The sequence below is a fragment of the Pipistrellus kuhlii genome, unplaced genomic scaffold, assembly GCF_014108245.1.
Source record: "Pipistrellus kuhlii isolate mPipKuh1 unplaced genomic scaffold, mPipKuh1.p scaffold_m20_p_17, whole genome shotgun sequence".
NCBI classification, from domain to species: Eukaryota; Metazoa; Chordata; class Mammalia; order Chiroptera; family Vespertilionidae; genus Pipistrellus; species Pipistrellus kuhlii.
Genome location: NW_023425482.1, coordinates 7,244,674 through 7,314,282, shown reverse-complemented (window position 1 = coordinate 7,314,282; position 69,609 = coordinate 7,244,674). Strand labels below are relative to the sequence as shown.

Below are 69,609 nucleotides of genomic sequence, written 5' to 3'. Positions count from 1 at the left end.
ACCTGCCCTTGTGCTCAGAGCTAGAAAACCATTCAGTGCTTGGCTCTGGTGCTTGCAATATTTATTCTGCTAATGGGCTTTATCCCTTCGTTGTTTGCTTAAGGACACACAGCTTGCTGTGTTCCCTTTTGTACTCGGGCGATCAGAGGTGCTACGGCGGCATCAGGGATCTCTCCCAGCCTGAGTCCCATCCCGGAAAAACTAGCAGGAGCCTCTTTGGCTGTGGTTAAACGTCTCCTTATTGGCCAGTCAGGGAGAGACCTGAGAGTCTGGTCACGTACCTGCAGAGCCCTCTGCCTCTTTCTCTTCTAGCCCCTCACACCTTGCCCTGGTCTCCTGGGCAGCATAGCACATCCCTTAAAAAATGGAGGCTTTGGGAAAACAACCACCATGTCGCCTTTTGTTGGATCTTGTTTAAATGCTTGGAGGAAAGAGTCGTTTAGGAGGACTGCATGGCAAAGCTGCTTGGTCTGATGGACATACTGATCAGGCCCCAGCCCAGCTCCTGCTTCAGGGCCCTGTGGGGCTGCTGCAGTTCTCACGGGGACCACTGGGGGTCAGCGGTGGCTCAGGCCCATCCTGCCTGTGAGGGTCCTTCTCCCCCCACCCCCACCTTGTCACTGGGCTGGGCAGCCCTGGAAACTGGTCTCTCTCTCTCTCTCTCTCACTGTTGTCTGCAAGGACAGTGTGGAGAGAGGAGTTGAGGCCGCCTTGAGGGCAACCAGCCCACCCTCCGTTATCTGCCCACTGCTTGGCATCTGGAAGTGGGTACCAATGGCAGGGTCACCCTTTCAGCGCCAGAATCCTGTCTTTATTCTCTGTGTAATGGGATTCCTGTGGAAAACTAAGATGAGGATCTGTCCTTACGGGAGGTGATGGGGATTCAGGAATTGATGGAATAGAATGAGCTATTGTAAGTTTTTTGGTGAGAAACCAGGTGGAAAGAGGGTCTGGCCAGGCCTGGGACCATCTCTGCGCCCTCAGCAAGCAGAGTCCACACACACACACACACACACACACAGCCTCCGTGTCCTCACAAAAGCAGGTCTACACACACTTGCCTCGAGCTGTTTGAAGAGGAAGTGTATTCTTGGGAAACGGCCAGCACTCGGGTGAGGAGTGGAAGCTGCGTCCTTCCCTCCGGGCCCTGGCCAGGTGGCTTAGAGGAGGCCTCTGCACTCTCTAGCGCCTGGCTCTCGAAGGGGGCTCCGGTCTGGGCCATCTCTGAAGCTGCCTCTTACACCCGGGCCGTGGCAGCCAGCCCGGGAGGCCCATGACAGGGTGGCTGGCATGCCCATTCTCACGGCTGACGGCTTGCTCTGTTCACTCTCCAGGCCGGGACCAAACCGTCACGAGCCGGGTAGCCGAGACACCCCACAGCACTTTGGCGGGCCCCCGCCCCTCATCTCGCCCAAGCCCCAGCACCACTCCGTGCCCACGGCCCTCTGGAACCCAGTGTCCCTGATGGACAGCACCCTGGAGACACGGCGGGCCCCCGAGAGCCACCCTCTGCACAGCCACCCAGCCCTGTTCGAGCCCGGCCGCCAGGCGGCAGTCCCGCTGGTGAAGGTGGAGCGGGTCTACTGCCCGGAAAAGGCGGAGGAAGGGCCCCGGAAGCGCGAGGCCACCCCCCTGGACAAGTACCAGCCGCCTCCACGGGAGGCAGGGAGCCTGGAGCACCAGGCCTTTCCTCACGGGCCTGGGCCCTTCCTGGCTGAGCTGGAGAAGTCCACCCAGACCATCCTGGGCCAGCAGCGGGCCGCCCTGGCCCAGCCACCCCCCTTCGGGGAACTCACTGGACCCCTGAAGCCGGGCTCACCCTACCGGCCCCCAGCACCACGCGGCTCTGACCCCGCCTACATCTTCGATGAATTCCTGCAGCAGCGCCGGAAGCTGGTCAGCAAGCTGGACCTGGAAGAGCGCAGACGGCGAGAGGCCCAAGAGAAAGGTCCGGTCTCCCCGGGTGGCCTCTGACCTCTCGGGACCAGAGAGCCGTAGTGCCCGCCACTCAGCCCCTCCTCCCACCCCTGCCTCCCACTCTAGGGTTTAGCAGCTCCAAGGCGCAAGGGCACTGGCTTCTGTGTAGCTACCTGCTCCCTCTGCTGGGGAGATAGACCCAGGGCCTTTGCCTGTCTTGCTGAAATGCAAATTGTCCCAAAAAGCCAAATCAAAGCCTGTCTGTAAAGACGGTTCAACAGAAATGCATGATTAATAAATGAACAGAGGCTAATAAGGCAGTTTTAAATATTAATAGTCCATCATAACGGGGGAGGAGGCTATTGAGAGACTGGGCCTAAGCCCAGCAGGAGCTTGGTAGAGGGAGCTGCCGTCAGTTGCAGGCAGTTAGGCCTGGGCAGGGGAGAAGGCAGGTCTGGCCACCTCCTTCCTACTCCTGTGGGTGAGGGGACTCAGCCAGCAGTGCACCGAGTTCTCCAAAGAACCAAGAAGAGCAGGTGAGCAGGCCCAGGGTGAGAATGACTGTCTCCACCTGCAACCGCCATGTGACCAGGAGGGGCCAAAGGCCCCACACCAGTTTCTCTTCTCCTGCTGGAAACTTGGGTCCCATGCGGTAGTATTCAATCTCTTAGCCAGAAGCTGAGGCTGAGGCCAAGACTTCCTGGGTTGTTGGTCTAAGAGAGATTTAGGGCCCAAGAAGGACTTTCTCCTCTGTTCACCTTGTGAAGGAAGAATGGGGAGCCCCTGATGCTTTTGGGTGCAGGGATTCTGCTATTCTCTGCACATTGAGTTTGCATGCATGCTGTGTGCCTTTGAGACAACGGGATCCGAGTGTGTGTCCCTCCTGGGTAATGGGCCCAGATGGCCACAGCAGGAGTGAGCTGATGTGCACAAACAGTCTTGGGTTGCCATGGACACAGCCCCAGTCCTGTGTGACGAAGGGGATCTGTGTCAGCCCAGGAATTGCCTGGCCCCTTGGGGGCTATGGGTCCAAGCCAAGCCTGGTGCCTGCCTCCTGCCACCGCCTGCCATTCCTGAGAAAGTTCTAGGCCTAGGGGCTGATGCACGTTTTCACCTGGGTTGAAAGGAATCGAGGTTTCGGGGTACTAAAAGGACTGGCAGGGCCTGGCCTTGATGGGTGGGGTCTGCACAAAGATCATAGGGGTCCTGCCCCATGTCCATCCACTAGAGCACGGAGTGTTCTTGCCCAGCTAAATACAGCTATTCTTGTCGTCAGGATACTACTACGACCTGGATGACTCCTACGATGAGAGTGATGAAGAAGAGGTCAGGGCCCATCTCCGCTGCGTGGCCGAGCAGCCGCCCCTCAAACTGGACACATCCTCCGAGGTATCGGGTCTCATCACTGCTGTTAGGCTTCGTGCCCACATCAGCACCTGCCTCGTGGCTTTCCCGCTGTCCCAGTAGACCCCACGTTTGCTGGGCTCCCCCTCGCTCCTCCAGTCCCCACGGACTGCAGGTGTCTGGGCGTGCCATCGGGGTCCCCCTCCGAGGCCCCGCACAGAGTTGGCCGTGGTACCTGGGCTTGGAGGACCCCAGGAGGGGCCCCTGGGACAGTGCAGCCACACCACTGCTGGTGGTTTTCAAACTCATTTGTTTTCTTTCCCAATCTAGAAGCTAGAGTTTTTGCAACTTTTTGGCTTGACCACCCAACAGCAGAAGGAGGAACTGCTGACCCAGAAGCGGAGGAAGCGGCGGCGGATGCTGAGAGAGAGAAGCCCATCGCCCCCGACGATTCAGAACAAGCGGCAGACGCCCTCGCCGAGGCTGGCCCTGTTCACCCGCTACAGTCCCGACGAGATGAACAACAGCCCCAACTTCGAAGAGAAGAAGAAGTTCCTGACCATCTTCAACCTGACCCACATCAGCGCCGAGAAGAGGAAAGGTAAGGCCTCACCTGGGCCCCTTGGGGGTGGGGCTCACTAGGAGCTTCTAAGGAGCAGGTGGGGTTCATAAGGCCCCCCGGGGCTATCCGGGACCCACGTTCCAGGCAGAACCGGAAAACACTTTGGCCCAGGGCGCTCTTACCTCTTCTGGGCTCCCCAAGGAAGCAGCGAGCAGACCTGCCCCACCGGCTCCGCCTTCTTCCATCTGAACTCAAAGTGTCCCACTCGCAGCCTGTTGTCCCATTTCATCCGGAGCGGAAAAGAAACTTGCGAGTATTTTGTTCTGTATGTAAAGCAGCTCTTGTCACTTGAGGCAGGTTTAGCGACCCTCCTGGCTTGAGGCTTAGTGCTTCCTCCCGTGGCGGAGCGCTCACTCCAGGCGTTTCCTCTTGCGGGGCCACAGGCATGGCCCACTGGGCTTCGTCTCCGATGGCAGGAGGCTTGGGTGGGTGGTCTGTGGCCGCCTGCAGCCGACGCGCATTGTGAGTGGGCAGCTTGCCCTGAAAGGTGCTTCCAGATCGGCCCTGTTAGGACGGACACTCTGGGCTGGAACACGTGGTGCAGAAGACGTGGTGTTGTGTAAATGCTTTCTGAGGATGTCCGCTTCCTTGATCGGCCACACGCTCGCTTAGTGCCGGGATATTGGTTGATGTGAGAACTTGGCCTGTCTGGAGTGCTCATTTGCGCCCTTCCACGTCCCCCTTGCTGACACCTGCTCGCCTCTCTCTGCAAGGAAGACAAAACTAAAGCAAAAGTGTATTGGTTATTCAGTTGCTTCTACTTACTTCTCCATTGGTGTGTGGCCTTTTTGGTCTTGAACCAACACGCTGGAATTCTCACGTTCACCTCGAAGGGGCAGGGACGTGTGATGAGCAGCATGAGTCTCTGGGAAGGTGCCCAGTTCTGTTGTGGAAAATGTCTTTCCACCCGACATATTCCTAGAGGAAGCCACTGAAGTCTCACCAGGAAGTGCCACAGCAGCAGGAATTCATGGCATCGAACATTGCAGGTGTCTTCCTTTTCAACAAGTGGCAGCCATCGTGGGCATTGATGCCAGGGGGAGGAGGGGAAGAGAATGCGCCGGGAAGCAGTCTGCGCTTCCAGGGGTTGCTTCCTTGTGTTGGGGCCACCATTTTTGTCTTTAAAAAAAAAATGCATCCTCGAAGTTACCGTGGAAGACCACAGCTACCCATCATTTCCATAGCTGTCATCACCACATACACGGCTATTTTGGGGATACCCCTGAAATGTTACACAGTAAAAGCTGAGAGGCATCTGGGCTCACTCTGACACCAAGGTTTCTTCCTTTACACACCACCTGTCCCAGTGGTGCCAGCTGTGTGTTTTTTCTTGGTTGAAGGACTTGAACCAGCCAGTCACAGCCTGGGCTACAATCCTGCCCCCTTCCCTCTCAGAAATGATGCAACTTGTCTTGTTAATCTCAGGCTGCTTTTCTCATAGACAAAGAAAAACTTGTCGAAATGCTCCATGCCATGAAGCAGAAGGCACTGTCCGCAGCAGTGGCAGACTCTCTCAGGAACTCTCCGAAGGACAGTCCTGCTGTCTCCCTGAGCGGTAAGGCCCAGGCCGGGAAGAACAGCCCCATCCGCCACTGCCCAGGATCGTCCGGTGGGCTGCCCAGGGTCAGAAGCAACTGCTCAAGGTCTTCAGAACATGAATCTTCCGTCCTGGAGACAGAATGTGCTTCTCTCCCTCTCTCTCTCATATAAGCTTCCTCCATGGTGAAGGATCTCCTCGGGCCAGAGCATGAGAGCTGGAGTCGGGGCTTGGAGGGTGAAAGGGAGGGTCCAGGCTTCCGGCCGTCAGTGTAGGTGTAGCCATCGTCCGTCAGTCCACTGGTGGCCCAAGCCACAGCTCTGTATCCCAGGTCTCAGCACCTCTACTTCGGCTCTGCTGCTGCTGTCTGCCCTTCCTTGGCACTCTCCTGCGTCTGTCTTGCTCATTCTGGCTTCCAGGCCTCTCCAACATCTGCTTTCACACCTTCTCTCTTTTATGGCTTTGACGACACGTTGCTGTGCTGCTGAACAGAGCAGATCTTTACTATCCAGTCCTGTTCTTAACTCCTAATGCAGTCTTTCTTGTCCGGTCGGGCTACATAACTTCTTGCCTTTTGGATGACTTGCTTTTTCCTTCAGATTCTTTTTCTTCCCAGATGCTTTCCTGGAGCACCTCCTAAGGATGGACTTGCCGCTACCACACCCCGTCTTCAGGCCACACCTGTGCACTGACATTTAATTAAACGGCTCCCTGAGTCTTGGTCCTTTGTACTAGGTTTTGTCAAGTGTAAGCTGTAGGGGTCAGGGCCCACCTGGTGTCTTGCAGCTCTTAATATTTTCCTCGCTTTCTGTCTCTAAAAGAACCAGCCACGCAGCCAGCCTCTCTGGATATGGAAAAGCCGGTGGGTATTGCTGCTTCCCTGTCTGATGTCCCAAACGCCATGGAGCTTGGGAGACTGGAACAGCTCCGGCCACAGGAATTGTCTCGAGTCCAGGAGCTGACTCCTGCCAGCGTTGAGAAGGCCAGGTCGAATGAGGCCCCTGGGGGCAAGAAGAACCTGAGCATGATGCATTACATCAGGGGCCCCGCGCCCAAGGACATTCCCGTGCCACCGTCCCACAGCATCAACGGGAAGAGCAAGCCGTGGGAGCCCTTCATACCAGAGGAGTTTGCACATCAGTTCCACGAGTCCGTGCTGCAGTCCACCCTCCAGAAGCACAAAGGTAAGGAGGCTGCCCCCCTGGGCACACCCCTCTGGCACTTCAGTGTGCACGAGGCCCCTGGGGAGGTCGTTACAGGCAGATTCTGCCTCAGCAGGTCTGGGTGGGGCCCAAGAGTCTCCATTTCCAGCTGGTGCTCAAGTGATGCTGATGCTACCGGGCTGGGGCCCTCAGAGAAAAGTTGCCATGTGATGCCACCTGAGTTTAGCAGCGGCCCGTCTTTTAGTAAGGCCAAGCGAGGTGCCATTCTGGCCAAAATAGGGTCCCTGTGTCCTACAGCTGAGCGTTTTCCCAGTGTTCCCATACAGACTCACCTGGAAATCTCCCCTTCCTTTAAGACTAGACTCGATGGGCCTGGTGAGCCCTTTGTGACCTAATGGTTGTGCTAGCCCTCATGTGAGCCCCCACATTCACTCTCCCAAAGTTTGGTGGGAGTCACTGGTGGTTGGAGATCAGGGTTTGCTGCATCTCATTTCCACTGTTTCTCCTCCCAGGGAGCGTAGCCGTGCTGTCTGCAGAGCAGAACCACAAAGTTGACACGTCCATCCACTACAACATTCCTGAGCTGCAGTCCTCAAGCCGGCTCCCTCTGCCCCAGCACAACGGGCAGCAGGAGCCCCTGGCCGTGAGGAAGGGCCCCCTCACACAGGAGACGGACCAGGACTCGGAAGAGGAGGAGGAGGAGGATGGAGAAGAAGAGGATGACGAGGAACCCCCCAGGCGCAAGTGGCAAGGGATTGAGGCAATTTTTGAAGCTTACCAGGAACATATAGAAGGTACAAAGGGGAGGGAGGAGCAGAATGAGGGCCCAGTAAAGAAAGTCACTAAAAGCTTAATAGACCCATCAGCACAGGACTTCACTGCCAGCATTAGGGACAGTTTCTAAGCGACAGGACTGGCAGATTTTCTGGGGCACTAGATGCCTATACTAGAAGGTGGATTTTCCTCCACTGTTTTGCCCATTTTAAGAACTGTTTCTCAGGTTTCTGTAGGTGCCCAGGCTTACTGAGAGTGGCAATTCCTCGCGGACAAACTTGAGATCATTGTCACTGGAGCTACATACAAGGGTCCTGGAAAATGCAAAGCTCATTAATTTAGCTGAGCTCCGACTAGCTGGGCCTGATCCTTGTGGGAGCCTGCCTTGCCTTAGAAGTGTCTCAATGCTGGCAGCACTTTCCCTCTCAGGCTCTGTCATCCTCCTGGACCAGGCCTTCTGTGCAGGGAGGCAAGTCACCAGAATGTTTTATCCTCAGCTGTGGGTGCACACTCCATCCCTGCCTGGTGGAACACATCCTGTGGGCACACCCCTCCCGTGTACCGAGTCATAGGCTTGCGCGCTGGTGTTCTGGCATTGCCGTTATGTTCCCAGCACACAACCCCCCTTCTCTGCACATCATTTTCCTTGAGATGCCTGCGAAGGCCCCTTCCAGCTTAGTCAGAGACTGTGTGCTGTGAACTTGATGCAGGGGAAGTGGAGGAGTCCAGCCTTTCCCTCCGGTGGAACAGGCAGGTGGGCTCCCGGGAAGGACGAGCACTGACAGGCCCTCGGAGCTCCTGGTCTTGGTCCCGCTGACATGGTGAGCCGCGCCCCTCTGCACTCTGGCCCTCACTGCATTGGCAGTGCTGTCAGTTTGATGTGAGAAATGCAAAACTTGGGCTGCCACCTCCTAATTAATCCATTTCCATATCACACAAGTTTTATCAATATCTATGTTGTAGATGTTAAATATAAACATTTGATTATGAATCCATCATTTCAAATACTTTTAAAAGTTAAGAGACAGACCAACAAAGGGACAACCAGAGTTATCAATTCCTACCTTTCATTCCCTTTCCTCCTTCAAATGGAATCCTATATTTGAATTTGTCCATCACTTCTTACATGTTGCTCTTTTAAGTACATACATATGTATCCAGAAGCAATGTATAGCATTATTATTTACTCCAATGGAGTGCGATGCATCCACTTTTTCTGGGTTGATGTTGGTGACTTGTTTGGGAATTCCTTCCCTACCTCCAAGGACATAATATTCTGCATTTCCTTCTAAAAGTATTCACATTCTGCTTCTCTTGTGCCTAGAATTCATTTCTGTGTGAGAAATAAGGTAGAAATATAACCTCATCTTTCCCGCCGGGGTAAGCAGTTATCCAGGCGGTTTCCAGGATGCCTCTGCCCCCGGGCATGCCCATCGAGCAGCACCCTCCCCCGTGCCCAGGTCTCCGCGCGTTGGGGTCTGGCCACATCTTCGCAGCGCTCTATTGTCAGGAGTAACTCGCCCCGACTTGTTCTTCTCTATCAGCTCAGCTGTTCTTGGCCCTTGACTTTTAGGATCGCCTTAAGTAATCAGACGATCCTTTTGTAGATTGTTGAGTTCTTTCCTTTTGAGTAACTTTTTCTCATACTGCATTTCCTAGAACCTCTAAGCCACTGAATTAGAGGCACTGACAGGGCTCTTGTCTTGTGAAACTTTACAAGTGGCCCATTAAACATCTCATTTGCTGCTGAGTTTATGGTATACAATTGTCAAAGGTTCAACTCCTGCATTTTCTGTACCCATGGAGATGATGACCCTATTGCTTTCACCTGTTTTCTAATGTCGTTTCCTCCTTGAATTTACTTCTTTTGAGGTTTTAAATCTACGTAAGTGGTATTAGGAGCTAATTTTATTGTATTTATTTTGCTGAAACTGTTCTAGTTTCTGTAACATTAGTCTGGTAGCCTTCCCTGGTTTTTATTCTTGGAAATACCGTGTGATGCAGGGATTTAGCCTTGAAAGTTTGAAGTCACTCTTCTGTTAAAACCAGGCCTGGAATCTTTTGGGAAGAGCAGAGATTTCATTTTACTAATTAGAACGCCACTTTGACTTTCCAGGTTTATTCTGGCTGTTTCTATTGTACCAGTTTAAAAACTGCCAAGGCTAATTCCAATATTTTTTATCTTTCTTTTTTAAAAATGTATCTTAAGGCCATAAACTTACCCTTAATTTCTTCTTAATCTGTATCCCTTAAGTTGCCTTTTGATGCTTGATCCTTTGATTCCACTGGGCTGGATTTAATTTAGTAACACTGACATATTTACCAGCGTGATACCAAGAACTTGGAGCATTATGGTCCCAAGGAGAGTACTGTGCTGGCCGCATTAGAGAGGGAGAACAATCGCCAGAGTCTGTGATCCCTGTACACAGAAAATACATCAACATCGCTTGTCTTTTCAGAGCAAAACCTGGAGCGGCAGGTGTTACAGACGCAGTGCAGACGGCTGGAGGCCCAGCACTACAGCCTCAGTCTCACAGCAGAACAGCTCTCCCACAGCATGGCGGTGAGTCTGGGTTCGCCACACACAGGAAAAGGGATGAAAATCAGCTCCAGAGGCTTTAAAACACACTGTGCTTTTGTTTAACCTTTCAAGTTTGGGTTCAAGATTAGCCATTACAGACAAGTTTTGAGGGAAATTCCTGCTCTTTAAGAGTTTAAAGCTTGTCGTGTTAGGGAAGACGTTCAAGGCTCAGTTGGTTACTACCCTAGCCAAGGAAAGAGACATCACTAATTTGCAGAATATTGATCCTGGAAGAATGAAGGCGCTATTTATACATATTCCTTTGGGGACTTATTTATTGCCTTTGTCAGTCTCTCCTGCTGTGATTTGCTAAGGGGAAAGGAAGAAAGATTTTACTGGAGTAAGTTACTGAGGAAAACAAAACACCTCCTTCCTCTTTGCAGCCTGGCCCAACAGGTCTCCCAAGTATGACATGTGGCAAACCCCACGGGCTTCCTCCAGTGGGGATGTGAGGCTTAGATCAGGTCTGCACATCTTGGCCACTCCTAAGCAGTAAAGGTTTTAATTTTTAAAGCTCAGGGTCAAAGCTGAGACAACAGTGGACACTGGTTCCATGAGAACAGGTATTGTGAGAGCCCAAGACTTTGGAAGAACCAGTTCAGCCTGCCCCAGAGGCGCTGTCAGAACACTGAACTGGGAGGAGGAAGTTTTCAAAGTGGCCTCCAGCATGTTTCTACATCACATACCGTTTCGTGAAAGAATTGTTTAATGTGAATCTCTCTCTCTCTCTCTCTCTCTGCAGGAATTGAGGAGCCAGAAACAGAAGATTGTCTCAGAAAGGGAGCGAATCCAGGCAGAACTGGATCACTTCCGGAAGTGCCTTGCGTTGCCTGCATTGCATTGGCCTAGGGGTTATTTTAAGGGATATCCTAGGTGACGGTTTCCCTTGCACTAGGCTGAACCTATAGTATAGAAATATTATCTATTTTATTACCTTGAATATTTAATATTTTTCACTGGGAGGTTTGAAGCTTAAAAAAAATAATAATAAAGAATGTGCCATGCATGAAGCAAAGGATTCCAGACTCCAGAAAAAGAACGAACTCACCTTGACTTTAATGCAACTGAACCACCTTTGTAATTCAGCGAGCAACCAATGTAGGACGTCGCCCATATATTTTTTTAAAAGGCAGTTTTCTTCTTTCCCCATGTCACCGTCTTAAAATCTGAAAATGAAGGCTCCATTACCAACACTAAAACTTTTGTCATTTATAGCCCCTGGGTGCATAAGATTGGATCAAACCGCTTTAGTTCTATTTCTTGTGTTGCCACATTACTAGGCCTGGTGACCCAAGCTTGCTTTTGCTGCAGCATCGGGTGGGTCTCATTCCTCCCCAAGACCGAGACCTGCTTCAGCTGAATGAAGGTGGGTGCATTTTAAGTGAAGGGCTTACTTGTTTTGGTTACTTTTCTGCAAAATTTTCTTCAAAGCAACAGTACTAAAGCCTCACCAAAAGCAGGCTTTTCCGTGGAAAAGCTCTTACCTAAAGATAACGCAAAGTCGACAAAACTGAAGGTACCTTTTTTATTACTCCATGGGGAGGGGGGGAGTGTACAGAGCTCTATGTATACATATATTCACGCCCACTAAATTGTTGCTGCAGTGGGGGTGTTTTCATACAAACAAATTTTGAGAGAAAAGTCAAAGGTGCTTCAGCCTTGTACTGTGTATATATATTAAAAAAACAAAGTTTTGTATGTTTTTATTACTTTAATTATTGTTATAAAAGGCCTGCCATTTTTAATATGTGGTTTTGGGGGATTTCTGTTTGTTTTCCTGTTTTGGGGTTTTGTGTTTTGTTTTGTTTTTTGTTTTTCTGGGCAAAAAAAAAAAAAAAAATGCAAAAAAAACTTGCTTTTAGTGTTTGTACTGCTGCTGGTCAGGACATTAAATATTGAAGTGTTTTTAAAAATTAAAGAAGAAGAAAAGTTAAAAGAGCTTACCACTGGCGCCTATGCGATCACTTCATTTTTGAGTTGCACCAGAAAATGACGTAGAAAGCCATGCGTTACTTCTTACCTCCTCCTCTACCCCCTCCCCCCTGCTCTGGACAGCAAATAGCAGTTACACCTAGTTGCTATCAGTGAGGAGGGGCGAGTCTATGGTGAACAAGACAGATACTGGGTGTGCACCTATGCATGCACCTACAGGCATGGGGCTTTTTGTAAAAGAACCTTTCAGGAAGTGAGCAGTTTCTGTGATAGAATTCGAAGGTGTCTTACAGCAGTCTGAGAACAGGTGCAAAGTAGAAACTCTAGAGGCTTTATTTAGATGCAGAGCTTTGTAAAAGCCTAAAAGTAGGATAAACAATATCAGAGCTGAACTTCTCCTCCTTTTGAACTGACTGTGACAAGCACAGGAGCAGCTAGAAACTGAGATAATCAGATCAATATAAAGCAACGGGGAAATTTTTCCTCCTTGTCCCAGTTAACTGCTCATTCAGGCAGGGTTTAATCTAGATCAAGCAAGTATCTCTTGCCTGAATGGGCTTGAACCAGAGGCCAAAGCAGCCAGTGGTTGGTCTGCCAGGGGAGAGGGGATGGGAGGAGGTCTGAGCATGAGCACGCCTCCCCTTTACCCAGGGGAAGGGCTGGCTGACCTTCATGAAGGCTACTCACTGTGATCAGTGGCCGCACCCTCAGCCCCAGACCTTAGCTGTGCAGAACAGCTTGCTGGCAGATGGCATTGTGTCGCTTTATCTGTTCCCACACAGTTTGCTTTGTATGTCTGCCAAGAATCTTCCAGTTATTAGCAAACTCAGACAAAAAGTGCCGCCAGTATTATCAGCAGTCAACAAGCGCCTTCCTCTCCACAGAAACGATGTGACGAGATCTAAGGGCTGTTCTGTGGGCCTCCCCTGCAAAGACATTGAGAGATCAACATGTCCCACAGGTGGGGACAGGTGTTTAGAGGGAACTATTGCCAACAATCAGGGCAAAATGTCACTGAATTTCTCTCTTTAAAATCTGCTTGCTGCTTCTGGTCTGAAAGCTTAAGAGCTACATCTTAGCACTTCACTCCCAGTCCTCCTTTGCCATCACAGAATGTCTGAGTACTAGTACTTTTGCTGATCAGCTTTGGTAATGGCCTTGGCTTAGAAAAAGAAAAAATGTAGATCTAATAACTTGATGGGAAAGAAAAGCAGAGCCCCATTCCTCCTCCAGCCCAGGGGCACTCCCTTGGTGGGGTTTGTTTAGCTGTCAGGGAGGACGTCCCTGAGCTAGTAGTAACTGCTTTTCCTCCTTCCCATTGGAAACGCCACTATCACCCTGCACTTGAGCTTCTCTGTCACTCCACCACACGTCTCTGGAGATCTCTGAATATTCTTAGGTTTAAGAAGTAAAATAACAATCAGACAATATAAATATAAATATAAAAGGCAGCATAATAAACTAACAAAAAGGTAAAATGTCTTTTGAAAACAAATGCCACCACTAAGACACAGTACCCAATAATTTTTCCATCCAATAATTCTAAAATCTTAAAACATTTTCATCTCATCTAATTTTCTTTTCAATTTGGGCTTAAAAATGGACAAATAAGTGCTCTCTGGAGATTTTGTTCAGCTATTTCAGACCGAGTTTAAAAGACAAAGCTCAGAAGAACACCAAATTTGCTCTATAATTGATCTTGCAACCTGTGTCAGTCCTCCACGGCCTCATGTGCTTCCTACAGCACTGGCAGGAGGCGGCTGAGTTAAACTTGTGAGAGAGAGACACCTTCCAAAGCCAAATCCCCAGCTTTGCATTTAATCAAATATTTAGAGACAAACCAGAGTGTTCCTCAAAACCTGGAGCTATATACCTGATCATTTGAAAATGAATTGGTTCTCTGTTTCATATAATCAGAGCCAAACTGACAGTGAAAACATTTCATGATATAACCCATTATCTAAGATAAATGGCCAAGGTAGGGTTTTCAACAGTACAGTCTATATATTCTAAAGGAAATTTAAAAAAAAAAAAAACTAAATTGGCATTAATATTCTATTAGACAATAAATACCCTTAAAGAAACTCAAAGAATATTCAAAGGAGCCCATACTTCAGCAGTGAAGAATTAAAAGAAATCTTAAGTTTGTACATGGAACGGTGTTTCCTAAATGCTGCCGAATCTCAGAAATTACATCAAGATACTCCCTTTCCCTCTGAGCCATGTTTTCTAAAGAGTAGAAAATTCCAAGGATCCACCACAAGATGGAGATGATCAGCACAAGCCGATTCTGTTACTCTTAAATAAGTGTATATTAGCCATTTAGCAGCAATCCCTATACTCTTTCAAGTAACCAAGCTATTGACTTTCTTACTACTTGCAGTAGCCTGTCCCCAACTTTTGATCCAGCACTTAACTTAAACTCCTTAACTCTGCCTAGACCTGAGGAAGACCATGCTAATCGGTTGTGTTACTTTGTATGTACCCTGTGTTTAATTGCTAGAACAGTAAACCAGTACATGGGAGGGAGAGGAACAGTGCCTCGGTCACTCTGGGGGCAGTTTAGATGCTGTGAAATTAAACCTGTTCTAAGTGTACTTGTTTGAATTAATTGTATTGTAATATTATTTGTTGAATGTAGTAATTAGGTATTTATGAATATATTGCTGTAATTTCTGACAACATCCAAAAAAATAAAATCTTCCTAAATCATGCTAAGAGAAAAATCTTTTTTATGTTATAGTAAAAAAACAAAAAAGGCCAATTTATTTTTTTAATGCTCAACAACTATATAGCTTTACAGGTAAAATGTGAAGACAGATCCAATGTACCTCAGTCAGGTTTTAGGAGAAAGGGATTAAGGGGCTGATCTGAGATACACAGGACCCCTGACCCTTCACAATAAAGTGGTTTCAATCAAGAAGATTCCCCGGATTAAAATCTGAAGTAAAAGTGACAAGAAAGGGCTAGTCCTGTCATATGACAGCAGTCCTCTAAACCAGCAGTTGCCAACCTTTCGAACCTCTCGGACCACAGGTTGGCGACCACTGTTCTAAACAGTGACCTTAACTGATAAAAACAAGTCTGTATCCTAATCCCTGTGCCTGGCCCTGCGGTGTTCAAACAACCATCAGCTGCTTGTTGGAGGGACATCTAAATGGATAGCAATTTGGAATGGAGAAACGGAAGTTTGGACTTTACTTGTAAACACAAGAGCAGATATCAACAGGTCTCTTCCAGGCTCAGTTGATCACATACTGGCCTCAAAACTCCCTTGAGATAGCATGCGACAGTAGAAAACCTGGTTTCAGAAACTGCCACTCATTGTACAATTCTAGACCAGCAATTTCTAACCAGTGTGCCACAAGCATTTTTTAAATATGGAATACCTGACTATATAGTCAGGGGCACGGACCTCTTTTCCCTTTTAGGGGTGTCGAACTCAATCAGAGAAGGGGCCAAAATCTAAAATCCAGCCTAAATCGCAGGCCGAATGGTTTACTGAACAGTCATAAACTGTCATTGTGATGGAAACGCAGCGGAGTGCAGTGATGACAGCGCCGTGCGGGCCACATTGCAAGGCCTGGCGGGACGGATTTGGCCCGCGGGCCTTGTGTTTGACACATGTGCAGTCAAATAAAAAGTGGCAGTAGCCAACCCAATAACTGTCAACAGTGTGAATAAATCAAAATTACACCTATTCTTTTTGGCCAGATTGGCAAAAAATATTTTTTGGTGTGCCGCAGAATTTAAGTAATTAGTTTATGTGTGCCATGAAATGATAAAGGTTGAAAATTGCTGCTCTAGACAATCTTTTCCCCTTTCAAGGCAATAAAATTTCTATGAGGAATTTAGCAATTCCAAAACACTATTTGAATTTTTTTTTTTCTTAGAATTTACCCTTCATTGAGCCACTGCTACCTATGACCATCTTACCCTAAAACCCATCAAGAGCAGTTATAGGTCCAACTTTTAGCACTGTGCTTCACTCATGTACTCAATAACATGTAGTTTTAAAAGCAACCCTTTAACTGTAACCAGAAGTAGCAAAGATAACTAGAGACAACCAGAGTGTTTGAAACTTACAGCCTGCAACACACCTCGGTTTGGTCTATCAGATCATTTTAGCCACATGGCTTAAGCAGGAAAAAATAAACCCAACAGATAGGATTGATTCCATCTTTATTCTGCATCAGGGTTTACCAGGGGTGGGGAATATCTGGCCTGTGGGCCTTATAAGGCACTCTAAATCATTTGGTCTGGCCCTACCAAGGCATTAGAGGTGTTAATTAAATGTTTGACCAAATACAGCAGGCTGATTTTTAAGTTGATCATTTTGTATGGCCTGCAAATGATGTTATAAAATATCCAAACGGCCCTTGGCAGAAAAAAGGTTCCCGACCCCTGGCTGAGATGATCAACCCCAGTCGGCATCACAAGCCACCATCTGCCATCCTTCTCTCTGTGAACAATCTCTAGATTCTAAATTCAGCCAAAAAGAGCCATATCCTAAATAATAAAAGCCTAACATGCAAATTGACCATCACTCTACACAAGATAGCTGCCCCCATGTGGTCAAAGATTGCCATCCCCATGTGGACACAAAATGGCCACCACAAGATGGCCAGCAGGGGAGGGCAGTTAGGGGTGACCAAGCCAGCAGGGGAAGGCAGGGGTGACCAGGCAGGTAAGGGAGGGTAGTTGGGGATGACCAGGCTGGCAAGGGAGAGCAGTTAGGAGTGACTGGGCCAGCAGGGGAGGGCAGTTAGGAATGACTGGGCCAGTAGGGGAGGGAAGTTAGGGGTGACCAGGCCTGCAGGGGTGGGCAGTTAGAGGCAACCAGACCTTCAGAGGAGGGCAGTAGGGGCAAAAGGGCCACCAGGGGAGCAGTTAGGCCTCATCAGGCTGGCAGAGGAGTGGTTAAGGGATGATCAGGCTGGCAGGCAGAAGTGGTTAGGGGCAATCAGGCAGGCAGGCAAGTAGTTGGAAGCCAGCATTCATGGATTGTGAGAGTCCTGGCAGTCAGACATCTCTCGAGGGGTCCCAGATTGAAGAGGATGCAGGCTGGGCTGAGGGACAACACCGCTCCCCTCCCCACCCCCCGTGCACGAACTTCGTGCACTGGGCCTCTAGTCAAAAAATAATAAAAAAGCCCTAGGGGCATATCACCATTTGTATGTCTGTCTTTTCAAAGCAACATGTAACATCGCTGTACACTCACCTACACATAATAGGAGACCTGAGACCCTGCTAGGGAGAATGGCTTGTTTGCTGAAGCTTTTTCTTTCCTCCATAAAGGAACAGGCAACTGCTGGTTTAGAAGATTGCTGGTTTAGAGGACTGCTTTCATATGACAGGACTTGCCTTTTCTTGTCACTTTTACTTGAGTCCTTCACAGTTGGGAATATCTGAAGAACTAAGCACAACCTGTTGCTTTCCAATGATGTTATGAATCCATTCCTTGCTTCACTGCACATTTTTCTAACATTCAAATGGTTCTTGAACCCAGCACTATGCACCTCTATCAGGTCCTGAGCACTCACACATTATCGGGGAGCCTCATGCCAGCAGACACAAGGCCTTTACAAATCAAAAGTCATTCTCTAGAAGTCCTGAGACTGGGCACTTTCAGAAGGTTGCAGGTTTGTGCGGAGTTTGTACATGTGATTGAGAGCTTGTGTGAGGAATGCCCCACTGGTGTTGATCTCCATCAAGGTCAAATTATCCAACTAAAACACAAGAGAAAACACAGGGTTGGTTTGAGAAGTTTCTGATTTTGAGAAAAAGGTAAAAAATCTGAACAAAAACAAGAAATCAATAATTTTTAAAAGCACAGCCAGTGATTCGCGCTTGTGATAGCCTAAGCAGGCAGAATGCTGTAGGAGTCCCCCAGCACTACACCTACCTTTGCATGTGCCTCCTGCTGCCTCACAAAGCTGTCAGCAGACACCCGGAGTTTGGCTATGCGAGTGTCCCACACGTCCTTGATCAGGGTGCGGATCTCATCTGCTTTTGGAATGTTGTCTGAAGCACTAAAGAAAGCAAATAAATGGCATAAGGAAGCGCTCAGTAAACTAAAGCAATATCCATCCAGAAGTGGCTTTAAAAAAAAAAAGGTTGCTTGGATTCAGGTAAAATACACACACTGTCCTAGACTCGGATTTTGTTTTGCTTTGTTTTCAATTTTAAAATATAAGGATTTCTAGCAGTTAAGCGTGGTGCCAAGAAAATTCAGCCATGATCCACAGTTATACTCATGTAACCTGTCCCTGGCAGGCAGTGGCACAAGGACTTCTGTTCCGTAAAATAATTAATAAATAAGAGAATAAGCTCTACATTGGACATCTTGTGTCTCAGGATAATTGAGTGCTCTGTGCTACAGAATTTCCATCTAGAATGAATTCGTTTCAAGGCTGGCTCAGAGGTCATGACTTCTATTGCTCAGACCTCATCGGTTATCCAAGGGCTTACAACCCACCAGGGAAAGAAGACAACAGCTCCATGCCATACAATGTACTCAGCACTACACAGTATTTCTATCCTCACAAAAGCCCTGAAGGGTAGACATTGGCCTACAGAGAAAAGAAAAATACATTTACAAAAATCACTGAAGAAATTGCAAATTAGCATACCTGAGCTCATTTTATATAATGAATTCTGGGTAAAAGTTTGACTTGGAGGCAGCGAGAGATGGTCAGTCTTCCTGTGTGAGATTTTTTTCAACTAATATTTGAAGGAAAAGACAAACTAGAAGGTAAAAGCAGAAGCTCACATCATCATCACCAGGCATTCTAGGATAAGCTGGAAATGACCTCTTCACATGCTAAAATTAGCTCAAGATTAGTAGATGGATAATCAGTGGTATAAAGTTTATGTAGTGGATTTTACTTAAAGCTCAAACATCTGGATCCTTTGCTCTGAACAGCAGTAAAGAACAATGTACCCAGCTCCTTGTTAACTGAAATGCAGAACAAAGGTACAATTAAGTCCCTTAGCCAAATGAATTCTAAATAATTCTAAGACAAGAGTTTCAATATGAGCTGCACACATAATATGCTGAACTCCAAAAATGAAAGATGAACAGGCCCCTCGCCTCTGCTTCCAGATTCTCCACTCCGAGTCACTCTCCTCACAGCAGATCCACAGGTGGCACACTCCTTCCTGAACACCCTCTCGGGACCCTCCACCAGAAGAAAAGCCTCAGCTCTCCCACCCCCTACAGTCTACATGTGTCCCAATAGCTCTGTTTCCCAAACACGCCATGTCCTTTCACACCTCCGCCTTCTCCCCCAGACTTTCCCTCATCTTTCTAGCCTGAGTTCCCTTCTCTGATACCACCAGGCATTAGGGTTGCATCCCAACATACTCTGAACAGCATTTATCACACTGCAGTATAACCACTGGGTAACAGGGTCACATCTCCCCCGCCCCCACTAAACTAGGAACTCAAGCTTATTATCACTATCTAGTAGAATGCTTAGTAAGCTGTGAACTGCAGTCTCATATGAACTGAAGGAGAAAGTCTGTGTTCTGTACCTTGAATTTTCATTTGCATCCAAAAATGCCATTTAGTGAGCCCTTGGCCTTTGCTCTGCAGCTCCCCAAATTTTGTTCTAGTTCTACTCTTGAATCCATCAATTATAAGGCATCAAAAGCTGGACATTGAAAATTACATTCTAAGTATGTCCTAAGCAAAATGATCCACACTTCCTGCCTCCTCCACTGATTTCTTTCATTCATTCATTCATTCATTCATTCATTCAACAAACATGCTACCGTGTTTCCCCGAAAATAAGACCTAGCGCATGGAAAGATAAGACATCCCCTGAAAATAAGACCTAGCGCAACTTTGGGAGAAAAAATTAATATAAGACACTGTCTTATTTTCGGGGAAACAGCGTAGTACACAGATGACACAATCCCTGCTCATTAGAACTGGGAGTGGGGTGAAGAGCATAGCCAGACAAGGAATTAGAAAATTTTTAACTGACAAATGCTATGGAGGTATACAGAGATGCCAAGATGACAGGTAGGACAGAAGGGAGTATCTGTTAAGCTAAACCAAAGGAGGGAGTAGGGAATAGATGGATTTACTGGCGGAGGGCACAGTATATGCAAAGCCCTGAAGTGAAGACCTTGGTATGTATAAAGAAGTAAAAGAAGTCAAAGTGAGCTGGAACTTCAAGTCAGAGGGGAGAACGGTAAGAGAGTTATGAGAGAGAGAAGGAAGAAAACCAGCCAATGCAGTGCTTTGAATACCATGATTAGGGCTTTAGACTAAATCCTGGAAAGGCTCCAAGGAGTAGGGGAATCATATGGCAACTTCACCTTTAACACGTTAAGCACTAGTCACCAGTGACGAACACTATACTTTCTGTCCAGAAGACAAAACAAGCTGGGCACTTAACGTGTTAAAGGGCCATTCTGGCTGCAATGTGGAGAGTGAATTAGAAGCTGATGTGGAACCAGAATTGGATGTAGGGAAACAATTTACTACAGCACATTTCTGCCACTAGTGGGCTTTTCTTATAGTTCAGGATCAGAGGCAAATGTGAGTCTTCTGGCCATTCATGTGACAGACATGTAAGAACTCAAATGCACATAACAAAAGAATAAAAAGGGGTAAAGCTCTAGTAATAAAACATATTTACAGTTAATACTAGAAGCCCGATGCATGAAGATTTGTGCAAGAATGGGTCTTCCTTCCCCTGGCTGCTGGCGCCGCCTTTGCTCCAGCCAGAGCCACCTTTCTGCCTTCCTATGCTATCCAGAGGCCTGAAACGGCTGGGGCAGTGCAGAACACCTGTGTTGTCGCCATCTTTGCATACTCACTCCTGATTGGCTGGTGGGTGCCAAAACGGTATGGCCAATTAGCATCTTTCTCTTTTATTAGTATAAAGTCTACTGCTGGAGGGGGAGGCAATGTTAAAATATGTACACAGATAATAATTTAATAAAAAATAAATAAATAAAAATAAATAAAAATAAATAAAAATAAAGTCTACTGCTGGAAATGATTATGGAGGCTCATACTGGGTTCAAATGTCAAGTGATAATCCTATATAATTAAAGCCTACTATGCTAACTGTCCATATGACCGTTCAATCAGTCGCTATGATGCACAGTGACCACCAGGGGGCAGACACTTCAACCGGTAGGTTAGCTTGCTGCTGGAGTCCAGCCAATCAGGATTGAGCAAGATGGGCCAGAAATGCTCTGGAGCCCTCCCCAGCCCCGATCATGTACCAGTGGGATACTTCGGCCTGGTCTGCGCCCTCTCACAATCCAGGACCCTTCAGGGGATGTCAAAGAGCCAGTTTCAACCTGATTCCCACAGGCTAGGCCAAAGGACCCCACTAATGCACGAATTTGTGCATCAGGCCTTTAGTTAAGAGATAAAATGAAAAGAACCAAGGGATTTGCTAGAAGAGGGAGGGTGGAGAAAAGGAAAAATGAGGAAGTGAGCTCTCCAGGTACTGTGAATGGAATCCCAGATTACTGACTTAAGGAACCAGGTGTCCAGGAATATCACTTACCTTGGTAATGAGAGTGAAACAAGAAAAGGACAGGGATTAAGGAATAAGAACCATAAATTCAATCTTACACGTGTGCTCTCAGTGAGATTACTTACTGATTTAACAGGAGCTTGGTCAGTTCCATATAGTAAGGGCTAGGCATAGGGGTAAAAGTTTGTTCCATTCGTTCATTATCCCTAATCTTCTCCAACTTTTCTGAAATTTAGAAATGAATACATTTTAGCATCACCATAACTAAAATATTTTTTTAAACCTTTCAAATTTACCAACTGTCTATATTACCTATTTGTTCATCTGACAAATACATTAAAAACAGTTTTTGAACCCTGCCAGTGTAGCTTGGTGGTTAAGCATCAACCTATGAACCAAGAGTCATGCTTCAATTACCAGTCAGGGCACATGCCGGAATTTCGGACTGAGTCCCCAGTGGAGGGCCTGCAGGAGATGGCCAATCAATGATTCTCTCTCATCATTGATGTTTCTCTCTCTAATTTAACACATTGCAGACAGATAACAAGAATTCTCGTGTTTTCCGTTCTAAGGCTTGTGGCCAATCACAATATTAAAAAGATATTAACTTGTAAGAACATGTAATAAATAACTTCAAAACGCAATGGGTATTTAATTTTAAAGCGTGCCTTTAACATTTACATAAAACATTGTTTTGTACTCATTCAGTAGAAACTTATCTGGCTACTGGGTAAAGCCCGCAATAAAACTACTGGTCTGCAATGTGTTAATAGCCTGAGAAAACCTCCAGTCCTAAATCTGAACTGCCCACTGTGCCTACAGGATACACACAGACACGACTATGCTGTGGAGTCTCACTTTAAAGGACATCTCCAATGGGCCCCTTGGCATTCTTGCAATCCTATGAAACTTCCCTGATCCATTTACCCTCTCACTTCTGATCATGTCCACCCTCTTCATGCCTTCTCTCCTCATCTCACTGCCCCAGCTCTCAGCCACTGCCTTGCTGAGTGCCCGCATGCTCCTACCACCACATCTTCCTAACTTCCCTGTGTCTGTCCCCATACACAAGGACCAGCCTTCCAGGTAAGCACTGGACCTCCTCTCTCACCTGCACAGAACAACACTCCAGCTTCAGTCTCTCAATCTTGAATGATCACGGTTTGCCCTCACTATGTGACCAATCCATCAAACATGCTGCAACATCTCCCATCTTAAAAAGAAAACCTGCCCTGACCAGTGTGACTCAGTTGGTTGAGTGTCATCCCATCCACCAAGAAGTCACAGGTTCGATTTCCAATCAGGGCACATGCCAGGGTTGTGGAATCCACCCGTAGTAGGGGCCATGCAGGAGACAGCTCCTCAGTGTTTCTCTCCCTCTCCCTTCCTCTATGAAATAAATTTTTTTTAAAAAGTGTTTTTCTTAAGAAAAAGAAAACCCTCCCCTGACACCAAATCTTCCCCAGCTACTAATCCATTTATCATGCCTTTTACACAAAACTTTGAGTTGTCTGACATTGGCATTAACTTCCCCTCCTCCTCCACTCAGATGGGTGTCTATCCTACCCCTCCACCAACATAGTTCACCAAGGCCCACATTCTCCACTAGGCCACACCCAAGGGCTATGTCTCAGTCTCCACATCTGATGAGAATCAATCCTCTTCCTGGAAGTCTATTAATTTAGCTTCTAGAACACCAGAGTTCTCATCTCATCAATTCTTTCTTGCCTTCCTGACCTCTCAACAGTGTGGTGCAGGGCTCACCTAAATTCATGTTCCATATGACCTCTTCCTGACTCATTTAAATACCACCTATGTGCTCATACTGACAAATTCACATCCCCAGATCAGTCCCTCCCCTAAATTCCTGACTCAAATACCCCACTGCCAATGTTATTTCCACATGGATTTCTATCAGGCACCTCCAGTGTGAGATGTTCAAACTCCACTCCTGGCATCCACTCTTGCCCACACACTGCTCCTACAGTCTTCCCCATCTAAGAAAACAACAACTCCATTTCCTCCCAGAGTTAATGAAGCATAGTAACCTCCATCTTGTATAAAAACTGCTGTTTGAAGTTCTCTGCTATTGTTAGATAGTCCCTTGTTCTTTAAACTCTGTCATTTTTAGACAGTCTCTTATTCTATAAAATAACTGTTAGAGTTTGAATAACAGAAAAAAACTTAACTGACCTTGCAAGCTAGCCATCTAACGTAATGGACTAATATTGATAATAATTCCCATATTCTTATGGCAAATGTTTGTTCTTTATGTACCCAAGATTACAAACTGTAACAATAACTCACACAGAGCTCTTGGTAAAATCTGCAAAGCTCAAAAGGTATAAATACGGGAAACTTCCTGTGTGACTTTGCTCAGAGATTTGGAAGAAACAATCCTAATTAATTGGCTCATTAAGGTGTCTTGTATCTCACTCGCTGATTTATGATACAACACTCAACCAAACAACCCTGGTGCTGATCTTTAACTCTTCTTTCTCATACCACTCGGCCAGTCCTTCAGCAATCCTGCTGATTCTTCCTTCAAACTATGCCTAAACTCCAACCACCTCTACCCACCTCAATCAGCTGCTCTAGCTACTCTCAGCTCTTGCCTGGGTCACTCTCTACTGCTCTCTCCCCACACACTTATTCTTTGCACAGAATATTCACTCTTTTCTTTTTTAAAAATCAAATCAGAGTATGAAACACCTCTGTTCAAACCCTGCAATTCCCATGTTGGCCAGGATATGGAACACTGGAAACTCTTGGACAATTCTGGTGGGATTATAATAATGGCTCAACTGCTATGGAGCACTGGCTGGCAGTTTCTTACCAAGCTAAGCACAGTCTGTCCTATGACCTTGCAATTCCACCCCTCTAGGTATTATTTATCCAAGAGAAATAAAAACATATCCACAAAAAGACGTGGACAAGATTATTCATAGCAACCATATGCACAACAGCCAAAAATGGGAAATAACCCAACGATCCACCAACGTAAGAATGGGTGAACATACTGTGGCATACTCACACAATGGAACACCACTCAGCAATAAAAGAATGTAATGGCACATGCAACAGCGGTGAATCTCAAAAACATGATACTGATAAGAAGTCAGAGACAAAAACTGACATACTACATGATACCATTTGCATGAAGTCCAAGAACAGGTACAACCAGGGTGGTGGCAGAATCAGAAAGCAGTTGGTTCTTGGGCACTGTCGACTGACTGATGTCTCATTACTTCTCACCACAGAATGGCCCAGGAGGAAGAAGCTCGGGCTGCGGTTTAGATGGGCCAGAGCTGCCAGAGCTGATCTTAAATGAGAAGCTTGAGGGGATGCAGCCCTACCAGAGCCAGGCCTGCTGGGACTGAAAAAGCCCTTCAAAGCAGAAGGAACTGGAGTTTCCCACTATGTTTCAGGACCCCCGGGGCCATTCACCCCTTAGGACAGGGAGTAAGGCGGAAACACCCCATCTTCCTTACACTGCATTTGAGAGTGCCTGGCTGAACATGGCCTTGCTTCTGGGAGGCAGGTATCCCAAAGTGATTCCCAAGGGGAGAGGGCAATCAAAATCACTCATGGGTTTTCAAATTCTACCTGCATGCCTATTACCACCACCACCCCCAATGATATTAAGATGCTTTGTGATAATGAGCCACTCACAGCTTTGAGATGGGGAAAAGACACAAAGGATAAAGTCAGGGTTAAGTTGGCCTGCATCTTCAATGCATTATTCTCTTTTCATTAACAATTTTATTCAAGCATAATTAACATATTACACAATTTACCCACCTAAAGTATACAATTCAGTGGTTTTTAGTATATTCACAGAGTTGGGCAACATTTTCATCGCCCCAAAAAGGACCCCGCCGCCCCCCAACAATCTTTCCATCACCTTTATAGTCCTATCCCTAGGTTTATTTTGTCTCTGGATTTGCCTGTTCTGGTAGTTCATATAAATGGAATGTTACAAATAGGGTCTTTGTGTGTTCTTTTCGGAGAGCATAAGATTTTCAAGATTCATCCACATTCTTTTATATGGCTGAATAATATTCCCTTGTATGGGTTCTTTTCATGCATTTTTTTTTCTATAATGTAAGATAACAACTCGGCTCAACATGTCAGTCTATATCTATAATAATAAAAGCGTGCCAAGACTGGTTTGGCTCAATGGATAGAGCGTCGGCTTGGGGACTGAAGGGACCCGGGTTCGATTCTGGTCAAGGGCATGTACCTTGGTTGCGGGCATATCCCCAGTAGGGGGTGTGCAAGAGGCAGCTGATCGATGACTCTCTCATCGATGTTTCTAACTCTCTATCTCTCTCCCTTCCTCTCTGTACAAAATCAATAAAATATATTTTAAAAATATCTTTAAAAAAATAAAATAATAAAATAAATAAAAGCGTAATGTGCTAATTAGACGGGACATCCTTCTATTGAATAGATGTTTGTCTGGAGACCTTCCTAACGAAGCCCAAGTCCTGGGTGCCGGAGGGAAGCCGGTGTGGCAGCAGGGGGAAAGAAGGCCCACTCTTGCACGAATTTCATGCATCCACCTCTAGTACTTATATACTTACATTAAAATGTTTATTTTAAGGCCTTATCATGCTTCTAAGTTTTAAACCAAGGTGAAATAGCTTTAAGCACAAAATCTGAACTCAAAGTGATACACACACCCCAAACCGACAGGGCGGGCCCTGGTGATGGAGGTCAGCTGACTCTAAGGAGTGAATGTGGAACCACTGATTTCAGCTGGCCAGTGGGCCATGGCGTCACTGCAGAACCCGGGCACCCACATCCTTACCCACATCCATCCACTCCGGAGGCAGCAACCGACACTTCTGCCTTTGCTTCAGGTTAATCGCCAGCCACAGGGGCACTTGCACCGGTAAGCCGGGGTTAAAGGGCCCCAGGTCCCCCTGCCGGAGGAGAGCAAACCCCGGTGAGACAAGGCAGAGCTACAGGCAGTACCGGACCCCGAGGTGTCAACTAACACCAGGTGTCAACTAACAGAACAGGCACCGTGCGAACAGCAGTCCAAACACAAACTCACGCCTGGGGGTCACGCAGCGCGGGAGGCAGCCGCGCCCGCCCTCCCGCGGTGGGGCTGGCCGCACCTGGCGGCCCACCTGAGCCCGGTCCCCGAGGCTCCGCGGGCGGGCAGCCCAGGAACATCTGCGAGGCGCGGGCTACCTCCAGGGGCTCCCCCGCCCACGTCTCCCGGCTCCGAACCTCGCCCCAACCCCGTCCTCGGAGGGCCGGCGCGGGGCTGGACACACCGAGTCCGCCGCCCGGCTTCCCACCCGAGACCCGGGAGCACAGCAGGACGGCAAATGCCTGGTGCCGCCTTACCCCGATGAGGTAGATCTTGTCCAGACTGAAGTTCGGGATAATGGTCACCAGCTCCTTCTCCGCCAGGAACTCCACCTCGGCCGCGTCCATAGCGGAGCGAGCCGCCACCCTTCGGCGTCCCGTAAGTGTCCGGGCGCCGCTTTCCCGCCACCGCGCGGAGCCCGCCCCCCCAGACCGGAAGAAGCCATAGCCAACCTATAGCAACTCGGCGCTCTCGGCGGACGGCGGGAGGCGGGGAGCGCGGCCGCTACGAGCCCGCGGATTGGCGATCTTGAAGGAGGCTAAGCGCTCAGCCCGCCCCACTCGTGTCCCAGCTCCGGCCCCACCCCCTCGTACACAGGCTTGGCCACGCCCACTCCCATAGGACGGCCACGCCCTCTCTCCGGCCCAGACCAGCATCTAGCACCGCGCTTCTGAGCTCCTTCACCTGCCCTGGGCGCCTGTCCGCCTTACTCCTGGGGCCTGGAGTAAATGCATTTATGGGGTCACAGCATTATCTGAAACAGCCCGACCCCTTGAGAGTGAGGGAAGGCGTTTCCTTTCATTTCACAATCTTCTGACCCCTGTATACACATTGGTTAAAAAATCTTTAAAAATGTAGATTCTGTCACCCCCTCCTCTCTCCCCCCCCCCCCCCCCCAATCAACAATCTTCCAATTCAGAAACTGCGGGGGAAGGAAGGGCTCCGAATCTGTAGGTTGGCAAGCAACCCAGGTGAAGCTAATGCAGGGGCAAGTTTGCAGGCTGCAGCAAATATGTATTGATGTGCTCATCTGTTTGTTGAACAGGTGCCCTCTATACAGTGGGTTTGTGTGAAACTTAATAGCAGTGGTCCTGAATCTCGCCATGTGTCAGACTCCCCTAGAAGTTTCTGAGTTAACATGCACACTCCTGGAGAACTGTGTTTCAGGGGTCGGATGGGACCAGAAAGCTGAATTTTAACCAGAGCCTGGGGAATTTTGATGGGATTCCAATATGCCAGGAAAACTTCCAGGGAGGTAAGGGAGCCGGTGCAGGGCTGGTGCGGACAGGCAGTGGGCTGGATTTGAATTTGAAATCCTGCTCATTAGGCCCTGAGAAAAAGCATAGGGGTCAGGAGCATTCCAGGTTCTGTATCCTGGCAGGAAAGCTGTCCCACTCCAGATAACCCCATGCTTTACTCTCTAAGCCCCCTGAACTGCCCCATTTAGGGTTGTTGGGAAGATGAAATAAGACTATATTACATTCTGCCCACTCACATGGCATAGAAAACTATGTCTGTTGTTTATCTGCATGTGAAGTTGTCATTTGCAGACTTGGAGATTACTGTCGTTGTGTGTCATGTAGTAAGACAAGCTCTCAAAGAAAATAATGGAAGAGCCTCTGGATGCTGTGTGACCAGGGGCAAGTGACATTCGGACCTCAGTTCCCTCCTCTGCAGAAGAGGCAGGAAGTGAAGGAGGAGCCTGGGGCGTTTGGGGACGGGGAGAAGCTCTGGGCCACCTGGCCCCTCCTGAAATAGAAGCTCCTTCAGACATCTGCAGAGCCTGTGTGCCAACTTGTCTGGGTTTTGATTGACGGGAGAATGTTTTCTTCGCTGGCAAATATTTGTGTTCCAGAGTTGGCGAGGCTTCCCTGCAGGCTTTTCGCAGCCTGTAAAAGAGCAGAGGGAAAGAGCTGGTGGGAAAGCGGAGATTCAGAGAGGCCACCGCAGGGCGAGCAGGAGAGCAAGCAGAGCCTAGTGTCCCCATCACCCGAATCCCAGTGGCCTGATCTGTAATATGGTGACAGTGCTGCTGCTGCCCCACTGGGATGCTGGGAGAACAGGAGAGTGTGCAGCGTCACACACTGCAAAATGGTGTCCCAGAGCCTCACACTTGTGTGTACCTCAGGGTCACTTGGAAGACTTGTTAGATGACCTTCCTTTCATAGCAGCATGATTTGCAACAGCCAAAAGGTGGAAATGACCCAAATGTCCATCAACTGAGGGACGTTTAAACAAAATAAGGTCTATATGTGCTGTGGAATGTTATTTAGCCATAAATAGGTATGATGCACTGATGCCTGCTACAACATGGGTAAACCTTGAAAACATTATGCCAAGTGAAAGAAGCCAATCCCCAAAACCATGTATGATTCCATGTATAGAAGCTGTCTAGAATAGGGAAACCTGCAGAGACAGAGAGGAAGTTAGTGGTTGCCAGGGCTGGGGGAGAGAGAAATGGGAGTGACTGCTAATGGAGTGGTGGAAATGTTCTGGAATTAGATAGTGGTGGTGGTTGCACACTCTGTAAATATACTAAAAACCACGGAACTGTGCGCTTTAAAAGGGTGAATTATTCCTCAACAAAACTGTATTAAAATGCCCTTCCCCGAGCTCCAGGCTCAGACTTTCTAACTCAGAAACCACACACTTAACATGCTCCCCAGGAGGTTTTTGTAGTGGGGAAACCTGGGGAGGGAAGCAGCTGCTCCAATCCAGCCCAGCTCTGAGCCATTCCCAGGATCCAGAGAGGATCCAAATGCCCAGCCTCCTGCCTGGCTCTTAAAGTCAGGGGGCGGGAAACTGAGATGCAAACAGACAAGAGGAAAACAAGGGAGGGGAGAATGATGGAAGTGGAGTTGCTACTTGAGGCGGGACACACACACACACACACACACACACACACCAACACACACGACACGACAGGCCCTCATACCTGCTGTAAGAAATGCCCCCCCCCCCCCCCCGTAGGGCTAGAATGCCCCAGGTGGTAATGAATTAGGAGTTGGAGATAAGATTAATGGGGTGAAGGGACAAATCCTTCATGCCAAAGAATTCCAGATGATGTATATAGATGCCCAACCTTCAAGATGGAGCATTGCCAGCTGGCGTGGCTCAGTTGACCTATGACCCTGGAAGTCACGGTTCAATTCCTGGTCAGGGCACATGTCCGGGTTGTGGCCTGGTCCCCAGTGGGGAGCGTGCAGGAGGCAGCCGATCAATGATTCTCTCTCATTATTGATGCTTCTCTCTCTCTCTCTCTCTCTCTCTCTCTCTCTCTCTCTCTCTCTCTCTCTCTCTCTCTCTCTCTTCCTCTCCGAAATCAATAAAAATATATTTGGGGGGTGGGGGGAAGGTGGAGCATAACACCCCACTCCTAAAGTGTGGGCTGCCCAGAGCAACTTGCTTTCAAAGAGAACCGGATGGAAACAGAGGAAAACAGAGTAACTTGACAGTGAAGAAACCTGATCAACATGACCTTAGCCAGGTGATCAAGGTCAACAGCAGTAATAAGCCATGGTCACAGCATGCACTCTTGATACCATGGATGAAAAGGGCATTTTACCTCCCAAACCTACAACCGTAGTCTAATCATGAGGAAAACATCAGACAAATCCCAGTTGAGGGACTTGCTACAAAACACCTGACCAGCACTTCTCAAAAGTGTCAAGGTCGCCCTGGCCGGGTAGCTCAGTTGGTTGGAGTGTTATACTGATACGCCGAGGTTGTGTGTTTGATTCCAGGTCAGGGCACATACAAAGCCAAACAAACGATGCATAAATATGTGGGAAAACAAATCGATGTTGTTGTTTTTTTCTCTCTCTCAAAAAACAAAAACCTGTCAAGGTCATCCCAAACAAGGAGAGTCAAAGACTGTCACGGCCCAGAGGAGCCTAAGAATTCATGCCGACTCAATGTCATGTGGGATCCTGGATGAGATCCCAGAGCAAAAAAAAGGACATTGGGGGAGAACTGAGGAAATGGGAATCGAGCATGGACTTTAATTAATAATAATGTATAAAAATTGGTTCCCTAGTTGTGACAAATGTACCAGAGCAGCGTAAGATGAACGCTGGGTGGGCAGTATATGGGAACCTGCTGTACTACCTTGGCAACTTTTTTGTAACTCTAAAGCTTTCCTCACCAAGAATAAGTTTATTTTCAAAAGCCTTCCCTGGCTCCCCAAAACCTAATACACCCCCAAAGACGTGCATCTATTGCCCTCTTCAGGGTAGTCGGCAGCATAATAACTTCTGGTCACACAGAACAGTGCTCCAGAGTGAGCCAGCAAGGCAGACTTCTGGTGTGCAGGCAGTGGGTCTTCCTGCAAGGATGGAAATGTTCAGTTTATTTTGGGCGGTAGATTTGGCCACAAGTGGAAAAGGAATATTTGCAATAACGACTGACGGGGGACCCAGATCCTCTGAAGGGTCATTTCCTCCTGCCTTTGGCGCTGGGCCAGCAGGGCCGCCCCCCCGCCCCCCCGATGCATCCCCACATAAAACGATGAGTTACAGTGAAGAAGTGAGGAGGTGTGTGAGGAGCTCCCCAGACTCTCGGCCCTGCCTGTGCAAGAGACTCATCTACTCGATGCTGGGGCCACCCCTGAACCCCAGGAGTCAGAACCCCTGGAGTGGGGCTCAGGCCAGGGCCTAGGCCAAAAGCCACCACTCTGATATACTGAGTCCAGCCTCTCTCCTGTGGTGGTGAGGGGGAGGCAGATGTGGGGGGGGGGGGGTGTGTGTGACCTCAGGGAAAGCACTGACTTGCAGCTAGAGGTGTCACCCATCTAAGAAGCTGGCTCGAATTACAGTGTGGGCAGCAGGAGAGAAATGCAGAATGCAAAACACCTCCTCGGTGACCTCCTTGCATTGCCTCTGCTGAAATACACCAGCGGTGTGGTCCAGAGCAGGGCTCTGATAACAGGACAGGAATGCCTCTGGAAGTAGCCCTCCACCACCACACCCCGGGCTCCAGGGGGCCAGGAGGCACAGCTCCCACTGCGCTGCGACTTGAGCCCCTGCCTGCGGCTGGTCTCTAATGTGGAGGTGATCACGTGGCCTCTGGCAGGGCTGACCTTGCGGCTCTGGCTCTGATGGGTGTGGGTTGTACCTATTCTGAATGCCACCTTCCCCTGGAGCCCGTTAGGTCCTCAACTGTGTCAACATGGCAGGTAGTGGCTCCTACTCTCAGCAGGAGCGGATTCTTTCTTTCTTTTTATTTTTTCTTCATTGATTTGGGGGGGAGAGAGAGAAAGAGAGAGAGAGAGATCAATTTGTTGTTCTACTTATTTATGCGTTCATTGGTTCATTCTTGTATGTGCCCTGACTGGGGATCGAACCCGCAGGATTGGCATATCAGGATGACACACTAACCAACTGAGCTACCCGGCCAGGGCAGGAGAGGTTTCTTCTGCTCATGGCTGTCCATGAGGCATTATCACCCCCACTGAGTGTGGTGAGAAGCGAAGCAAGAAAGACATGCAGTGGCCATCTCTCTTTCCCTGCCTCTCTCTTTCTTGTCGAAGTTCTTTAATAGTCTCCACTTAATTGGCTTCTCTGCTGTTAATAAATTGGCAGCACAAAGAGGGACCAAGAGTGTGCTCCCGAGCAGGCTCCTGTGCATCTGGGGGTGAGCCACGTTGGGGCTGCAGGTGGAGGAGCGGCATGAATAGCTCTGCTCTCAGGAACACAACTGCCCAGCAGCAGGAGACTCGCCTTTGGTGGGAGGTTGTGAGAAGTCCAGGTGAGCAGTGGCGAGACCTGCTGTATCTGGAAAAGTCAGGTTCGGGATGCTGCTGGGCCCCACCCAGGTGGTCGCAGGTATTCCCCATCTACCTGTGGCCCCACACAGCCTGGCTGCACGCCCTGCCCTGCCCTCCCTGGGGGGCCTGCAGGTTCCTCTCCGCCGCTCACTGGCCTCCAGGGTTTGGCGGGGGAGCCATCATGCCAGCCGCACGGCGCACATCACGGCTGCGCCGGGTGCTCTCAAGTGGCTCCGACATGGTGCGAACACACTCTTGTGTCTTTTTGCCATCTGCTGCTGTCATTAAAAAATTACATTTCCATCTGCTTTCACACTTTCGTCCCCTCCCAGCCTTCCCTCCCGGAAGCACATAGCACAGATCCCAAGTCTCACATCGGACATGGCTGGCCTCCTGGAACCTTGGAGCGTCTCTGGGACACACCAGGGTGAGGGGCGAGGGGCTTTGTCAGCTGTCAGAGCTTCTAACGTCCGTCCATCCATCCATCCATTTCCTCTTCAGTTGCCATTTACTGCAGCCCCCACTTCACTCCCCCCCTACCTCCCCCCCCCCCCCCCACACACTTTGGGGGGAACCGTTTTACAAGGCTTTTTATTGTTGGATTTAATCAGTATGTGCAGCTTTGGCATTAAAAATAAATGAAAAATAAGCTGCAGACGTTCGTAACCATCCCCCTCAGGGTGTATTAAAATGGAGGAACTGACTCAGGAAATAAGAATCAAAGAGCCCTGTTTTGAGGTCGAGATAAATTGTCTTTCTAGACCAGCCCCACAAAGGCCCCCCAGCCCCACCCGGACGGCACCCTGACCTTGAATGGTCAAGTTCACGTAGAATGACCCCATGGGTTGATGGCACCGGTGGGCCTGGTGGATCTTCTCAAGCACAGCCTTGCGAACACCAGCGTTATCGCCAACATCCTAGAGGGCCCTGTGAGAGAGCCAGGTCCGGTGTCCCGGGCAGCCTCAGGCTGGCCTCCCGCCTGGTCTTCTTCCCGTTGCCATGGGCACTAAAAGCCTGGATGAAGCAGTGATTAGCCATGGCAGGCTGCTGAGGGGACTGAGGCCTCTGAGCAGAGCCCAGGGAGATGTGGATGGAGCCAGGCCAGAGTGAGCACCCAGCCCCAGCCCCTAGGCCCAGCATCCCCCTGGGTTCCAGAGGGAAGAGGACTGGGGCCAAATGTCATGAGCAGAAGCTGTGAGCGTGCTTGCCTGGCCCGGCGCATGCTCCAAGGGAAAGTACTGTGGTAGCTGCCGGCCACGAAGTGAGGAGACACACGAAGCAGATTTGAACCCGATTAGGACCTGACAAAACCCAACTCCCGGCAGCCACTCAGCAGGACCAGGGCCCAGCCCGAGACCGGAGAGAGAGATCACTGCTTGTTGTTCTAAGCTACTGAGTGTGGAGGGTGGGGTGTCTCAGCCCATTGTGCGGCTATAACAGAATCCCGCAGGCTGGGTGGCTTATAAACTACAGAAATTGTTTCCAGTTCTGGAGGCTGGAAGTCCAAGGTCAAGGCACCAGCAGAGTTGGTGTGTGGTGAGGGCCCGCCTCCTGCTTCACAGTCGGCCATGTCTTCACATGTTTGTGGGGGATACACACTCAGTCTGTAGCAGGGGTGGGTTGCTCAGTACACAGCAAAACGCAAACTAATACACTATGCCCCAGTTTCATGAGTTACCTATACAGAGAGAGCTTAGAACAGTCCTGCATATAGCAAGCAATAGGAGGGCTAAACAAATAAAAATCCTGAGCACCTCGTGTGAGCTCTGGGAACTGGTGTGTGGGACTGCGTCCCTGACGCTGAAGCTTTATTTTCTAAGGGTCATGTGTGAGGGTGCCTAAGGCTTGAGTGTGGGCATATCAGCGCTAGGTCCTGAGCCCCAGCTGACGGGTCACTCCTTTCCTCTGATGACAGGCACATCAGTGATTATGAAACAACTAGTGGCCCTGTGCACGGATTCATGCACATCGAAAGGAAAATAATTAGCCGAAACCGGTGTGGCTCAGTGGATAGAGCGTCGGTCTGTGGACTGAAAGGTCCCGGGTTCGATTCTGGTCAAGGGCATGTACATTGGTTGCGGGCACATCCCCAGTAGCGGGTGTGCAAGAGGCAGTTGATCGATGATTCTCTCTCATCGATGTTTCTAACTCTCTATCCCTCTCTCTTCCTCTCTGTAAAATCAATAAAATATATTAAAAACAAAAAACAAAACAAAACAAAAAAAACCAGACTCACCCTTGCATTAAAAAAAAGAAAGAAAGAAAGGAAAATATTAGAAGAAATGTTTTAATATTGCTATTTGCCCTTTCTCCCTCAGTGCCTGGGAGCCAGGTGGATCTCCCCCCGCCTCCCATCCCACTGTGGTCCCACTCTCATCAGGCCCATTGGGTTGGCAGTGCCTCCCATTGCCAGTGCTGCATCATCAATGCCCACCATGTTCCATGCCGCCCCCTGTTGGTCAGTGCACATCATAATGAAAAGTCAAATTCCCTCCTACCAGCCCGGCTGAGGAGACAATTTGCATATTAGGCTTTTATCATATAGGATGGAAGGAGGTCCTGCCCCAGGAGAGGAGAGGGTGCTGTGGGAACCGTGGAACAGACTTTAATCTGCAGGGCCCGGTGGGAACAGTATCAGGTGGCAATGGACCTGGCTTTGCCAATGGACTGGGCGGGAAAAGGGAGCAAAGGCATTCCAGTGACAGAAACTGCCTGAATGGGTGGTGGACTGTGGTTCCACCACATTTCCCATCCCACGTACAGATGATGCATTGTAGAATTGTATACCTGAAACTTACGCAATTTTTAGTAACCAATATCACCCTAATAAATTCAATTAAAAATTAATAAATCATAAAAACAAAACCAAACATTTCCTCCCATCCTAGAGCTGTATTACCAAGATCCCACAGCTGGCAGGCACGGAGCTGGGACTCAAACAAGGTCTGTGTGACTTAGGCACCACGCCCAGGCCCAGCGGTCTGCAGTTCGTGGGACCCAAGACCGTCCAAAGGCTCATCACCAGCCAGACCTCTGTGACAACCGACTCTCTTAAACCCACCTCTGTGCCTGGTGTGCTCCATCTCCTCCGCCCAACCAAGAAGCAGGGCTTGCCATTCGTTACAGAGGATCTTTATTGATAATGCAAAAAAAAAAAAAAAAAATTATAAATCACATTTGGACTGCTTTGAGATCTGTAAAACAACTTGTAAAAAAATGTAGCCACTTCTTTGCAAGAAGTTCCTGTGTGTGTTGATCTCCTGGGCACCATCGGCATGGTCCAGGGTGCAGGGAGTGTGTGTGTCCAGAAGAAAGCCTCTCCCTGGCACCCTGAGGGCCACCGCCATGGCCCTGGGGTCAGCAAGGATGTGTAGGCATCAGAGGTCCGTCCACCGATGGGGCCAGGGAAACATCACTCTGCCAGCACGCAGGGCTGGTCGCTTGCTCATCTTGCCCCACGTCTCCTGGTCCAGTGCCGAAACCACGCTCCCATCCGGCGTACTCAGCACTTCTGTCCCAGGCGGCGACGCCCCCCTGGCGACACGTGGAACGAGGGATGGCCAGAGCCGGAGCCGGAGCCAACAGATCCAAGACCTGTGCTTCCTTCTCAGGCTTCAGGGTCTATTTCTCCATCCTCCGGACATGACCCCGTCTCTTCCAGCCAGACTAGGAGGCAAGAAGAGGATCAACATGTGGATGGATCCCCCACCGCCGTCAGGCCCCTCTCCCTGGGAGCTCTGGGGCCAGTGCCTGCGGGCTCCTTGCTTTGTATCACCTCCCTGAGATCCTCCCTTACATGGGCGGGGGTGCCAATGGATGTTGAGAGGGGATCCCAATGATGGTTGGTCTCACGGAGTCCCGTGCATCCTTACCCCACACTCAATGCTGAGCTCCCAGGGTCCCTGGCTAAGGTTCCTGGGATTGCGCGCGCGCGCGCACACACACACACACACACACACACACACACACACACACACCCAGTGCTGGGCAGTTCCAGAGGTACGGATTTGATGCTTAGAGAGTGGAGTCAGCAGGGCTGGGCTTCTCTCTGATTCCTCGTTGCCTGGGGAAGCCCCAGGGACTGGTATCTAATCACCCAGCGCCCACAGGCCTGCAGGAGGTGACACCTGGGTCTGGTGGGGTTTTTTTCTGCCCTAAATATCACATGTTGAGAATATCCACAACACACCACAGAAATCAGCCCTGGACCTTCCTCGTCTTTAATCTTCTACAATCTCTCAGAGGCACTATTTCTCCATTTTACTGAGGCTTGGGGAGGTGGAGCTTCCTGTTCTAGGTCACATGCTGACGAGTAGTAGAGCCAGGATCCAAACTCAGGGTTTTCTGACTCCACGCCTGTGCTCTTTCTCCCATGCTTCCCTTCTCTGAATGAGGAGTGCGGAGGGTCAGGTCTGAGCTCTGCCTTGGACTGCACGAATCTGCCTTAGGAACTGCTTAAGCTTAAAAGGAGCCTCTTCCCTGTGTTAGGAACCCCCCTGGGGGATCCAGGGCCTCCAGATGCTCACCCCACAGACCTTGTAGAGTAACTATGCGTCTCCGCTGCACTTGCAGGGCCCCAGGAGCAGGGAAGGTGGTTAGGATCCCATTACACAGATGGGGACACTGAGGCTCAGAGAGGGGAGGGAGTGAAATGGCAGAGCCAAGGACCGAGGCCTCCACTGCCTGCACTGAGCTCTTGGTTAGACATTGGAGCAGAAGCCCAGCTCTCCTGCATCGCTGCAAGCCCGTGGGTGGGTCACTCGCCCTCTCTGGACCTCAGCTTTCTCGTCTGTAAACTAGAGATACGGACGGTACTCACAGGCCTGAGGGTTGGATGAGAAGTAAGATTTGTGAAAAGCACTAGGCCCGGTGCCTGTCACTTGGGAAGGTGACATAGGAATGTGACCTATTACCGTCCTTCCTGAGCATGGCCCTGCCCTGGTAACAGACAGGCCTGGCCCAGAGTCCAACCTTTTTCTCTAGTCACTTGCCCGCCGACCACGCTGAGATCCAAACTCTACACATTCAGAAAAGTGTGCCTAAGATCCCCCACCGGATTTCCACGAGCTCCACATTAGCCTTGTCAGCCTGTGTCCCCTGTAAAGGCCAGGCAGGACTCACACCTCGGTGGCTGGTGGGCTGAATGGAGGGAGTCTAGACTAGGGGTCCACAGGCGAGTTCTATATCACACAGCCTGGGTCTGAATCCAACTCTGCCTCTTACCAGCTGTATGACAAGTGTCTCCACCTCTCTGAACCTCATCCATAAAATGGGGATGCAAACTAGACCTAATTCAGACTTACTATTAGGACTCAATTACTGCTATCAGAATCATTATTTATTATTATTATTTATTATTATTATTATTATTATTATTATTGTTAATTATTCACAACAGCAACCTCAGAACCTAGCACAGGTCTGGTTCAGTAAATCTGCTTGGTGAATAAATGAACAATCTGCCTGACCAGCCCCAACAGCATCCACAGAGGGGCACTTGGGGACACCAGTGCCGGCCTCTCCCTCTCACCCTCTCTCTGGGAACAGTTCCATCTTCTCTCCCCTCCCTGCAGTGAGCTACATCCGGAAGGCCCAGAAGAGATCAACCCCAGCCCTGCGCGGGCATATTTCCAAGCGTGTCCTGTCCAGCTGAACCTCTGCAGCCAGCAAGATGGAGCGCCGGTCGCCTGGCTAGCAGGGGAAGGCGCATCCATCAATTACCTTGGCGAGCCTGCCCAAGCCCATCCATCACTCGCTCAGCTGCCGGGAGGGATTGTCTGGCTAATTACTTAACATGCCACCTCATGCTGAGGCTGAGCCACCGTGAGGGGCCCGCGGTGGAGATCCGAGGGTACATTTTTTAATAAACCCAGGGAGGTGGGGACCTGAACTCAGACCCAGAGCACAGAATGGGGCCCCTTGAGCTGTCCCCAGCCGGACTCCCCGCCCCCTTCCCCAACCCGGCAGCGGGGCAGGGTGGCCTCACCTGTCCTCCTGGAGTCCCTCGGCAGCATCATGCCCGTAGGAGTCGGGGGGGTGATGATGATGTTGGGCACATCCAGGTGCTTGTCGTTCAGGACGGGGGCCTCGTCGTGGCTGCTGCTGCTGCTGACACACATTTTAAAGCCTGAGAGGGCGGCCGTGGAACACACACACACACACATGACAGAGAGACAAGCATCAGTGGCCGCTGGGGAACTGCCCGCCTCTGGCTGCCTGCCTGCTTCCCTCCCCTCGCCGTCACCATGAGTCCTGACAACTCTCAGGAAAAGGAGGGCATTGCTGTCCCCACTCCACAGATGAGAAAACTGAGGCTCAGGACAGTTACATGACACGCCCAACGGCCTTGCGTATCACGGAGAGGACAGTGAGTTGTACCTGCTTTGTTCACGAATGTAACGTCAGTGCCTAGAATGTGTCTGACACACAGCAAGGACTCAAAACATGACTCTGAACGGAAGAAAGCAACGGAGCCTGAATTGGAAGCCAGGCGTGAAGTCACCTCTCCCATTAATGATTTTCTAAAGGCGTTTGTGTAAGATCGATGTTGTTTCTTCCTCACCTGTTAGGCTGAATTCACCAGTGAAAGTTGGAATTTCCTTTGTGCAAAGACTTTGATTACAAATTTAGTTCTCTTCTTTCTTAAAATAAATTTTTATTGATTTCAGAAAGGAAGGAAGAGAGAGATAGAAACATCAATGATGAGAGAGACTCATTGATCGTACACCTTCTACATGCCCCATACGGGGTATCGAGCCCACAACCTCAGCATGTGCCCCGACAGGGAATCGAACCGTGACTTCCTGGTTCAAAGGTCGAAGCTCAACCACTGAGCCATGCTGGTTGGACACAAATTTAGTAGATGTGGGGCTCCTTAGTGTTTCTGTTTCCAACTGGAGTCAATTTTGGTAAAGCTGTGCTTTGCAAGGACTTGTCCATTTCTTCTAAGCCTTAGAATCTAAGCCTTGTCGGCAAACTCATTAGTCAACAGAGCCAAATATCAACAGTACAACGATTGAAATTTCTTTGGAGAGCCAAATTTTTTAAACTTAAACTTCTTCTAACGCCACTTCTTCAAAACAGGCTCGCCCAGGCCGTGGTATTTTGTGGAAGAGCCACACTCAAGGGGCCAAAGAGCCGCATGTGGCTTGCGAGCCACAGTTTGCCGACCCCAGTTCCAAGGTGTTAAATTCCTTGTCCCACCTCGCCCACAAATTAAGCACGGGTAAAGTGGCCAAGCTCAGTTACAGCCTCCACCTGACCCTGAAGCACCTTTCCGTTCGCACCACCAAACACCTTCCTCCACTCTTCCCACCGAGTCAACAGCATCACATCTGCCAGAAATCAGAGTGAGGGCCACAAGTCTTCCCTTTCCTCCTCGCCTCCAACCCCCAGCCAATTTAATCAACCTGCAAGCCTGCCGATGCCACCCCTCAATGTCTCCGCCACCCTTCTTTCTCCCTCCTGTGCACCTCACTAGTCCTTCCATCTCCTGGCTTCTCCCTCTTCAGTCTGCCCTCCAACAGCAGCCGGAAACTGCGGGTCTGACTATACCACACACCAACTTGGAACACTCGCTAGCTCTTGTCAATAGCTACAAGCAGCATTTCCAGAGTGTGTCCCCTGGAACACAGGCCTCCTGAGGCTCCCCTGGGAAGGGGTTTTGTGATCAAATGAGTTTGGGAATCCCACGTATTTGAATGTTGACCGAATCCCATCTACGCTATCCCTCTCTCAGAGAGAATTAAAGGCTGTGATACGTCCTGCAGTAAAGAAGCTGCTTCAATTGTGCTAACCCCTGGGCTTCCTGAACTTAAATATTAAATAACCGTAGAGTCTGTTAACATCTCACAGAAGCATGAGTCATAAAATACACTGTTGATCATAAATGCTGATCATTAATTAAAAGTCAGCCTCTAAGCCCGGTTTTGAGCCTTCACAATCCGGCCCAACCTACCTGCAGCCTCATTCCCTGCCACCTGCTCCCCCTTTCCAAACTGCTGCTCATAGTTTCCTAAACACACTGGCCTTTTCAGCCCCTCCCTGCCCTCGTCCAGGCTGATCCCCTGCCTGGAAAGCTCTTCTTCCTTTACCATGGTGATGAGCTCCTATTCATCCCTCAAAACCTGTCCCAATAGGCTCCTCTTTGGGGAACATGCCCCAGCAAACCCGTCTTTGGTCCATCCACACTCATTCACTCGTCAATCTTCCAGCACCGATGACAGCGTATTGAAATGATTAGTTCTTAATTCTGTCTCCCTTTACTGTGACCATCTGGAAGGTAACACTGTCTCACTTGAACCTGGCATAGTAACTGGGAAAGAACAGTAGGAGTGCTTTAAATTTACATTGAAACTCTTCTCTCTCTCTCTCTCTCTCTCTCTCTCTCTCTCTCTCTCTCTCTCTCTCTCGGCACTACTAAATTGGGTGTTAAAGTCCTTATTTCTAAGCTCTGCCACTTGGGTTTTCCCCAATCAGCCCTAGACTGGGACAGTATTAGCTCAATTATTTGGGGCCCTAGCCAACAGCAGGGCCCCAAATAATTGCGTCTCAGGCCAACCCCAGCACCATAGGGATGGTGCGCCTGAGGGACCCTATTGGGTCAGTGTGGTGGCTCTCAGGTATGTCCCTGAGAGGTGGAGTCAAAGGCCACTCCCCTTTAGTGTGGGATAAAGTTAGGATGAATTCTAATGAATACAATAAGACCTGAAGGGATTGGGGGGAGGGGGGGTAGGGGCTTCCAAGGGGAGGTCATAAAAGATGTTACAACTTCCTCCCTGTTCCCTGCTGGGGGAAGCCAGCTGCCATGTTTGAGGCAGGCAAGCAGCCTGTGAAGAAGCCCTGTGGTGAGCGACTGAGGCCTCCAGCCAACAGCCATGTGAAGGAGCCACCTAGGAAGCTGGTTCTCCAGCCCAGCCAAGCCCTCAGGTAAGACTGAGGCCAGGCCAACAGACTCCCTGAGCCTGAACCTCCCATCAAAGTCATTCCTGAATTCCCAACCCACAGAAACAGATACTGTTTAAGCCACTAAATGTGGGGGTAATTGGTTACACAGCAATAGATAACTTGGAACCCCAATCCTGTTTCCTTCTTGGGGAACCCCTGTGGCCCCCGAATCTACCAGGCTGCTTAGTTCTATGAGCCCCTCAGGAGCACCCAGCAAAGCCTCTGCCAACCTGAGCTAAAGCAGTGGTTTTCAAACCGCCCTTAAAGCAGCAGAGCCATTCTTCCTGCAATCTTACCCAGAAGCCCAGAATCCTATCTAATAAAACTAATATAAGAGTAATATGCAAATTGACCATCACTCCAAGATACAAGATGGCCGGCCCATGTGGTCAAAGATGGCTGCCCCCATGTGGACACAAGATGGCCACCACAAGATGGCCTGCAGGAGAGGGCAGTTGTGGGCGTTAGGGGTGACCAGGTCAGCTGGGAAGGGCAGTTGGGAGTGACCAGGCCTGCAGAGGAGGGCAATTGGGGGGTGGAGGGCAGGTCTGCAAGGGAGGGCAGTTGGGAGGGCCAGGCCTGCAGGGGAGGGCAGTTGGGCAGGGAGGGCAGTTGGGAGGGCCAGGCCTGCAGGGGAGGGCAGTTGGGCAGGGAGGGCAGTTGGGGGTGACCAGGCTGGTAAGGGAAGGCAGTTAGGGGTGATAAGGCCAGCAGGGAAGAGCAGTTAGGGGTGACTGGACCAGCAGGAGAGGGCAATTGGCCTGGCTTGCAAGGGAGGACAGTTAGGGGCAGACAGACCTTCAGAGGAGGGCAGTTAGGGGCAATCAGACCATCCGGGGAGCAGTTAGGCATTGATCAGGCTGACAGGGGAGTGGTTAGGGGGTGATCAGACTGGCAGGCAGAAGTGGTTGGGAGCCAGCAGACCTGGATTGTGAGAGGGACCCCAGATTGGAGAGGGTGCAGGCTGGGCTGAGGGACACCGCTCCCCTCCATGCACGAATTTTGTGCAGTAGGCCTCTAGTGTAAAATAAAAGGAAGTCACATAGAGGAGGCCCTCCCATTATCACTGGTAACAGTTGGCATTTACAGAGCATCGCCACATGTCAGACACAGAACCGAGAGCCTTCATGGATACTCAGAGGTGCAAAGTGCAAGCAGCCCCATCTCACAGATGTAGAGACTGAGGACCAGAGAGAGTAAAAGCTTACAGATTTCAACAGCATGTGGTGAAGCCAAGATCTGAACCCAAACCCAAGTCTGTCTGATTCTTCTCATAACCACAATCCTAATATATAAAAAGCCAGGGGCTGTCATGACCAAAACAACCAGATGGATGACCAAACAGCAGGCTGTATGGGGTGACAAGACCGGCAAGGGGGTTAGTGAGGAACGACCAAACAGTTGATCAGAAGGCTACATGGGGCAACCAGGCCAGGGTGTGTGTGTGTGGGGGGGGTTAGGGGCAAACAGGCCGGAAGAGGGGGGCAGTTGTGAGAAGGATCCTGGGGATCGGGCCTAAACCAGCAGTCAGACATCCCCCGGGGGGTCCCAGATTGGAGAGGGTGCAGGCTGGACTGAGAGGACTGCCCCCCCCCCCATGCCTGTGTATGAATTTTGTGCACCAGGTTTCTAGTTCTATATAAAGGAGCTGGAAAACTTTATGAAAAGGGACAGACAGTAAATATTTTTTACTTTGGGGGCTATACAGTCTCTGTCACAACTACGCAATTTTGCCACTGTATCTGGAAAGCAGCCACCGACAGCATGTACATGAATGGGTGTGGCTGTGTTCCAATAAAACTTTATTTACAAAAAAAGGACAGCAGGCCTGATTTCTGTGGTTTGCCAATCCAGCTCTTTACTCTAACATCCCAGGGGACTTTGGAACAGGGACCTGCATGGTGTCCTATCTAGCAATAACAGGACCTCAAAAACCCGAGGCTCTTAAATGCCAAAAACACAAATAAAAATAAAACTCCAAACCTGGCTGCTGCTGGGTAGTGACAGTTCCAGCCTCTGAAGGGCAGTGGGCACATGGGATGAGTGAATTTGCATAAAGCTCCTTCCCAGCAGGTGGGGCCCAAGGGGTGCTCAATCCCTGTTAGCTTCTCTGTAATCATCCATAAAGAACGCCCAGAACAAAAGGAAGCTCTGGTTACTGTTATCTGTGACAGAAGGGAGCCTCCCGCTCAGTCTCTAAGGCCCCTTCCTCGGTGAATTTTCCAAAGTTCTTAAAATAAAATGCTAATAGAGAAAAGCCACACTCCTCTCAGGGCCCCCCATTTGCATTTTAACATGTTCTGGGAGCTCAGCGACAAAGCCACATTCTTAATCAGGAAGCATCAGGTCACTCAGTGGGCCCAGGAGAGATGCTAGAGGGAGAGAGGAAGGAGGGAGGGAGGAGGGAGGAGGGCAGGACTCCAGCTCCTCTCAAATCCCCAGGCTGCCTAATCTCCAGGCAGAGGTGGCTGAGCAGGAGGGGAAAACTCTCCAGAGATAAAGCCGACTTTGGGATTAACAACAAATGCCAGCCCTGCCCCAGACGAGGTGCTCATTTGTGCTAAATCCAGAATTGTATTTCTTAATTACCTGCCGGCCTCTGGCCATTAAGAGCCCATTTCCTGAGGGGAAGGGCTAGGCTAGGGTTCCAGGGCATGGGAATCCAAGGAAGGAAGAGGCAGGGAGGGGATCCAGCACCCAGATGCATTAAAAAATCTCAGGGTGTGAGGGAAGCGTCTGCAGGAAGCCCTCAATAGGCCTTGATTGGGCCCTGCAGGTCTTGGGCCTGGAGACGGAGCAAACCACTGGGCCTTCTGGCGGGTGAAAGGGGGAGGTGCTGTAACTGAGGTTCCACTGACCTCCTCTGCAACCCGGCTCTGCCCTTTTCCTGGTGGCTGCCCAGAGCAACCACCTGGGAAGTTTAAAAACAGTGATGTGGGCCCTGAGTGGTTTGGCTCAGAAAATAGAGCATCAGACTGTGGACTGAAGGGTCCCGGTTCCATTCGGTGAGCATCACGTGCCCAGAATTCGGACTTGATCCCCACCCAGCAGGGGGCGTGCAGGAGGCGGCCTATCCATGAGTCTCTCATCGGTGATGTTTCTCTCCCTCCCTCTCCCCTTGCTCTCTGAAGTCAATAAGAATATTTAAAACACACACACACACACACACACACACACACACGCACAGTGATGTGGGACCACACCCCAGGGGCCTGGTGTCACTGCTTACCATCAGGACTTTTAAGAGCACCCAGGAGAGTCTCATTAGCCAGGATTGGGAACCCCCAAGCTAGGGTGACTGGGAACTGGTGGCTTTCCTCTGTGAGCCTCAGTTTCTTCAGGTGTAAAATTGAAGTTATACTATTTTTGTAAGAATAAAATACCTAGTGTGGGCAGTGGGGCTGCCAAGTGCGGGAGAGATGACCAACAGGAGCCAGCAGACCGGGGCCTAAGGGGCGCTGGGGGGATGTGAGGACTGTTGCTGCTTCCTGCTGAGACAGCCACCGCTTCTGCAGAACCCCTGAACCAGGCTCTGGGCCGCGCCCACCACTTTCACTAAACCTCACACACTCCCTCGGGGTGGAAACTAGAACCATGGTCATTCTCCAGGTGAGAAAACCAAGGGAGGCCCAAAACAAGCGGAGGCCAGGTGGCTCCAGGCCCGAGTGCCCACCTCGCCCCTCTGGTATCAGCTAACACTTCTCAGCCTTCAGAAGCCCTAAGCCACACAGGCCTATTTCAGGATGCCCCAAGGCCCTGAGGCCAGGGCACCGTCTCCTACGCCTGCTCTCAGCAATCCCCAGGCCACCACCTCCCCTAGCCTAGCAGCGGTGGAGCCATGAGCAGGTGCTGCTCTTCCACAGTCATCACGGCTCAAGATCGCCCTCTGCTGGTTCATTTAAAAATGATGCTCAGCCGAAACCGGTTTGGCTCAGTGGTAGAGCGTCGGTCTGTGGACTGAAAGGTCCCGGGTTCGATTCCGGTCAAGGGCATGTACCTTGGTTGCGGGCACATCCCCGGTGGGGGGTGTGCAAGAGGCAGCTGGTTGATGTTTCTCTCTCATCGCCGTTTCAAGCTCTCTCTCTCCCTTCCTCTCTGTAAAAAATCAATAAAATATATATTTTTAAAAAAATTATGCTCAGGCTAGCGCTCTGGAGCCAGCTCTAAGACCCTCCCTGCCTGAGACCTTGTTCCTAGGATGGGGTCCGCTCTTTCCCAAGACACTATTTCACACACCGTAGGCCTGCCAGACCCAGAATGCAGTGTGAGGGCAAGTAGGGTGCCATCATTACGTGCGTTATTCATAGCAAGAGATTCCAATCTTGGCACCTATTCAGGGATTCAGCCAATACTGAGCACCTCCTGGGTGCCACCCCCACCTGAGTTGGGTCAGGGACCTGTCCCACCCTTTCAGTTGAACAGCTGGAGTTTCCTTATTGGGTTGGAATGGCCACAGGCTCCGGAAAGAACAACTCGGTTCTCCTGCTCCCTTGCCTGCAGCTCAGGCATAAAGCCCAGCCCAGAGCTGGGCCCCAGAGAAGGGCTCAGTCAGTAGGCATTTACTGTGCACCTACTATTTGCTAAGCATTGTGCCAGGTGTCGGGGACACAGCAGAGAACAAAATCATCTCAGCTGATGTGTTCCTTCTCCTGCCCCAGATGCCTTCCTGTGCCTCCAGGCCCAGGGGACCCCAAAGAGGGCAGGGTCAGCTGGAAAAAATAGGGAGGGTTCCCAGTGACCCAGACAGCTGTTGAGACAGGACCATGCCACTGAGTAAGGATGGCATCCCAGGAGGCCAGGGGCTGTGTAAAGACCTCATGGGAATTCATTACTGTTCCTCCCCACAAGGCTGACAGTGTGAGAAGCCCATCTCCCAGCTGAGCACACTGAGGCACAGAGAAGTCAGGGACCTTGCCCGGGGTCATGTGGGGTTGGATGCTGAGCCTGGCCTCCCTGGAGCCAGCAGGCAAATAGACATCTCCCAGAGCTGGGTCAGTGATAGGAGGAGCAAGATGATGGGAGGGAGCATCAGGATGGGGAGAGACATGGGGATGAGAAAAGGCTCCCAGAGGGGGCCAGTCCCAGAGCGGCAGGAAAGACAGAGGAGAGAGCACTCAGGTCAGCCACAGCATGCGCCAAGGCCCTGGGGCAGGGACCCAGCATGCGGGGCCAGCACTAATTCCTCAGAGATGACCAGGCATCTGGATTTAGTGTAGATCTTTCAAAAAAACAAACCGACAAATGCCTCTGAGGGTTTCAGATGCACTTAATCTTTTTTTTTTTTTAATTCCAATTAAAGGGAAAGCCTTGCATGATTATGGATGAGACCAGGGCAGTGTGGCAATTTTACCTTCTGGAGGCAGCCGGCCCAATGGAGATGGCAGGGGATGTTTTAAATCTCTTTTTAATTAAGGAAAAAGCTCCAGCTTGCGTCAGGGATGAACTGCTGGAGAGAGGACCTGGGAGGAGGAGCCAGAGAGAGGCTCCAGCACAGCAAGGCGGGGGGATGTGCTCACCTCTCTGACTGTCCCCTGTCCCACACCCACCTGCCTGCCCCCAGCAGGAACTCTGCAGCCCCTCCCTCCTGCCAGCCCTTCCCAGTTCCAGCAGCTGGTCCCTCCTCCTCCTCCGAGCGCCAGCTCCTTGGGGCTGCTCCAGGGTCTCAGCCCCGGTTTGGTGGTCTGGGCAAGCAGCCCCTCCTCCTGCCCTCAGTCTGCTCATCTCTAAAATGGACACAAGATCATGGTGAGAGGTGCTGGCCTGTGGTAAATGCTTGACATGGGTAACCCAGGGCTCCTCAGGGTGGATGTTTGGACCAGGTCAGTCTTGGTGGTGGGCTGTCCTGTGCACTGTAGGGAGTTCAGAAGCACCCTGGCCTCTGGGTGCTGTAGCATTTTTCTTTATATATATATATATATTTTTTTTAATTGATTTTTTACAGGGAGGAAGGGAGAGGGATAGAGAGTTAGAAACATCAATGAGAGAGTAACATTGATCAGCTGCCTCCTGTATATCCTCCAGTGAGGATAGGCCATCAACCAAGGTACATGCCCTTAACTGGAATCAAACAGACGCTCTATCCACTGAGCCAAATGGGCCAGGGCTGTAACTCTTTTCAATGGTGACAACAAAAAATGTGTCTCCTGCGGTGGGGACACATTTTTTTTTTTTTTAAGTGTACTAAAAAGTACATCCTATGCGACATTTGGGACATACTTACACTAGAAGATTATTCCTTGATTATCTGAAATTCAAATATACCTTGGCATCCTGTTTCATGTATTTTTGCTCCTATATCTGGCAACTCGACCAGCTGGGGGAGTAACAAGTCCGAGCAGCCACAGCAGATGTCCAAGAGCCGCTGTTCCCGCTGTCCCGGCCCTGCGTGGCCCCCCCACATGCCTGCATGGCTGGGACTACGGGAGGCCCGAGCCTGAAGGACTGGCAGGCACCCCAGTCTGCCCTCCGCCAGCTGAGTGAGCTGAGAGAGTTTCTTACCCCCTCGGAGCCTGCTTCCTGGGCTGCAAAGGGGCTACGTTCGAGACAGCAGCACACGGTTGGCCCCTTGCTGGACTAAAGGTTCGAACTTCCACCCTGGATCATACAGCTGTAACCTGCGAGGCTCTCAGAAGGACTTGTGGCGCCCTCGCCGGTTTGGCTCAATGAATAAAGCGTCGGCCTGCGAACCCAAGGGTCCCAGGTTCGATTCCAGTCAAGGGCATGTACCTTGGTTGCGGGCACATCCCCAGTGGAGAGTGTGCAGAAGGCAGCTGACCGATGCTTCTCTCTCATCGATGTTTCTAACTCTCCATTCCTCTCCCTTCCTCTCTGTAAAAAATTAATAAATTTTAAAACAAGAAAAAGAAGGACTCATGGTATTAAGTGGGAAGTGTCTGGGGCAGCCGGGCGAACAGCAGGGCTTAGTGGGGCCAGGCCACTCGGATGTGGATACCGCTCATCGGAAACGGGGGCAATTAGATAAGGAGAGCCCAGGGCCAGGTCCTCAGGGCCAGACAGGTGTCTCACGCCTCTCTCCCTCATCCAGCCCTGCCCCAGCTTCTGCTCTCTCTGGGTGCCGCCCCTCCACCATGACCAGCAGATGAGCAGGTAAAAGGCCTGTCTCCCTCGATCCAGGACAACTCTGAAGGCCACACCAGCTCCAGAGCACCCGTGGGACAGTGGAGGCCGAGCTGCTCGGAAGCCCACTCATCCTCGGCCAGCCTGGCTTCCCTCCGTCCATGGCAGGCTTTGATGCCACACGCCCTCCCAGGCCTTGGGTCTGTCCAAGGACAGTTATCCGTCTGTGTGCTAGACACCCACCAAGTTAGTCACCTCTCAAGGTGGGTACCAGGCTCGCTCACTATCGCTTGGGTCGCTCACTATTGCTGGCCCACAGTCATACATAAAGTGTTAAAGGCCTTTCGAAAGGGCAGGAAGAGCACGGGTACATCTTAGCAATGACAATGGCCTAGTGGTGATTTCTGTGCCCATCACGTCCCAGGTGCCGCTCCCAGCTCCTGACTTGCCCCCTTCCATGTCAACAACAGCCCTGCCACAGTGCCCATTTTACAGTTAAAAACAAAACGCTCTGGCTGAAACCAGTTTGGCTCAGTGGATAGAGCGTTGGCCTGCGGACTGAAAGGTCCCAGGTTCGATTCTGGTCAGGGGCATGTACCTTGGTTGCGGGCACATCCCCAGTAGGGGGTGTGCAAGAGGCAGCTGATTGATGATTCTCTCTCATCGATGTTTCTAGCTCTCTGTCCCTCTCTCGTCCTCTCTGTAGAAAATCAATAAAATATATTAAAAAAACACACACACACACAAAAAAAACGCTCCGGCTCAGGGAGCCGAAGAGCCGCGGCCAAGTCACATGAGACGTGGACTTGCCGGGCCAGAGCCCCTGAGCTTTGCCCTGGCCTGTGACGGGCTCCGTGAGGCCCGCAGAGCACAAGGCGAAACGATGGGGAGGAGGGAGGTCAGCGGTGGACATGGGCACAGCCCTGCCCGGCGTCTGTACCCCACCCTGGCCTCTGACGGTTCCTTGGAAACCATGCCCACGGGAGGGAGAAGGGCAATTCCTGGGGACCCGGCTGCTCGGCCCCCTGGCCAGCTGCACTGCGGCAGGTGATTGGTGGCTGGCACCGCCCTCCCCCTCCCCGAAGGCTTGCTCTTCATCCTTTATTCATTCCAAACACTTCCAGAGCACCTGGACCTTTCTTTATTCATTCCAAACACTTCCAGGCTCTGAGGAACCTGCCCGGCAAGAAGAGGTGGGGTGGGGGTGGGGGTGGGGCACAAGTCTGGGTGCCCAGTCACATTCCCGATGCCTTCCGGGCCCCAGCTCGGTCACACTGGGCAGGGAGTTTTGCCACCGGCTGCCTCAGTTTCCTCATCCGTCTACTGGGGGCGATGAGCTACTCTCCTCCATGTGTCAGACAGGAGTGAACCTGGCTGGTGAGCACGGGACTCCCTCCAGGGCTGCGTGACGGCACGGCTGCCCCAGCCAGGTCCTGGGTCTCCAAGAGGCTGTCCATTTCGCAAGCACCGATGGTGTCCCCACCGGACGCCGACGGGGCCAGCACAGGCTTTGGGGATGCGCAGGGTGGCTGTGGAACTGGGGGGGTCAGGGGGAGCTGTGGCCTGAGCACTCACTGCTGTGTGCTAGGACTGAATTCTCCTTCCTGCTGTGACATGTGACTTCCACCATGGAGCCCTCCCTCCCTCTTCAGGGAAGACAGCAGGTGCCAGAGGTCCAGGGTAAGAAGACAGGGGACTGAGTCCCTGCTGTGAGCCCCGGGGTGGGGGTGGGGGCTGCTCTCTCCAGGACAGGGCAGGGAAGGGCAAAATTAGGCACCACCTGCTTCAGCATTTAAAACAGGTTTGGCCAAAACCGGTTTGGCTCAGTGGATAGAGCGTCAGGCTGCAGACTGAAAGGTCCCAGGTTCGATTCCAGTCAAGGACACATCCCCAGTGGGGGGTGTGCAGGACGCAGCTGGTCAATGTATCTCCCTCATCAATGTTTCTAACTCTCTATCCCTCTCCCTTCCTCTCTGTGAAAAATCAATAAAATATATTTAAAAAAAATAAAGAAATAAATAAAAACAAAACAGGTTTGGATTTCCACTCCTTCTCTGAGAAGGCTGGCTGGGGGCAGAAGTTTGTTCAGAAGGTTCCAGAAAAAGCCCTGGATTGGAGCCTGCATACCTGGGTTTTCAGCCAAGCTAATGTGCCCCTTAGTACTCTGGGCAGTCAGTCTCCACCTTGGGCTGCATCAAGCTTCATAAACACACCAACCAAACCCCACCAGGGAGCGTGGGCCAGGCCTGCGCCTGTTTGAAAGCCTGCCACATGACCGTGATGTGCAGCAGAAGTCGAGACCCCTGGTCTGGGGATTACAGTGCTTCCTGTTACTTAAAAAAATAAAAATAAAAAAAATTCTTGATACCACACCTCAGGTCCCACAGCCCCGCCTGCCCAGGGACCCCAGCTCCTCCTGCTCAGCCCCTGTTCCTGCCACACTTGCCTCTGCAATGCTCATCAGTTCACCAAGCCTGTTCCTGTCTCAGGGCCTACGCATCTGCTATTCCCTCTGCTGGAAAGCAGTTCCCTCTGCCTGGCACACGGTTCTCTGCATCGTGTAGCTGGCTCCACAACAGTGAGGACCTTGCCCATTGCATGCCCCTCCATTGCACAACTTTAATTCCCTTCACAGCTCTCGTCACAAAATCTACCCATCTTGCGTGCTCACACACTCATTTCTGTCTCCCCCCACGGAGCTCTGTGACGTTCACTGCCGTGTCCCTGGGCCTGGTACAGGGCCTGGCATGCACCAGGTGCTCAACAACAGTCTGCCAAACAAATGAGAAGTCACACGGGGATACAGTTCTGGTCTGGGCTCTGTCCCCAGGGGAAGGGAGCGCCTGCTGCGTGTCAGGCTCTATTCCAGCCGGTGTAGGGCGGGCAGAACAGACCCCCAGCCAGTGGCGCTGCCGATGGCGAGGTTAGGGACCTCCCCCATGGTCCCCATGGACAGGAGGCCACAGCCCATTTCACAGATGGGAACACTGAAGTCTAGTATATTAAGACGTTGACCTTAGCCATTTTCTATCTTGTGGCTTCCCTTCATACCTATCAAGCTCCCACTCATTCTGAAAACTACTCAAAATGTCTGAGCCAAATGACTGTCTTCTATCCCCTCTCGTTTCTTGGAGCTCCCCATTCCTGTTCATGTAAAATTCCAAAGTTCACCGCCTACCCCAGCGGGCTGCTGCTGCTCCCGGCCTTTGCCAGTGCATTTCCTGCTTCCTGGAAGGTTGTCTGCTTCCTGGAAGGTTGTCTGCTTCCTGGCTCTCCCTCGGCTACGCCATCTCTCCCAGGCGGGCCAGGCTGGTCTCCGTCCTAGCATGCAGCAGTCAGTACTCAGCTGACACTTCCCCCCACCCCCACCCACAACTCCCCTGGTTCCTCGGGATCAGAAACCACGGCTGCCCTGCCCACCCCTGAAGTCCTCACTCGGCCCTGGGCTGCACACAGTAGGTATTGCAATCAATGTTTGTGCTATGAACAACCCGACCAACTCTGATCACAGCAGTGGGACCGCTGGAACCAAGCGCTTGCACTAGAATGGGGCAAATGGTGTGACTCATTTTCGCTGTGATCTGGGGACTAGCCTTAGACCTCCAACACCAACCAGAAAAATAGGCATCGTAATTGCCCACAACTGTTCCCCCCACACACATAGGTTACAGGCTGAGTGGAGAGGCTGTGAGCCCCAGGAAGGGAGCTGGGAGGAACGCCTGCGCCCAGGAGGCCGGGGTGTGGGAGCTGTACGTGTCCTTCTTGGTCCTCACCATCATCACCATCACCACACACTCAGCAGGAGAGACTGTAGAAATCTACCACCATCGGCCCAATCCCCACTGTGGGGCATTCGACCGAACACCTGAGCAGCTGTCCGCAAAGTGGTTGTCACCGAGAATCAGAAAGTCACAGGGACAGAGAACTGTCACAGCCCAGAGGAGCCGAAGGAGACTTGATAAGGAAATGTAAGGTGGGACCCTGAGACAGGACAGGGTACCGGATGAAAACTAGGCCATCTGAATAAAGTATGGACTTAACACAATGTGCCTGGATCAATCCAGTGACGGCAATGAGTGTTCCAAACTAACGTCTGATAGGATGTCAGCTACAGCATGAGGCGGCTGGGGGCATACGGGAGCTCTGTGCTACCTTCACAATTTTTCTATAAATCTAAAACTCTTGTTTAAAAAAACCCCAAAAAACAAACAAACAAAAAAACACCTCTATTTCATCTCCTGGCCTTTTCTCACCCGGCCCCAAGCTGCCCAGAAGGCCGGTTGGCTGGGACTGTCTCAGGAGCCACATGCTGATGCCGGAGTTCGCTGGGGCTGAAGCTGGCACCTGCCAGGGAGCCCGAGAGACCACACCACACCCCCGCACACCCCAAAGCCCCTCCCTCCAGTCTAGCTTTTCCTGTGGAGGTCTCCACACACCTGGAGGAGCCGTCTCCAGAGAGCGAAGGTGCAATGGTCTGATGGACAGCAAACCCTGTCCATTGGATATGGGTTTTAGTGCTCCTCTCAGATATTTCTTGAAACCTGGCCCTGGAGATGTTCCCATTCATCATTCCATTTTACAGACGGGGAAACTGAGGCTCGGGCATGTGTAGTGAGTTGCACAAGGTTACAATTAGTCAGGGGCAGAAGGGGACTGGAACTCAGGTATCTCTGACCCCTGAGCCACATTACCAGCGGTTCTCAAACCTTAGTAGGCGCCAGAATCCCCCTACGTTTTGTTAACAGCCCCAGCGCTTCGGACTCAGTAGGACAGGGTGGGTCCCGAGAATTCGCACGTCTAATTCCCCGGTGGTGCTCAGGGTGCAAGTCTGAGGATGCCCCCGAGAACCACTCGCTGTGTCCTGGGCAGTGCCACCTGCTGCTGACGGCAGAGAATGTGCTTAGGAACCAAGGAATCCACCACCCTCCCTGCCGTCTGCTCAACCAAGTCCCTCCAGACAGGCCGTGTGACCCTGAGCCAGTGAGCACTCCCCTAGGCCTCAGCCTCCCCGTCTGTAAAATCACCTATGTCGCCCAGCATTACTGAGGCTGACATGAGAAAGCTGGGGGCACATGCTTTGGGAGCACTGCCAGGCTCACAGGGATGCCCACCCAGCAGGCGCCAGCCTGGGCACAAAGGAGATGCTCTTGGACCGTGGAACGGTCCAATACATCCCGGTTGCTATGGCCAGGCCCTTGCAGTGGGCCGAGTCGAGTTCCCCCCTGCACTGCCTCTCTGTGCCTCAGCTTCATCTGGGAACTGAGAATCCTTTCAGTGCCCACTCTCGCTGGCTGGTGTGGCTCCATGGTTGGGTGTTGACCCATGCACCAAGAGGTCCAGGTTCGATTCCTGGTCAGGGCACATGCCTGGGTTGAGGGCTCAGTCCGCAGAAGAGGGTGTGCAGGAGGCAGCCGATGGATGTTTCTCTCTCTCTAAAATGAATAAGACATTTTAAAATATGTAAAAAGAAAAATTTTTAGAGGGCCCACTCTCCTTTGGAACCAGAAACCGAAGTATTTAGGCTTCCTGGTATTCCCGTCTCCAATGTCCCTGCCCAGGACCTCCCACCTTGCCTGCCTCTCCGCTGCCAGGCAGGGAAGCACATTCCGTCCCGCACGCAGGAGGCTCCGCGGCAGCGAAGGGACTTGCAGTGGGCCGAGTCGAGTTCCCCCCAAATGCAAAATTCAAGTCCATCCAGAACCTCAGAATGTGACCTTATTTGGAAATAAGGTCTTTACAGATGTGATTAGTTAAGGATCTTGTGATGAGATCATCTTGGATTTAATACCGGTTCTAAGTCTAAAGACTGACGTCTTCCTTTGAGAAAGGACATAGGAACACAGGGGGAAGCTCACGTGGAGACAAAGGCAGAGATTGGGGTGATGTGGCCACAAGCCAAGGGATGCCGGGAGCCCCCAGGAGCTGGGAGAGGCAGGAAGGAAGTGCCTTCGGAGGAAGCATGGCCCTGGTGTTAGGGCTTCTAGCTCCAGAACGGAGAGCGAATTAATTTCTGTGGTTTTAAGCTTCTCCCATCCCAGTTTGCGGTCATGTTATGGAAGGCACCGGACACTAAGACACCATCCAATGGGTCAAAGTGAAGACTGAAGAGCTTGTGTGAATGAAGTTTCTTCAGTGGCTACTTTACAAGTCAAATGAAAGCATTTCCCTCTGGGCGTGCAGGAAGCAGCCGATCAATGTTTCTCTCTAATCACTGATGTTTCTCTCTCTCTCCCTTCCTCTCTGAAATCAATGATATATATTAGAGGCCCGATGCACAAAAATTCATGCAAGAGTAGGCCTTCCTTCCCCCGGCTGCTGGCACTGGCTTCCCTCTGGCATCCGGGACCCAGGCTTCCCTCGCATCCCTGGCTTTGTCTGGAGGGTCATGCAGAAGGACATCTGGACTACTTAGTACATTACGCTTTTATTATTATAGATATATACCTATATATGAAACAGACAAAAAGCCTTTTCCTCTGAAAAAGCTGTTATGTGTGGTGGCTGACACCAGGCCTCTGGGATCAAGCTGCCTGTGTTCAAACCCCATATAGGAACCAGCTGTGTGGCCCCAGGCAAACTGCATTGCCTCTCTGTGCCTCAGCTTCATCTGGGAACTGAGAATCCCGATAATACCCCCTTTTAGGATGGGAGAAGGGGCAGGTGAGCCATTCACATAGAATGCAGAGAACAGGGCCCTGCCCAGGCTAAGCCCCCCAGTACGAATTCACCATTTACCCTAATTAGCTGACTTGGATTCCGATTGCTGAAACTTATCTCAAAGAAATAATTTAAAAAGACAAAAAGCAAAGATGTTCAAAGTGGCAGCATCTACAAAAGCAACAAGTAGGAAACAACCCAAAGACCAAGTCGTGTTTTGTTTTAGTTTTTTTTTACTCTGCACCTGAGGACATTTTTTCCATTGATTATTTTTAGAGAGAGTGGGATGGGAGGGAGGGGGAGAAACATCGATTCGAGAGGGACACATCGATTGGTTGCCTCCCGCATATGCCCTGACCAACCTGTAACCCAGGTACATGCCCTTGACCAGGAATTGAACTCGAAACCCTTGGGTGCATGGGCCGACGCTCCAACCACTGAGCGACACCGGCCAAGGCCTCAAGACCAACTCCTGACAGAACCTTAATGACGCAGGCATTAAAGAAACTGTGGAAATGATGCCGCCTTGGGCACAACAGCACTAGCACCGAAACATCAAATAAAAAAGAGACAAAAGATGGTGCACAGAACTGCACGTGCCAGTGCCGACAACCAGGTAAAGCCATACCTGCTGGCAGCCGGGTGAGAGAAGGCCATGGCCAACAGTGAGGGTCACAGCACACTGAGGTGTCCTCGCATGGGACATGTTCCTCATGGGGAAACTGAGAACAAGACCCTGCAGAGAATGTTGGGCATCAGGGCTAGGGGGCCGGGTTGTCTCGGTTTCGCACAGAGGGGTTCTATGCCCTGCCCTCCCCTCCCCCAGGCACACCCAAGCCTGTGTTGGCCGAGGCTGAGGGGAGGGCTGGTGGGCCGGCCCCAGAGAGCTGGCCATGAAAGATGGATGAGCAAACCTGCCTGGTACTGCTCCTGCAGTCCCAGCACTTAGCTCCGCAGGGCCCGGCCGGAAGGAGCCCTTTAGAGCCTCGCAGCCCAGGAGCACTCAGCAGCACGCTGTCAGGCTTTCAGTGCCGGGTGGGTGGGGGTGGGGGCCGTTTCCCAGGGACTCTCAGCATCTGCAGCTCCCGGGTCTCTCCCCAGGATGAGTCCCCAGCCCGCCCTGGGCTGGAAGGGAAGTGACCCCAGAAGTCCTGTTAGGGGCTTGTTTTTGTCAAGGATGTCCTGACACAGCAGCCAAAAGTGGAAGCAGCTGAAACCGGTTTGGCTCAGTGGATAGAGCGTCGGGCTGCGGACTGAAGGGTCCCAGGTTCGATTCCGGTCAAGGGCATGTACCTTGGTTACGGGCACATCCCCAGTAGGGGGTGTGCAAGAGGCAGCTGATGGATGATTCTCTCTCATCAATGTTTCTAACTATCTATCCCTCTCTCTTCCTCTCTGTAAAAAAATCAATAAAAAATATTAAAAATAAAAAAGTGGAAGCAGCCTGGGGTCCATCGGGGGATGAATGGATGAACCATACACACGGAATAGTACTCAGCTTTATAAAGAAAACTCAGACACACGCGACCACATGGCTGGACCCTGAGGACTTTATGCCGTGTCACAAAAAGACAAACACTGCACCATTCCCTAGGCGAAGTCCCTAGAGCAGTCAGATCCAGAGACAAAGCAGGATGGGAGCACCAGGGCTCAGGGGCGGAGGGTAGAGGGTTGGTTTTCCATGGGGAGAGACTCAGTTTGGGAAGATGGAAAAGTTCTGGAGGTAGATGCTGGTGATGGTTGCACAAGAACGTGAATGTGCTCAATGCCACTGACCTGTGCACTTAAGACAGTTCAAGCGGTGACTTACGTTATACACCGAGGGGCCAGATTATGATGATCTCTGAACGCATAATAATCTGGCCACTCAGTGTATATCCTATATAATAAGAGGCTAATATGCAAATTGTCCCCTGAACTAGGAGCTTGACCAGCAGGCAGGCTGGCCAACCACCCATGTCTCCTCCCGCTGGCCAGGCTGGCTGGACCCCACCCATGCACAAATTCATGCACTGGGCCTCTAATACACACACACACACACACACACACTGAGTGGCCAGATTATTAGGCATTCAGAGATCATAATAATCTGGCCACTCAGTGTATTTTGCTACAAAAAACAAACGAACAAATAAAAAGTGTGTTCTGACCACCTACTCTGTGCCAGGCACCGGGGAGACCCGCAGTGAAGTCTAAGGAAGAAGGTTCTGGAGCTCTGAGGTTTGGTCTCTGGACCCAACCTTTGGACCTGCATCCCCCATGGATACTCACTCAGCAAGCACCGCCCCCAACTCCTGCCCAGGCTCAGCCTGGAGCCTCAGAGGGACCAGGCCCCGGAGGGACGAGGTTGTTTAGGACACTCCAGCACCCCACGCCCCTTTTGCAAGCAACATGCTGATTTTCTCCAGGGGAACCACTGCTCCCTACTTGCGACCCGTCTGGGAGGCATTGTCCATCAAGTTGCCCCGCCCCCCGCTGAGGGACAGGCAGGAGCCCTGAGCTGGACCAGCCAGAGGCTCTCCTGGAGCTCACTCATCCCAGCTGAGGGCCCTGAAGGAATGGAACCTGAAGGACCTGGCCCTTCATCCCGGCCAGACCTTCCAAGCCTCCTGACTTCCTGTGGCGGAGGGAAGGAGCCAGCCGGCCCCAGACATCCAGGAGGAGAGTCAGGGCTGCTGGCACGCTGCCTGTGGGAGGGGTCCCCAGGGAGACGCCCCCAGGGAGACACCCAGGGTCCAGGCTGGAGAGACGTGGGGAGCACTTGTTATTATGCAATAACGAATGGGCTTTGAGGGGAGGTCTCGGTGTGGGTCACATTGGCCTGGGTGCCCCTGGGTCATTCCGACTCTGTACAGAAAGGTCTGGAGCACAGGACAGAGGTCTGGGCTGCCTCTGCCAACACCTACAACCCTTCTCAGTGATTCTGTGTCCTTCTAGAACTTTCTCCTTGCTGGCTTCCCCCCCCGCCCCAGCCTCTGGCAGGCCGAACCTGTTATCTGGGTGATAACAGGCCAGCAGGGTGGAGAGCAAATACCCTGGGCATGCCTGGCACCCACTTCTAGAGCCTCTTGTCCCTTACTCCCCACCCTGGAATTCATGCCTCTGCGAAGGAAACTGAGGCCCAGAGGGCGCTGCCACATTCCTCACTCAACTGCCAACCAAAGGGAGGGCCTGGAGGAACCCTCAGAGTCAGAGCAAGCACTTAAAGGGCGCCTACTGTGTGCAGTGGGAGGGTCTCCTCCCTCCTCCCTCTCCACGGCTGCAACACTAGGGGCTCAGCTCTACCTTCCCACCCTGTCCTGCCCCACTCCTCCCCGCCCCCCACTGCCACCCCCTCTCGCCCCACACCAGAGCTGGTGAGGGAGAGCCTTACCTTTCAGACAGGACAGCTTCAGCCCCATGTCGGTGCCTCCTGCCTCCAGCGGCCTGCAGAGAAAGGAGAGGTTTGTTTGTATTGGCCACGTGGGCCCAGGCCCCCGCCCCCAGCCCCGATGGGTGCACAACAGGAAGTGGTGGGGAGGGAGCCAAGGCCTCCAGGTCACGGTGCCTGCTGACTACATCTGGGCTCAATTTGCTCAAAGCTGAGTCTGTGCCGGCGGAAAAAACTTTCAGGCGCCTCAGAGCTAAATATACCGGAGGCCGGCTGCGGTCTCGGTGAAGGTGACGGCGAGGGTGTGGTCGGGGCTGGCGAGGCGGAACCCGCATCACCTGGTCTTCGCTTTCAGGGGCCACAGATGCTGGCTGACTTCGTGGTGAGCGAGGACCTCCTGGTGGGAGGACCCTGCGCCAGGCTGCGGGGGTGGCCCGAGGCCCACCGGGATGGGCTTCCCCCTTCAAAAACGCAGAGTCTCTGGAAATGTAACAGATGAAGCTACACAGGGTGGGAGCCTCCAGTCCGTGAGCATTCACTGTCCCAGCCAGTGTTCCCACAATCCTCCTGCAATGTGATGCTTCCTTCGCGTTCTGAGTAATCAACGAACAGGGGCAGCGGCTGGCCGTGCTCCTGACATTCAATCCTCCGCAGCAACCCTGTGAGGTGCTGTTTCTGCCCCCATTTTACGGATGTGGAAGTCAAGGCTCAGAGAGTGGTGGTCACCTGCCCAAGGCCACCCAGCTTACGAAGAGTGGAGCTGGGGTTCTAACCCGGGATTGCCCTGATCCCCGTCCGAGGCCCACCCCGCAGCGGCCTCTGAGGCTCTGCAGGCTTCCTGGGAAGGCGAGGCTCTTGTTTCCACTTCGGAGGGCTCCCTGAGGCTTTGAGAGGTGAGGATGGGGGGAGCTCACCTCTTCATCCACAGGGAGCCCCAGCCTGGAATGCATGCCTGTGTGCCAGGCTGATGAGTGGCGAGGGTGAAGGGTGGCCATGAGAAGTGCCCCTCAGATCTCTGACACCCCCGGACTGCTCCTCCTGCCAGAAGCTGGGATCTGAGGCAGGTGCCCCCAATGGGCAACTTCTTCCCCAACCACTCTTGGATGATCTTCACGTCCTCCCACCCTCCCTCATTCCCTGCTGTCGGTCCTCCCAGCCTCCCAGCCCCATCCCCATTTCCTACACATTCTCTATCCTGGCACCCGATGTCAAAGAGGAGCCCACACAGGTGGATGCAAGGCCAAATGAGGCACCACACCGGAATCTAGGTTGTTCAGACTAGCAGGGGAGACAGACAGAGACACAAACTGGACCTGACAGAGGCATGGTGAGCCCAGGGGAAGCAGCGTGAGGAGGGGGTTCCCGCCCAGCCTGGGAGTCCTGAGGAATGTGTCCCTAAAAGTGGGCAGGAGTGGGACAAGCGGGAACAGCCTCTCAGGCCTCAGGAACAGAATGTGCAAAGGTCCAGAGGATAAGAAGGGCGTGGTCCATGGGAGGAGCCAGGGGTGGGAGGACGGGGAGGAATGAGGTGAGCTGCACCTTGAGGGCTCTGGGGGCCTGCTACAGGGTTCAGAGGTTGTTTTGAGGGCACCGAGCAGCGAGTCTGCCTTCTAGGAGTGTGTGTAGGCCAGGGGCCAGCGAGGAAGCGCCAGGTCCTCCAGAACACTGCTGCCTGGGTGGTGCTGCTGGGCCAGCAGCCTCAGCTCCGCTGGGAGCCTGTTAGCAAAGCAGCAGCGCAGGCCCACCCAGCCAGCCTGAGCCAGGATCAGCACTTTACCAGGGCCCCCTCGGACCTGTGTGTTTGTTAAGGACCGGGAAGCTCTGCTCTGGCTCAGAAACGTGGAGCCTGAACTCCAAAGCCGGCAGGGCGGTGGGAGGAGAAGCAGCTGGAAGTCCGGGTGACACACAGGCTTGGGAGATGGTGGGACCCAGGGGGGCTGGTGTGGAGGAGGGGCAGGATAGAGGCTTCCATTTCAGCCAGGAGGAATTTGTGGGGCGGGTACAGGAACAAGCACCAGGAGATGGAGTCAGGGAGACTGAGAAAGAGGGGGGAGAGGGAGGGAGGAAGATACTGAGAGGGCAGGAAAGAGAGACAGACAGACAGAAAAGGATGGGGAAAGCCTCCGGACAGCCGTGTAGGAAAGGAAGAGTTCCCCGCTTAGAAGCGGTAGCTCTCCAGAGCCTGGCTCAGCCATGTGACCACAGGCAGACCTCACTTTTCTCATCTTTAAAATGGGGCTGGTGCACTTGCAGCCTCAAGTAGCCGGAGAATTAAACGTCAGGGGAGATGGCAGTCAAAGGGCTTCCCCCTGTGCTGGGCACAGAGAAGTCCAGGAAGAGTTGGCAGCTATTGTTTAGGGGAGATGGAGGGAAGGAGGTAGCAGTCTCCGGCGGGGTCTCAGGGTCTCAGAGTGTGCCCGGACCAGCAGTGGGCACTGCGGGGAGCCTGCGCGAAATGCAGGCTCTCAGCCCCCCGCCCCTCCCAGAGGCTCAGGAGATGCTCTACGCGACCCAGGGGATGCACATTACCGCTGAAAGGCTAAGCGCGCATCTTCCCGGCACAGCGGGGTCACCTGGGTGCTTTTAAAAACTGCGGGGCCTGGGTCCCATCCCAGGGATCCAGAGTAATTGGCCTGAGGTGCGGCCAGGCACTGTAAAAGCTCTCAAAGGGCCCTAGCTGGTGTTGCTCAGCGGATAGAGCATCAGCCGGTGGACTGGAGGGTCCCAGGTTCGATTCCCATCAAAGGCACGTGCCCAGGTTGTGGGCTCGATCCCCAGTAGGGGGCGTGAAAGCCAATCAATGATTCTCCCTCATCACTGATGTTTCTCTCCCTCTCCCTCTCCCTTCTTCTCTGAAATAAATAAAAATATTTTTATTTATTTTTATTTTTTTAATTTTTAATTTTTTTATTAAATTATTATCTGAGTATATATACCATTGCCCCCCCCCATACATGTCCTACCTCCCCAGAGTTTTGTGTCCATTGGTTGTAAAAATATTTTTTTTAAACAAAAAAAGAGCTGTTGAAGGGATTCTAACGTGGAAGAAAAGATGCTAAGGAAGCTCTCCTCAGTGCCAGAGGATGGGCGGGAGCTGGAGGAACAGAGAGCCCTGGCCAGGCCTGCAAGGACAACGGGCACCTTTCTGGAGCATTCCCTGTGTGCCCAGCCCTGACAGAGGTTCATGGTCAATCAGTCCTCACCACAGCCCCGGGAGGTTGGGACCATTTCTGTCACCTCTTTTCAGACGGGGAAACTGAGGCACAGAGCGGTTAGACAATGCATACAAGGCCATCCGGGTAGCAAGTGGTGGGGCCAGGGCTCAAGCCCAGCACTTTGGACTCTAGAGCCCATGCTTCCACAGGCAGGGCTTTGGGGTGGGTGGTGGTAGCACACACCTGACCTCTCTCCCCCAGCCCTCCCCAGGCTGGGTCTCCCCCTCAGCGGTCCTGCAGCCAAGGTCAGATCATCCACAAATAAACCCAGGAACCCTGGGGGCCACCGTAAGAAAGACCTTAACACACACAGCACCTGCACAGCCCACTCTGATTTTATGGTCTACTCTCTCTCTTTTTTTAAGTGTGGGTCACCGCCCACTCAAGAGATTTTCTATCACATGCCATCCGGGGGATTGAACGACGATTTACGACGAAGTCCTCACAGATGAATCAATGTCAGGCCTCAGCTGTAAAACACTCCAGAGGAAAGAGGGCACATGGCACAGGCAGGCGTACAATGAGGGCAGGGGGTGCTGTCTGCTGCTGGCACTGAGAAATGGGGGTTCAGCACGCGCTTGTGTGTCTGAAAATAACAAAACAGTCAGAGGGGAGACCACTGTCAACCACGCACAGAACAGGCCCCACGTTTTTGATTTCTGACTTGGAGCACCGTGCTGGGTTCCGTAAGGGGGTCCTTGCTTTTAGGAAACCCTCAAGTGTTTGGGGTCAGGAGCCTCATTTCTGCAACTTCACTTTCAAACAGTTCAGCCAGAAAAGCATAACACGCACGAGTGGGTCCAGAGAGAGCCGATGAAGCACACGTGGCTCATGCTTCTGTCGGTGCTGGGTGGACAGCAGCACTCTGTGCTCTTGCATCTTTTTGGGAAACTTCAATGTATTGCAAGAGAAGAAGTCGGTTCAGGAAAGAGAAGCAGACAGAGGCAGAGCAAGTCAGCAGCTCACATCTCTGGGCCGGCACCACCCCCTTCAGTAGCAGCAGCCGAGGCGCGGCTTGGTGCCCGAGACCCCGCTTTCCTGGAACCTCTCTGGCCCCCGGAAGGCTCCGTGTGACGCCATCCTCAGCAGCAACACCTTCCAGAATTGTCTAGAACTGACAGGTTTCGACTCCAAAACTTGTGACTTAAAAAACAAAAAACAAAAACCAACTATCTCAAAACCCTCAGGGAAGGAAGAAAACACAACCAAACAAAAGGATGAGGACTGGGGAGTGGCCCCAGCCCGGGTCCAGGGAACGGCAGGGCAAGAGTAGGCAAACATCGCATCAAGGGTCATGTCTATGTGCAGCAATTCTGTTTCAGGTTTTTAAAAAATATATTTTTTTCATTGATTTGAGAGAGGAAGGGAGAGGAGAGGAGAGATGGAAACATCAATGATGAGAATCACTGATCGGCTGCCTCCTGCACGCCCCCTCACCCTTCCGTCCACAGGCCGATGCTCTATCCACTGAGCCAAACCGGCTAGGGCTCTATTTCAGGTTTTTAAATTCCCAGATGCAGAGTTGATGCAAGCCCACTTTTCTCATCCCAACGCAGCACGCTGCTGTGACTCTCGTCACTGTGCTTCTGCTCCCCACAAGGACAGAACAAGGCCGTGGGGTGGGGAGTGGCGGGGGAATGAGAACCAGGTATCTGGAGGGGCTGTGTGACCTTAGGCACGTCACCTGTCCCTCGGCGTCTGAGGTGCTGACGTTCTGCGCCCCAGGCTCAGGGTGCTCCTCTGTGGAGCAGGCATCCTGCCCCCAGCCTCTGGGACAGCCGTTCCTGTGGTCACTGTCGTCACTGTCACTATCACTGTCCTCATATCACAGAAGTATGAGTCCTCCTGTGAGGCAGTGCACTAGGACTGCCAGAGGCACAGGGCAATACGGCCCGAGTCTGAGCCTCCGTGTGGGTGTGGCCTGCTCTATCAGAAGTGCTCCCAAGGGGGATTTACTTGGAGTGTGGACGGCCCGCCCACTCCACTCCCGCTGTGACCAGGGCTGCCAGGCAGAGGGCGAGCCCCCAGCAGAGGCTGCAGAGGCGTTTACTGGAGAGGACCCCCCCCGCCCTGTAAACGGGCTGCCATGTTTGGAAAGGAGGGGCTGAAGCCTGATTCTACACCTGCCCGAATGGGAGCCAGACAGATGCCTAATTGTGGGTGTGGGGCTGCTCTTACCTAAATTCCACTCTCATCTTGACAGCGACAGCTGATAGGTACCTCGATAATGCTTTCAAGAGGCCAAGCCCTTGCCCTGGCAGGTTTGGCTCGGCCTGCAGACTGAAGGGTCCCAGGTTCGATTCCAGCCAAGGACACATGCCTGGGTTTTGGGCTCCACCCCTCCCACCCCCCAGTAGGGGTCCAGCAGGAGGCAGTCAATCAATGTTTCTCTCTCATCGTTGATGTTTTTATCTCTCTATCTCTCGCCCTTCCTCTCTGAGATCAATACTATATATATATATACACACACACACACACACACACATATATATATATATATATATATATATATATATCCGATCTAATAAAGAGGGAATATGCTAATTGACCCTCATGCCATTGCAAAGATGGAGGTGCCCACAGCCACAAGATGGTGGTGCCTAGTCTCTTCAGTCCTGCCCGGGGGGGGGGGGGGGGGGCTGCCTCTGGAGTCCTCCAGTCCTCTCAGCCCCCCAGCCGCTCAGGACCAGCCTGAGGCACAGGCAAGCCTTGGATGGTGGTTGCCCAGCCACCCTGTTCCTCCCGAGGCTCAGGTAACCAAGGCTGGTTGAGGCTTGCGCTGCTGGCAGTGGCAGCAGCAGAGGTGTGATGGGGCATCGCCTTCCCCTGATTACCAGGTTGCCTCCTGACCCTGAGGGCACCTGAACTGTGAGAGGGGGCAGGCTAGACTGAGGGCTGCCCCCTCCCCCCCGCTCCAGTGCATGAATTTTCATGCACCAGGACTCTATTTTTATGGCCAACCCCTGTGGTGGGTTCATGATGGAAATGATCCCACTTGACCCTCCTAAGGGAGCAACATCATTGCGGTCCCCATCATACGGGTGAGGGGAGCTACGGGGAGTCTGGTGCTAATAAGCCACAGCTCTGGGAGGCCACCCGCCCAAGCGCAGGCAGATCTGGCCACAGGGCGATATCATCCTACAGGCAACACCTTTCATCAATTGAACTGGTTACAAAGATACACAGCTCCGTACTTAGAAAATAAAGGTTTAACAGGAGGGGGCCCTCAGCGCGGCAAGATGGTAGGCGCTCAGTCAGGTCCAGAGAACTGCTGAGGCATAAACGTTCTTCCTCTTTCACACATTTGCAGGAGTGTGAAAAACTCCCTTTCATATCCAGTCAGGCTCTGTTTATGTTCCCTTCAAAACATCAGGTTGTTAATTATTTGCACAACAGCCTGAAGTAGAACAGGTCCTTTCCTGCACCCAGCGTAAAAATCTCCCTACAGACAAATGGCCGTGACAGGATCCTCTCTGGTGACAGACAGATAAAAAGTCACTTCCTCCCGCCGGGTCCGCCCCTCCTCTGAGCGTGCAGAGATAGATGGATATCTGCTTCTTTGCACACCACACAGCCCTCTCGAAAACCGTGAACATCTCCAGGGGAGAGGACACAGTTGGCCAAGTTGTCTGTTACTGTTTTTACAGCAGCCTTGAAGATAGAAGCCATCAACTACCAGCCCACGGCAGTGAGGGGCTGCCAGCTCCCCCAGCTCCCCGCCAGCAGGTTTCCAATGCAAAGAGAAAAGTAAACTAATGTGCTCTCGGCAGAGTGAAGCGTGATTAAGGTGTAGCACTGCCTGCGGGAGTCACAGGAACCACTCACTGGCAGGAGCGACCCCGGTTTTGCAATTCTGGCACCGAGATCTGCTGATTCCCTTTGGGTGACTACTTTTGTGGATCATGAATGTTGGTCTCTAGAATGTGAGATAAATTTCCTTGGAATGAATCACAAATCTAGGCCTGGAAGTGGCTAGAGATGGGTTGCCGGATAAAATGCAGGATGCCCAATTACTTCATGGAACATACTCATACTGGAAATTAGTCATCATTTATCTGTAATTCAACTTTAACTGAGCCTCTTGGGTTTTTGTTTTGTTTTGTTTTTTGGGTGTTTTTTTTTTTTTTGGGGGGGGGTTGTTTTCTTGTTAATCCTCACCCAAGGATATTTTTTTATTTTATTGAGTTTGCCTCCTGCATCAACCCGTAGGTGCCCTTGACTGGAAGCAAACCCGAGACTCTCTGGTATGCAGAAGACACTCTAACCACTGAGCAACACCAGCCAGCGTGACCATCTTGCATTTTTTAAAAAATTTTTTAAATCTTCACTTGAGGATATGTTTTTTCTATTTTTAAAAAATTGATTTTAGAGAGAGGAAGGGAAAGAGAGAAGCATCAATCAGTTGCCTTCAGGATACACTCTGCCCGGAGATTGAACTTGAAACCTAGATAGGTGCCCCCCACTAGGGATTGAACCTGCAACCTGGATATGTGCCCTGTCCAGGAATTGAACCAGTGACCCTCCAGTGAATGGGATGACACTCCCACCAACTGAGCCACTCCAACCAGGGCGCACACCTTATATTTTTATTTGCTAAATCTGGCAACTGTATTCAGAGTCTGCCTTATTGCTAATACTTCGGTTTCTCAGATGAGGCCATGGAGGGCAGGAGAGAGAAAGTGAGTGAAAGGCTGGGCCGGGCTAGAAGCCTGACCTTTCTTGGTCTCTGCACAGCCACCTCCCAGATGAAATCAGAATACCCCTTTGGAGGTCATGACTCACCAGGGTGCCTCACCTTACCTCCTCAACAAAGACCTCGCTGGAGGACCAAGGGCAGGGGTGAAGAATCACAGCTGAGGAATGTGAGTGTTTGCCTCGATGGGTGGACCCACCAGACAGGATGGAACCAGGTTCCACTCCCGGCTGGGAGGCTCTGAGCAAGCTCTCCGAGCATTCACGGCAAACACGAGGAAGGAGGCACTAACGGGCCGGGCCCGGCGCCCAAGGAGGCACATGGCACTTCTTGGTGCCCTTCCTTCTTTAGAAAAGGCATTCTCTTTTTTGCCACAGGATTAGAATTCCTGTAATTCCAGCCAAAGGGACTGCGCTGGGAACAGATGCTACAAGCGTTAACATGCCTTCCATCCTGGTACACAGAGAGCAAACATGAGCATCTTCCTGGCTTCAGCCCATGGACGGACCTGCAGGAGGCGGTGAGCTCCTCTTGGGGAGGCTGGGCGGCTGCATGCCCACAGGGACTCACCAACAGGAAGTGAGAAAGGATGGGGGTAAGGGTAGGGGCAGGGTGCCCCCTGAAACACTCAGTTACTTCAGGCAGGGTCGTGGGCCAGCTGGGGTCCCGCCTGGGCCTCCCACCGATTGGCCAAGTAACTTGGAGCAAAGTGCTTGCCCACTGCTCCTGTAAGCCTCCACATGGCCAAGCTCAATGCTGGTGATTTGTGCACCTTTCCGCGTTCTATGCCAATAGAAATGTTCATTTAAAAATCAGGAGTACGTTATTAGAAGCCAGGTTAATGATTAATTAACCACCGGGCTCATTTAAAAGCATGTAATTGTTTTTATAGCAGCCTTGAAGACAGAAGTCACACAGCCCACGGGCCCTGAGTGCTTGCCAGCTCACTCCCCGTGGGGGTTTTCAGTGCAAAGATTAAAGTAAACTAATGTGTTCTTTGCACCAAATAAAAAGTAACTACGATGTGGCACTGCCTGTGGGAGACACAGAGCCGCCCACTGGCTCCAAGGGGAGATGGGGCTGCCAGGGGCAAGAGGCGGTTCCTGGGGAAATTCTGTCTCTTGATCTGGATGTACACGTCTGATGTGTACCTATTACTGCATGTATATTCTACTAACCTCGACCTTTTAATGGGGGTGTGGGGGGTATACTGGTGGTCTCAGAGGCCTGGCCTGGCCTCTGCTATTATTCAAGAGCAAATCAATGTGAGGTCTAGGGGTTCAAGGCCTGGGCTTGCCACTTACCCACCCGTGACCTTAGGCCATTTTACCCTTACCAGCCTCAGTGTCCTCCTCTGTAAAATGGGAATACAACTATTTGGTCAGAGGGTGAACAGAGAGCACGCAGGTGATGGCACCAGCACTCAGTGCAAGGCCCGGGACACGGCAGGTTCTCAATAACCAATAGATACCAGTGTTCTATTGTCCACGTAGGGGAGTCCCCATGTCAAGTCTCCAGTGTTGATCTACACGGGGGGCTCAAGGACCCCCACCAGCAAGAGAAGGGTTTCCAGGGAGCAGAGATTAGGCATCAGAGCTTTCAGCCTCCTTGGAGCTGGCAGAGGGATTACGTCTTTCCATAAATACACTGCCTCCCTCCCATCCAGAAGAAACAGTATCCAGGGGTAGGGACACGGAATCCAAGGTGGGTGTGGCCTGGACAGGTAAGGGGGTGTTTCCTTGAGTTAATCCAGCTGCACACAGGGTCCCCCAGGCACTCCTGGGAGCCGGGCTGGGAAGGTGTGCCTCCCTGTGAGATGGGGTGTTTCCCACCAAGGCTGCTATCTCCTAATTGCCTTGGGGTGGGGGTGGGAGGGAGGATGACGGGGGTACCAATCTGCGTTTGTTGAATAACCTACATCCAGGACAGAGTGAGTGATTCCACACCAAGGCTGCCATAAGAGTATGCCCCCTTTAGGAAAAAACCACCCTGCCTGCCCACCCCCAGCCCCCGCCCCAGAGCTGCCTTCCGACTCCTTTCTCAGTGACGCAGGGCTGCTCAGACTTCTCTCTCCATTCCACCAGGCCTAACAGCCAGGCAGGGGCAGCCTGAGAGAAGTCCCCACTCACTGCCCCAGCGCCAGCGAGCAGAGCGGTGGGTCCCCCCTTGTCAAGAGCGCCTCCCCCAGGTCCGCTGGGCTCCGTGGGCCCGAAGTCGCTGCTGGGGCGTTCGCACCGGTCGCCCTTTGCGGTTGCAACCCGCTTTGAAGCCCTGGAAGCGAGGGGGGCCCCTAAGTGAGGCGGCTCATAAATAATACAGTTTGAAATACTCGATAGAGGGGAAATGGTTCCTCTCGAGGCCTCCCGCCCCCACCCCGGCCGGGCTCCTCTCCAGCTTTGGGGAAGGACGGCGGCCTGGTCCCTTCCCCAGGAGCTCGTGACGGCGCGGAGGGTCAGGTGAGGAGCGGGGGCCGGAGGCTCCGCGCGCAGGGACACACCCCCGCCTCCGGCTGCTGTGAGTTGCAACACGGCCAGAGGGGGCCCAACTTTCCCCCAAACCGCTCCTCCGCGGGAAAGTCTGCTAGAAGTTAGGGGGACTCCGGGACCCACGAGGGGCGCCCCCACCCTTCCCGGGGCGCCCCACCCCACCCCCACCCCCAGCTTGCGGGGCGTGTACGCCGCCCCACGGGGTTGGGGCACCGGGAAGAGCAGTGGAGGGTGGAAGGGGGCGGGGGAGGGGGGCAGCGCGGGCCGGACCCGGGGCGCGCACGGCGGGGCGCTTACCGCTTGTCGGGGGGCTCACTGCGGAGCCGCACGCGGGGCGCGCGGGGCCCCTCCGGACTCGGGTGGTCGCGGCAGCGAGCCTGCAGGAGAGAGCCGCGGGGGTCATGGCCCGGGCCGGGGAGGGCGCCGGGGGGCCGTTCCGCCCCGGCCGGCCCCTCGGGGCGGCGCCGCCTGCAGCCCCGCCCTGCCCGCGGGCGCCGGATCGCACTGGCCCGGAGCTGGGGCGGCGCGGGGCGGAGCAGGACCCGCCCGCCTCCCCCGCTCCTGCCCCCGGGGGAGAGGAGAGCCTGGGACGCCCCGCCCGCGCCTCTGGCATCCCGGACTCCCTGGCCCGCCTCAGTTTCCCCTGGCCCTACCCGAAGGGAAGCCAGGGAGAGCTTGGGCGGCGGTGCTAGGGGGCTCCTCACAGCGCGCCCCTCCCCTGCTCTGGTCTGCTGGGCACCCCAGTCCGGGGTGGTGAAAAGGGTGCTACCTTCCACCCTACCGGTGGTCGTGCCTGAGGGGGCCCCACCGCCTGGCTGCGGAGAGGGAAGAGGAGAAGTGGGGGGCTCCCCATCTCCCCACACCCCTGCGCTGCGCCCTGGGGTCACATAAGCAGTGTGCTCCCCCTCCCACCTCTATCTT

General features: G+C 51.7%; 3 protein-coding genes across 7 annotated transcripts in view; 1 reads left to right on the top strand and 2 right to left on the bottom strand.

The window, feature by feature from the left end:
* Window positions 1–14,582, top strand: part of GSE1 (Gse1 coiled-coil protein) — a 402,534-nt gene extending 387,952 nt beyond the window's left edge. For 3 of the 5 annotated variants that reach the window (XM_036441246.2, XM_045582634.1, XM_045582631.1), the window contains 8 exons: window positions 1,335–1,948; window positions 3,194–3,306; window positions 3,592–3,862; window positions 5,325–5,438; window positions 6,242–6,604; window positions 7,096–7,377; window positions 9,817–9,920; window positions 10,681–14,582. In XM_036441246.2, coding sequence (XP_036297139.1) covers window positions 1,335–1,948; window positions 3,194–3,306; window positions 3,592–3,862; window positions 5,325–5,438; window positions 6,242–6,604; window positions 7,096–7,377; window positions 9,817–9,920; window positions 10,681–10,815 — 1,996 coding nt within the window. In that variant the 3' untranslated portion in view covers window positions 10,816–14,582. The remainder of the gene's footprint in view (window positions 1–1,334; window positions 1,949–3,193; window positions 3,307–3,591; window positions 3,863–5,324; window positions 5,439–6,241; window positions 6,605–7,095; window positions 7,378–9,816; window positions 9,921–10,680) is intronic. The other 2 variants (XM_045582632.1, XM_045582633.1) reach the window with 2 other exon arrangements.
* A 2,428-nt stretch (window positions 14,583–17,010) lies between these two features.
* GINS2 (GINS complex subunit 2) lies at window positions 17,011–26,909 on the bottom strand. Its single transcript, XM_036441254.2, has 5 exons — window positions 26,738–26,909; window positions 26,190–26,304; window positions 21,502–21,601; window positions 17,776–17,902; window positions 17,011–17,599 (listed from the first exon to the last, which is right to left on the bottom strand). Exons 1-5 carry the CDS (start codon window positions 26,825–26,827, stop codon window positions 17,474–17,476), a joined length of 558 nt encoding a protein of 185 aa, XP_036297147.1. The 5' UTR covers window positions 26,828–26,909; the 3' UTR covers window positions 17,011–17,473.
* Window positions 26,910–35,360: 8,451 nt separating this feature from the next.
* CUNH16orf74 (chromosome unknown C16orf74 homolog) lies at window positions 35,361–69,084 on the bottom strand. Its single transcript, XM_045582630.1, has 4 exons — window positions 68,986–69,084; window positions 58,298–58,350; window positions 38,231–38,371; window positions 35,361–35,910 (listed from the first exon to the last, which is right to left on the bottom strand). Exons 2-4 carry the CDS (start codon window positions 58,323–58,325, stop codon window positions 35,852–35,854), a joined length of 228 nt encoding a protein of 75 aa, XP_045438586.1. The 5' UTR covers window positions 58,326–58,350; window positions 68,986–69,084; the 3' UTR covers window positions 35,361–35,851.
* Window positions 69,085–69,609: the final 525 nt, after the last annotated feature.

Excerpts from the sequence above, each read along its gene's own strand:
- GINS2 (XM_036441254.2), bottom strand. The coding sequence starts at position 26,827 with ATGGACGCGGCCGAGGTGGAGTTCCTGGCGGAGAAGGAGCTGGTGACC. Across the intron at positions 26,305-26,737 it reads ACAAGATCTACCTCATCGGG|GGGGACCTGGGGCCCTTTAA; the intron begins GTAAGGCGGCAC and ends CTCCTCCGGCAG. Across the intron at positions 21,602-26,189 it reads TCCGGAGTGGATGGATGTGG|AAAAGTTGGAGAAGATTAGG; the intron begins GTAAGGATGTGG and ends TCTAAATTTCAG.
- CUNH16orf74 (XM_045582630.1), bottom strand. The coding sequence starts at position 58,325 with ATGGGGCTGAAGCTGTCCTGTCTGAAAG. Across the intron at positions 38,372-58,297 it reads GAAGCTGTCCTGTCTGAAAG|GCTTTAAAATGTGTGTCAGC; the intron begins GTAAGGCTCTCC and ends CCGCCCTCTCAG. Across the intron at positions 35,911-38,230 it reads GAGGGACTCCAGGAGGACAG|TCTGGCTGGAAGAGACGGGG; the intron begins GTGAGGCCACCC and ends CTTGCCTCCTAG.